Here is a 72,089-nt window from a genome sequence, read left to right as displayed (position 1 = left end):
TTCTTTCTGGTATGCACAAATTATGCAAAACCATCCATCGACGACGACTGCTCTGCTGCCGGCCGCTATAATGAAATGATTAACATTTCCAATAATGTTGCAACCTGTTGAGATATGGATGTGTCTCGACATGCTGTTACCCCGCGATTTTTCCGCAAATCACAATAGCAACAAAATTAAGAAACCTCCTACCTACCATAGATATCGAAATAATCGTCATGCAGCAACGAGCAAGATAAACTTGCTCAATTTGAGCCAATCCCGCTGTTGAGTTCTACAATCTTAGAAATCGCCCATTGAGCGCACATTAGCTTTTCTTGAGGGATACAGATACAGCTGCCCTCTGAGTTATTGATAATTTGCCCCTTAGCCACGGACGGGTTAATTTTTCGTTTTGTTGTAGCAAATGTCATCGTATCGTATCGTATCATCGTTAGTCTTCATTTATTGGGTGAACCTCAAAATTGAAGCAACCAAAGATTATAGGCGAATTCTAAATGGTTCCACTCAGATTCGATTATTGCACGAACATTGATGATTGAATGGAATGTGCTGTAGTACAAAGGTCAAAATATGGGAGCTTGAAACCTTTCAACTAATGGAAATTTATCATTTTTTTTTGTGTATTTTTTTTTTAATTACAGAGATGAAAAACATTATTACCCCATGCCTGGTGTAACTCTAGTAGCTTGTCAAAATCGGCATATTTTGAAAATACGCGCTGGAAGTAAATGAAAAGTAAAAGGATTTCTCCTTTAATTGTTTTGCTAAGCGTATGATAAACTTAAACAGTTACAGTTAAGTTAAAAGTTTGAAACTTTTTGGGCTTATTTCATAGAGAGGTCATAAACATAAAATAAAAGAATAATAAGTAGGTCGTAGGCACTGCACATTGGAAAATAAAATTAGCATTGCTTATTTCTTTCACCATAAAAAAGCTGAATATCTCCCCTCACGTTTTAGCCCAAATTATAAATTATCAAGGGGGAGTCTAAAACATTTTCATTTTTATGACGATTCATTATCCTTCAGAATGGTTTTTGTAAAGGCATGCTCATCTGGTGAAACACTTTTTTGTCCTTTCCACTAATAAAACTCCATATTTCAACAATATCATCTTGTATTTAGTAAAGTTTCCTTGCTATAACTCTGAGTGAAAAGAGTTACAACGTGGCAAACAGAATAATTGTTATTTCATTGAGAAGATCTTACAACACTTCCAATTATTGATCGTACAATAATCATGCACAGTATTAAACGACTAAGCTATGTTATTTTAGAGCCTTAAAATATTCGGCACGGTTTATTAAAATTAAATAAATACCGGCGTGAACTCCAGCAAAACTGTGTTGAAAAACTACCTCGAAATGTTGAATATGGGCCTATTTATACGCAGAAAACCAATATTGACACTTCATTTGGTTTTAACTGCAAGAAAGTGCTGCCATCTACGACTTGAAACTTGAAAAAGTGTGTTTTACTGAAAAAACACTAAGTTTTTTATTTCCAACCTGTTTATTCTGGTTCAAAATTATTTCTGAACGTTTTTTCGTCATTTTACATCATTTTATAGAAAAAATATAGCTCAAATGACAAATTTCTTGGCTGTAGAGGAAATTCTATTTAAACCCCTTCAAAGACGTTGAAACACTTAAAAACTGCTCAAAACGTAGTGATCTTTTTAAATAGTTCGTAGAAGCTTTAAGACTGTTTTTAAATAGTAAATTTTAAGAACGAATCTTGTTTCTTCTAGAAATACATGGTCATAGAGAAATTAGTTGATCCTAAAAGGTTTTTAAATAAGTGTTAACAAGAAAGCAAGAAATTTTGCTCGCCTCCGGAGGAAATTTGTTTTAAATAATCCTAGGCTTGAGACATTTGATTTTATGACATAACAAACATATATACCGTTCACGAATGGAAACTAATTTTTAATTGTAAATTTCGATTTGCAATTCATCAACCTATTGCAATGAAATTCTAAACTTGACACACCAAAACCCTACCTCGTCTTTAGAATGGGTTCAGAACTAGAAACCAACCTTTTTTTCTTCAAAATTATTCATGCTAATATTATACATCAACAAGTTGGAAGCCCTGTATCATAACTCAAGATGGCCATCAAAATTAGCAAATTAAAATCTAAAACCAAGTATCCTCTACTTTATTACTTAAAATTTTTGTTTAAAAAATTTTCACTGATATGAAATATTCTTCAAGAAACCAATTTAAGTCTCTATTATATTTGTATTTCTTGCTCTTCTAAATGCTTAACATCACATTCAAAAACGTTTTGAAAAATTACACAAGGCCACAAAATTAACATCCTTCGAGGTGCAAAGAATTTAAAAGCTAATTTGAACGAATTTGGGTGCCCTGGATCTTAACATGCAAGTTTACTATCAGCTTTTGTTTTTTGAATAACTTTTGCAAATATTTTAGAATCATTTAAGAAATTTCTGCATTTTTTCAAAACTTTAAAACAAAAACACAACATAAAAAATAAATAAAAGAATCAATTTTCAACTTTCCTCAAGACTTCAAGTAATTTTGAGTTCTGCGAAAAATTTATAGCGGTTTACAATCTGTATACTTCTCCCCATGTTTGGTAAAGTTTTAAACCAAATGGAATTTAAGATATTTTGAAAGCAAATCATTCAATCATTGGCATCAAAGTGCTGTTTCTTTAAGTTATCAATTAAGTTCAATTTTGATTTTTTTTTAAATGATTAGACGACTTTATGGAAAAAAAATCCGAATTTTAATGTAAAACTATTTAAATTTTTTTTAAATATTTTTCATAAACTTGTTTTTGAGTGAAATCCGATTTTTTATGTTCCGAATACATAATCTTCTGTTTTTTAAATTAAATTTTTAATAAAAAAAAGTATCCACCTTTTGTCCTTTTCAGGACCCAATATTCCAATTGATAGCGACAAAATATTTAGATCTTGAAGTTTTCAACTTTAAAACTTAGAAAATTTATAAAAGTTTCTCTAATTTTCATTGTTTTAAATCATTATTTTCAATTTTATTTTTCCAGTTTCTTATTAATCATTTCCCAATCTGTAATTTGTCAGTATAATTGAACATGTTGAGTTATAAATATATAAAGTTATTATTTTGAACTTCAGAACTTTTTAGCCTATTATTCAAATAACTGGACGAATTTTAATAAAGAAATGGGGGTTTTCTTTGACTTTGATCACTGACAGTCTTAAAATAATGATATCTTCATCATTTTAACAAACAAAAATCAATTGTCAACTATTTGATATATTTTCCTAAATACCAAATGTTTTTTCCTAATCGAGAATTCGCATTTCTAATCGTAGTAATTTTATTTTACAAAATCAAGATACTACAGCGGATTTTTTAATCAATCCTTCCATTGAAAATGAAAAAAAAAAAAAGAAATGTAAATAAGATGAATAATATATAACAAAACAATCATTATAATTTTTCTAATAGTTTTTAATCAGGGTTAATTTTTAACCTGATCTGACATTTATTTGAGAATTTAGATTTTTTTTAAATCTGGTGTTATAAATTCTGTATTCTATATCTGGGCATTAACTCTTATGTCCGAAGTTTATTCGAAATTTTGATTTTCATTCTTTCTCTGGTGTTTCGGGAACATTGATTTCAAATTTGAAATCTACACTGCTTAGAATTTGTTTTCAAGCAAATTTCTAGTTCAGAATAAGGAACATCATTTTGAATGATTTATCAATGACTTACCGGAAATATCATTGATTTGAAACATTCATTCTGACTCGTTTTGAAAATGTTGATTATTTTTATCAGTAAAATTTATTATTGTTCGAGTTTGTGTAATAATTATAAGTAAGAAAATGGATTAGAAATCAATTTACTTATTTCTTGTGTATTTTTGGTATTGTTATTATTTTTGGCATTGTTATTATTTTTGGCTAAATTTGAATTTCGAAAACCCCCCCCCCCCCCCCCCCGGGGACGGGTCCTTCGCACGGGCCTGGATAAGAGCATGACTTTTTTCGGTCTTTGTTTTATTTTTTGAAGCCTGAAATATTTATATATGCCAATGAATTAAAAATCTACTAATGTGTTTGGGAGAAAAAGAAAAGTTTCTTACTTATTTTTGTGAAACAACTCCTGGGTGTTGATCAAATTTGGGGTCTTTGGGAAAACTGCATTGAGTCAATGAGTATTTGTATTGTACAGTTTTGCAAAAAAGTATACAAATTGAATAACTAATTTTATACCAATTTATTAAAGTTACTAGAAAACAGATTAAATATTTGGATAAAAAATACACAAGAAATAAGGAAATTGAAATTTAACCATTTTCTTACTTATAGTTATCACACAAACTCATAAAATAATAAATTTTACTAATAAAGTTTATTAACATTTCAAAACGAATCAGAATGAATGTTTTAAATCAATGCTATTTCCGTTAAGCAATTGATAAAACATTCAAAATTATGTTCCTTATTCTGAACTTAAAATTTGCTAGAAAATAAATTTTTAGCAGTGTAGATTTCAAATTTGAAATCAATGCATATCTCCGAAGCACGAGAAAATTAATGCAAGTCAAAATTTTGAATAAAGTTTCGGGCATAAAATTCCATCCAGATAAAGACTACATAAAATATAACAAAAGGTTTCTAAAAAATCAGAATTCTCAAATAAAAGAAATATCACGTTAAAAATTAACCATGATAAATTATTTTTAGAAAAATAACAATAATGTTTTTTTTATTATTCACCTCATCAAACATTCATTTCCTTCATTTTCAATGGAAGGATTGATTAAAAAAATCCGCTGTAAAATCTTGAATTTGGAAAAAAAAAATCACGATTAGAAATGTGAATTCTTGATTAGGAAAAAAAATATATTCAATAGTCGATAATTGATTTAAATTTGATAAAAAGATGAAAAATTAAATTTTATTCCAAGACTACCAGTCAAAAAAACCCTTTTCTATATTAAAATTTGTCCAGTTATTAACATTAAAGGCTTAAAAAGGTCTGAATTTTAAAATAATATCTTTATATATTTATAATCCTACATGTTCCGTTTTACTGACAAATTACAGATTGCACATGTGCCAAAATCGAACAGTTTTTAGAAACAACATTACCTTTTAGTTTTCGTTATAACAGGACCAATTTAATTTAGATAAACACCATAAATAAGTTTTTATGTTCTGAAATATTGATAAAATGCAAAAATAAAAACCAATAATTTTAAGAAATTTCCTAAAGTACTCAAAAACGACAAAAATATAAAAAATTCAAAAAGTTAAAAAACAACTAAAAAATGATAAAGAATGACAAAAACGGCAAACATGACAAAAGAAAACAAACATTATAAAGAAAACAAGAAAAGTGCTAAATGCATCAAAAACATGATGAAAAAAAAATGACAAACAATAATCGGAAATTGACTAAAAAGAACATTTTTGATAACAATAATAGTTATTTTGTAAAAATAACTGAAAAACATGATGGGGAAAAAACCGTTCGATTTTGGCAACATTCGATTTTGGCAACATTCGATTTTGGCAACACAAAATGTACGGGCGTGTTGCCAAAATCGAACGGGGTCTGTATAACTGTAACTTATCAATAGAATGACAGACAATCATATTTGAGACCCTACTATGACTCTAACGGCGCTTACGGCGTTTGTTCATAATTACCCCACTTAGCCCTACCTAAATTTTGTTTCAATGAAGCCCGCCGGAAGAATTTTAAATCAAAAGCAGCCCGTCGTTTCAAAAGGTTGCTCATCCCAGATTATTTCGTATGTAATATTTTCCTACTTCTATTGAATTCAAATAATATTATCAGAAGGAATAAATGAAATATAAATGATTCTGACATGCTCGTATGTTGTCCTAATGTTTTTTTCTGCAGGCATTTTTCAACATTAATCGTAGGTTTTAAGATAACCAGAACACTCAAAAGCCGAATTTCAATTTTGTTTATTTCCTTGTATCAGATCAATAACCAGCATTAAAATTGCTAGATGAAAAAAAAACTTAGTACACTTAAAAACAACAATCACAATTGGATTTCAATAATAATCGAAAGTTGAACCCAAAACACCATTCACCGTTTGGGGCGCAGGCTGGTTTCCCGCTTCGTTAGATGGGGCGTACGTGACGAATGCTGGTGATGGAACGAGTTCCAGACCATTGGACAAAGTTAATCAACCGATATGAAGCATCCAGACCAGGTTTTTTTTTGTTTCTTTCTGATTCACTCTTGGCCGGTAATGCGGTGCAGGACCAGAAACCCGTAGCTTCCTGGTGCTTAACAACCGAAAGCCAACAACCACTACTCTTAGTGCCATAACAGGCCGTGTAACCAGCACTTCACTTGAAAGGTCTCAGCGAAAAGTAGTTCGCAATGAAAGGGGCAATTCCCAGCTTCCGGAGTTCAATGATCATCAGGGGCCCGTGTGCCGTGTGTGTAAATAGTATTTCTGTTGGTTGAGTATCTTGTTTCAATTCCTGACCGCGGTCGCTTTGGTTTTTTTTTCTCTTCTCCGGCGATAGTGCTTCTTAATGGATTGTTATTGTGCCATTTAGAAGGTTGGATCATTGTTTTTACTGATCTTATGAGCCGAGCAAAAATAAACACTAAATTACGGTTCAAATTGATGTTTCGGGTATCGAGCGAGGGACCACTGAAGCAATCTATTTTTGACATATGAAAATCAATCCTTCTCCCGGGGCTATTGAGGTTTTTGTGCAAATGCCACAATGCACAAAAACTAGTTTCGCATTTGGGGGAGATATTTGTGGATAATGATCTGGTGGCTCCAAAGCGCACCGGGAGGAAAAGCTGACCCAGCCAAACAACGACTAGGGGTGCGCAGGTGATAACGTACACTTCAAGGTGACAACCAAATCTAAATCATTGGAGAGGAGGCTCTTCGGCAACAAATGGCCGACGATACGACGACATGATGACAACGACGAAGACTACGACGAGGACTTGTCCGGCGCCAACGACTTGTTACACTGACCTTCATCGTGGCGGTTTCTGGTTTTGCAATCTGCCCGAACCAGACTCATAAACATTAATATGTGACTTTAATATTTATGGATGCAGTCAGTCAGTGTCCCGGGGAGGAAAACTCGCTGGGGCTCGTGAGATGTCTACGGAGAGCGCCTACAGAAAGTGAAAGAAGGAAAAGTAGAGACATAATAGTTGCAGCCAGCAAGGTGAACCGCATTTTGGCACGATGCGGATGTTGAGAGCTGTGAATTGAGCACTCTATTGTAAATTGTCCACTTAGGGCGCTGAGCGTTACAAGCGTCAACAATGTACGTAATCTTAATGGTTCTTTTAATTGTACCGTTTGTTGCCTTGTCAGAGAAAAATGTAAAGAGACCTGACTAGTCCTGATAGCATCCGGATTACGCACCTCAAACTCTCATGTCTAAACCGGCTAAATAGATCGATCAAAGTGATTCAGTACATGATAGCCATCATTAGTTCGATTGCTGAGGCCACGCTCCACTAGCGCTGCCAGCAAATAAATTAGCAGCAGCATCTGCCAAAGCCAACTGACTAAATGCAATCCGGTATCGCCGCAAGAGATTAGCATATTGAATTCAAGGTGAACTGAATTTGAATTTCGTTTCTTCTCCGGTCAGAAAACATTCACCAAACACTCGACTCTATTTAGGAGCTCTCTAAGCGCTGAAGAAGGTTGGCTGCTCTTGTTTTCGTTCACTTTTCGGTGTTTTCTTCCTTAAAAGTTTAGCTCAATACTTTAAATTCAAAGGAAGGTTGAACATTCGGATTTTTACCGAGCTTCTGACTTAAGAACACTGTCGACAGAATCATAACTATTCTCTAAATTGTTCTATGAAAGAGAAGACTGTTTACAAATATGATTTTTATGTTTAGTTCCCCAGGAAGATTTTTTTTCACTTTTTTACAAAATTTGACTTTAGGTTTTACGATAAAATAATAAATAAAAAACATCAACCGAAAGATTTGAGTACTGCGAAAAAAAAACTGTAGTACTTTTTTAATGAATAACTTTTGAATGCATGAATGGAAATCGATAAAATTTTCTGTGAAACCACTCATCAATGTAATCTTTACCTACATGTGCAAAGTTTTGTGCAAAGCGTTAAAACAAGAAGTTACATAGACTTTGATTTTTTGGCGGCATGTGAAGTGAGGCCTGTTGGAAACAGATACTCAGCAAAAAATCTGAATCCTTAACAAACTGAAAGAACGCGATTTATTAACGTTAATTTACAGATTAAAACAAATTCAATCCTGAACAGCACTGAACTCAAATGTCACAAATAAAACTTGACACGGAACGTGATTATTTAATGTAAACTTACATCAAACATGACGGAATTTTCAGTGTGAATTAAATATTACACGTCTCAAATATTCTTGTGTCTTTCGATTTTACAGACGAAGTTTTCAGTTTTCTTAAAAGCACGGAATTAGAAATTCCTTTAAATTACACGACATGGAATGTTATAAAGAAATTGAATTTAAATTCAAATAATATTACAAATCACACAGGCATACCGAATGTCAACAAAATGTTAAGTCAAGTCGTGCACCAGAGTATTTTATTGAAGCAGTTTTCCCGCGAGTAAGTTAATCGATTTGGTTGATTCCTGGAGATCTTCGAAAAGCAGGGATGCGGTTCTGAAGCGGCTTTAGGTTACTCAATTTAGGATCCGTACTTAAGGGAAGAAAGTGTGATTCCTCATAAAAAATGTGTTAGATCAAAAAAATCTTTGTTGCTGTACAAAATAAATAATAACTTTTAAAGTTTTATTTTATTTTTTTAAGAAATAAGAAAATTCCATTAATCAATAATTATAACAAAAAAATAAACAAAACAAATTCCAATTGGGAACGTTTTTCTTCTATATGCAGTGGTTTTATAATTTACATCATTTTTATTTTACACGTTGCAAAATTTTACAACATTTTTATTTCACACGTTGTAAAATTTTACATACGTGTAATATTAAACTAGCACTAAAAATTCCGTCATATATGATGCTTCTTTTTATTTACATCACATGTGATAAAATTTTTCATATTTTTTTCGTAGTTTGTACAGTCTGTTGACCACACAGAAAAAAAAAAATCTGAGCTTTTCATTTAATGTAATATTTGATTTCATGTTAAATTCCGTCAGATGTGTTGTATATAAAAAAACAGTCCTGAAAAAAAAAACCATGCGTTTCCTCATTCGGGTCCATTTGTTGTAATTTTACATGACTTTTGCAGGAAACGATGTTTTAAATCACAAACGTTGCAAATAAATGGCGCAAAAAAAAATCTAATTTTTGTTTAAATTAAATATTGCAGAAAAAGGTCAACAATATTCTTGATTTGTTGTTACACAAATTTCAGCACAAAGAAACGTTATTTTGCTATTTATTCTTGGAATTAAGTGTAAATTTGTTAATTTAAAAAAAAATGTAGAACTTTTCGTTGTACAACGAACAAATAACATGTAATATTATTTAAAAAACATTCCAGATAAAGTATGTGCTACCTACTTTGAACAAAATGGAAATTGTTTCCAAAATCATCCATCCAAAAAGTGTTAACGAAACTAAAAGAAACAAATACACCCTGTAGCTGAATCGATTCACAAACCAACTCCGAACAGTCGACCGGTCAGCAACAAGTTCGATTTGATGCACCAAAAAAATGGTTCTTAAAATCTGCAGCTCGTGAATTCCAAGTAAACATAAACATTATGAATATCGCTTTAATCATTATCATGTTTTGTTAAAAGACTGATGGTGCAAGCTGGTTAAATAATGATTCAAAAACGGAAAAGGAATAATGAGCGGGAACGGTTTCATTGTTATGGTAATGTAAAATCCCAATGGTATTCAGGAATATACATTACATGGACGTGTAAATTTAGGAGAAATAACTTGTTCCAGTTATTTGCAGGTTAAAACTTGTAAAAGTACAAGATTATTTAGTACTGTGCATTTTTACCACTCCTACAATCAAATTGTTCGCATTGCGCTCGATTAAACCTTTCAAACATTTTACTTCCGAGTAATCAATGATTCTCACTTTTATTAAAATTTCAGCTCACCGTTAGATGCCATAGGACTCTTGCACAGCAAAAAAAAACTAAATCATTACAAGCACTGAAATTCCAAATCCTTGACATTAAACGACATAGAACTCCATTTTTAAATGGTAATATACAAAATCAAAAATAATTGAACCATTTAAAGCACTGAAATTATATCACACTAATATTAATCGACAAAGAACACGATCTTCTGATGTTTAATTCCTGAATTTATGATGCTTCTTTTTATTTGCATTAGAGATGTACCGAATATTTGGCACCGAATATCGCTCGAAAACCTTTATTCCGAATATTCAGCTCATCGAAAAGCTTAACTAAATATTCGGCTGAATAGGCATAATTTTTATTTTAAGAATTCATACAATGAAAATTCTAATTTTGCATCATAACTTTTTTCATGTACGCACCCTTAAAGCCCAGTAAAAAAATTCTCTAATTATCCTTGAGTGTTCATTGGAAACTCCTTTTTAAAACAACTACCTAAATCTCTCTTGTTTCTTAACCGATTTATACAAAGTTATAATTTTGAAAATCTCGTAACGCAATTCAAATATGTTGTTCAGACAATATTCACCTACAACACTTCAGTTTTCCGTTACCTAGCCTAAGAAAAAAAAATCCGAATAAACATGCTTCGGAAAAAAAACTGATAAAATGTTCAAAAAAAATTTAACATAGTGCCCGAAAAAGCTGAAGTAAGAAGCTATACGTTGCACATAAGGCTGTCTATTTTTGGAATTTTTTACGATCGTGACCATAAAAAAAGTATAAAAGTGGTGTAAAAACCGTAGGGTAAGTGTGCTTAATTTCGCTATACTTTGTCAGGGGTTTTTAGATTTGATAAGAGTAAGCCAAATTTTTAATTGCAAGACATAAAAATTTTTGGTAACTAACTTCCAAATTCTTTAAGGCACTCGGTTGAAGTTTTAAATAATCATTTTTAGCTTTAATGTTCGAAAACTAATGTGTTTTTTAAAGTGTGTCGATGTTCCTAATTTGGAACTAATTGTTCCTAATTGTTAACATATGTGTTCCTAATTATGGACATACAAAAGAAAAATGTATCAGCGTACCCAATATTTGTTCCAAATTCTGCATATGATTACCTTTCTAATTAGTTCAATGAGAAAATTCTTAAAACATACCTTTTTATCTTAACTTTTATAGTACTTTTATGGAATACGACTATGTTTTCTCTGCCTTTCAAAATTCTACAAGTTGGTTTATGTCAGTTTTGAAAAAAAAAATGGATGTTAAGCTTATAAAAAAACAAACTTTTAATTTTTTCTATTCAGACAGATGAAACTTGCTTTTTTCCACATTTTTTTTTCATTTAACATTTATTATATTTTAATAAGTAGAAAATTTAAAGTAATGGATACGAATAGCTTTACAATGTATTTCATTCAGACTCTTTTTTCGATTTTCCATTTCAATTCTGTTCTCGTTGAGAAACTCTCTGAAACATGATGATTTACTTTTCTAAAATGTTTGAGTCTTTCTTCAATCTTTTGTTTTTTCCTCTTCAAACTACTTGTTTGCATCCATAGGCGATGGAAGCGAAAAGTTATTCTTTCTCTCCTTAAGAAAAACCCGTAAGATCTGTCAAAAGTTGGGTGAAAATTTAGCTGCATCCCATTCGCACTAGTGGAAAACCATCACCCCAATTCGGCACCGCTTCCATCGCCTATTGCTTTCGTCAATGCGGGTTCCAGCTGATAGAACAGGAAAGAAGTTTTTTTCTGTTGTTACGATGTTTCTTTTTTTGTGATTACTAAGGTAACTTTAAAAGCTGCGAGAAATCATCTGCTTTGCAAGTTTGTTACATGTTCCAAGATTTAAAAAAACGGAATTAAATAATTTTCTTCGATAGAATTACTAATTAGGTTTCTCAGATTGCTCTTCGATTTGAGGACGAATTGAGAAGCTTTGGACTATCATCGCCCATTAAATTCATGTATCAAATTCAGATTTTCCTGGTTTGTAGCAGACTCCAAGAAGTTTTCCTGTTGTTCTTGAATTATTGGAAAATCGATAATTTCAATATGCTCTGCTTTGAGCTGTTTTCAACTGAAATATGTGTTTCAAAATTCTAAATACACATGAGCAGACATCTGTTCTCTTTATATTGAAATCTCCTGCAATTTTCGAGAAAACGATTTTATTGTTAAAGGAAAAGACAAATTGTTCAATGATTCAAATTAGTTATTTTGAATTTTCGAACAACGATTTCCTTTAAACTTTTCTACAATGCTCATGCCTAGGGTTGTCAGAATTTTTTCAGCACGTATCCGGGCCGGGCATGTCATTTCTAAATCGAGACGAAAAATCCGGGCAATATCTGGTCAAATTTTGTCGAAACCTAGAAATTACTCAACAAAAATGAAGATTAGAGAATTGAAAATAATAATTTTTCATCAAAATTCAAAAACAAATTTGAAATCGTATTTCGGTCTTCGAAAAATCCTTTCATGATTATTTTTGCAAAATCTACTAAAAACTTTTTGTTTTGGTAGCGAAATAAAAAAAATTTACAACACAATTTCATTTTTTTTTTTGTTTTATTTACCAAATAAAGTGAAAATATCCGGGCAAAATCCGGGCATTTTTCGATGAAATCCGGGCTACCGGGCCGGGCCGGACTGTTCTAAAATTTTGTATCAAATATCCGGGCAAACTCGGATAAAACCGGGCAATCTGGCAACCTTACTCATGCCCATCAAATCATGAATATGGATAAGTTGGATTTTGGATTTTGGATTAGATACATGGTTTTTTTAAAAGACATACGCCGTCTTAGCCGATTTAGGCTTTACAGACTGAATACTTGACGTGGATAACTTAAGATTAACACATTTAACACCCAGTACCGAGATGGGAATCGAACCCATGCCATCAATGGACCAGCGATTACCGTCTTACCACGCTAACCACTCGACCAACGAGACGTACAACGTACATGGTTTTTATTTTCTTTAAACTCAATTATAGCCACGGTTTCTCTAAGCAGTGAAGCTTCATGTCTATTTCCAAAACTTCTTCGGGTTTCTTAAACAACGCTCTGTAATATTTTTTACAAATATATTCTTGGCATTTAGATATAGCTTTGAAATACACTATAGTTAGAGTAAGGTGGGGTAAAAGTACGAGTCGGGTAAAAGTACGTTTTGGTATTTTCACAAACCGAGAACAGTAAAATTCAAAACTCTGGCGTGGATTGATAGTGATTTGAACTGCCAACAACCAGCCATAATTTTTTTCGTAGAAGTTGAAAATACCCCGAAAAATGAGGTAAAGTTGCTTTTTTGCTTGAATGATGTAATATTTCAAAAAACAGCAAACATGTTTATGTAATCAAAAGTCTGGCTTTCAATGACAGATTTAATGTGTCTTTTTAGTTGTTTTTAATCACTATCAAATGCCGAAGAAAGAATTTCATTACTATTTGTCTATTCATCACAATAAACTGTGAATCATAAGAAACCTTGAAGGGGCAAAAGTACGACCTGCAAATGGGGCAAAAGTACGAAGGTCTTCTGAAGTAAATCTGAACGGAAAATTTTAACTTCTTTTTTGAATGCTCTGGAAACATCAGTGCATATTTTTGTTTCTTCAAGATTTGCTCGCGCGAAAAATTGCTCAAATACGATGAGAACTGGATTTAGAAAACCTGCTGAATATGGACAGTTAGTGGAAAACTCCAAATTCGCAAAGGTTATTTGCCCATGTAAAGGATTTGTATCAGAAGCGAACAAAGATGCTGCTGCTGTAAGCAGAGATTAATACAAAATAATTTTCCTGTTGACTTCATGCAGAATTGTGGAATTTTGAATGGTCGTACTTTTACCCCACATCATTCGAACTTTTGCCCCAGAGGTGAGGTAAGAGTACGTTTCGAAAGCAGTTAGACATTTTTAGACATTACCATCAAATGCGTCGACCGATTATCTTCGAAATTTTGTAGAAGAGAGATAAAAGTCTAAAGAATCAAATGCTGTTCTTGTTTTTTTGGAAAACAACCGGCAAAAATTTCTAAAAATAGGATAGCACTAAGGTCGTACTTTTGCCCCACCGTACTCTAAACAAAATTACCATGTCCTAACCATAACCATAACCATTTATTTTACAGTTAGTTGAAAATAAAGTTAATATAACGTAATTTGTAACAACTTTACGTCAATCATTATTTTACGTCAATCATATTCATTTCCAAGAAACGCTATAACTTCAATATAGTTTGGGACATTTTACTATGTCCAACATTAGGAACACACTGAAAAAGGTGTTCCTAATTATCGACATAGAATGTTTTTAGTTTTTACTTCAAAAAAATATGATTTTAACTGTCTAAGTACAAAAGTCATTATAATTAACAATCCGAAAAAAATTTTCAAAAAAATCTATTGAAAAGTTCAGCTTATATCTTCCATTTTAAAAACAGTGTTTTTTAAGAAACATTCTAAGAATCCCGTTTTATTTGGACATATTTTGAAAAAAAACGGATTTTACTAAGAATGTTAGGAGTTCGGACATCGTCCTGTAGATGGGCAACATCGAGCCCGAAACCGGTCGACAAAAAAGGTAATTTTGAATCCTTTTTTCCGTTTGTAAGAACGTTAAGTGTCGTGTCCTGTAATACGTTGTGTGTTAATTGTGTAGTTAAGTTCTTACGTTGGCACAAATCCGCTTAAAAATGTTGGAAAACTAAATTGTGTGTATGATGAAAGTTAAGATGATCCGTTACATTTTCATATTTTTTGTAGTGGTGATAAGTCAAAAATAACGTCACAAACAGTCAAAATCAAACGGTATGTTAACATTAGGTACACATGCCAAATTAGGAACAACCACTCTACTTCCAATCAATGAACCGTCACCAAATCAATTTTGAAAAGAGGATTGCGAAGTTTCCGAAACTATAACAATTGTAAAAATCGGTTGAAAAAAAAAGAGATAGATAGGTATATAGATTTCAGTCAGGAGAGTCAAATCGGAGGACATTCCAGGGACTTTTACAGGAAAAAAAAATTCAGAGACGAATGAGAGCTTCGTTTCAGTTCAATCCTCATCCATGATCGTTGGGAGAATATTTTTTTATATGTCTTTATTTGTACAAATTTATCATTACATTTATATTACGTTATTACATTAAGCTAGCTGACCCGCCAAACTTTGTTGAGCCTTTGAATTTTCACAAAAAAAATCATGTAAGGAGAAGGCTAATGATTATATATTTTCATAAAATTGGTATGGTCTGGCAAAATTGGGAAAATCAGAGCAGATTTCGGACTATTTTCGTAATATTTCTGTCGAATAATATTAAGTGGATCTTTACCTAAAGAACGCTATCAAAAGAAAGTTGTAAGTATTTTAACTATCAATCTTCAAACAGCTATTTTTATTCACTCCCCAAGTAAGGTGAATAGGGACAAAGGCCAAGGCCGGATTAAGGGGGGGGGGGGGGGGGGGCAAAAGGGGCAATTGCCCCGGGCCCCCCTGCTCAAGGGGCCCCCGAGGAGGAAAAAAGTATAACATTACTTTTATCATACTGCTTTAAGCTTTAGAAATCTAGCCAAATAAGAATTGAAACGAGAAAATTTGAAAAGCAACGTAAAATATAACAAGTAAGGGGGCCCCAGTGAAATAATATCTCTAATAGTATCACTATAATATAAGTAAAGAAGGCCCCCTAAAACAAAAATTGCTGATTTTTTTCCACATGTTTATTGGTTGGACTAATCAGTACAAATATTTTCAAAACCTAGAAAAATCTGGGCATTTGGTTTTGAATTGTGAAAAATCTATTACAAAGAGACCAACACCAAACACCTCAAATTTTCATTTTTTTATCGAAACTTGTCAACAACGTTCGAATCGTTTTTCAAACCACAAAAAAAAAACAATTTAAAGAAAGGTGAGTTTTGTTTGACCCAGCTCAAAGTTCGCTTTTCTTGTCCCTTGAAAAATTATCAAAATAAAGAAAATATTCTAGGAGCTACTCGCTAGTAACTCCTAGAATATTTTCTTTATTTTTAAATCAATTTTAAAATCAATCATTATTTTTTTCAAATATGAAATATTATTCCCACTCACTTTATAAGAATGCAAAAAATACAAAATTATTGTAAGCTTTTCGATCGTTGTTAAAATTTGCACTTTTATTTTAAAATTATCCTCTACATAACGGGATATCAGCATGTTATTTTTTAGTTGATCAATCTAAAATTATTTTTGATAATAAAAACACACTCATAATTAAATTTCAAATTTCGTTGAGTGAATCTCTAAATATGAAAATGATTTTAATGTTATCTTCTTCCAGATTTATGATTCTGTGTCTTGAACATTTTGCCGCTTATAGAAGAAATATTTGACAAAAGTTTCGGTTAATCTTATTCTTCATACAAAATTGTAAATAATCCGCACTATTTTTTCGATTTCCAACACATTGAATGAACATGATTTTTTTGAAGATATGAAATTGAAATACCTAAAAAATTTTGATTAAAATTATAAATTTGACAGTTCCTGTTTTGGGCCTGATAGCAACTTTAATTCTTAATTTTGCATGAAAAATTCATTTGTTGTCTGTTTCCCAAATCTTGATTTGAGAATGTGATTTTTGTTGAGACACAGAATTGTGTTTCTGACGAAAATTCGGTTTCGAATTTTACTCTTGAATTCTTTTGTCTGTATCTCTAAGTAATTTGTCTTTATTTCCATTATTTTTTTCTAATTTTTGATTCTCAATCTAAGATCTAAATGTTATTTCCCAATTGTCATGATGCAAATATTTAATCTACTTTCAATCTTTCTAATCTGCTTTTGATGATTTGCAATTAATCATGAAAAGAAAAACATGTTACTATCTGTCTTTGATATTTTCTAAATCAGAGAATTTTGGGAGATGATAGAATTATTAAATAAATTGGAATGAATTTTAACTTTAACCAGAGTTTTAAGTTAGATTAACTCTTAGGCAACATTTGCACGTGATGTTTTTACAATTATTGTTTGAAGACACCAGGTATAATTATTGACAATGCAATATAATAAAAAAAAAATTATAATAACTCAACTCTCGTATTTTGTTTGGTTTTGAAAGTAATGTGACAAACACTGGGCTTTCTTCAAAGATTTTCGGCTTGCTCAGCCGGACCGCAACTTTCCTTAATTTTAAAACTGAATATTGGATCATGGCCGTATAAAACCGGATAATCTGGAAACTGAACTCGTTTCCAGTTTCTTCATATGTTTAAAATATTATATTTTCGCTGGGACATAATATGAAAAAAAAAAAAAATTCATAGGGGCCCCCGAGAAAAATTGCCCCGGGCCCCCCGAAGGCTTAATCCGGCCCTGACAGTGGCTAATTAATCTAGGAAAACGTTCATTTGATCTTCCATCAAATCGGACGTACATTCATGCATTGTTTTTCGATTTACAGTTTTCTTGTTTTTTCAAATTCTCTGTGATCACTTTTTTCATCACCCATATTATTTAAAGAAATTTTTCATGCTGGTGCCGTTCTCTAGGAACTAAAATTAACGAAGAAATTTATTAGTTTTTATCTCTTGATTTCCCGCGAAAGCTGAAACCGATTATCTTCTGAGATGAACCTAAAATTGAATTTTCTGCCGTTTTTCATTTTTTCTTCCTTAACAGAAGATTCTATCGATTGTTACGTCCATTTTCGATTAACCCCAAGATAAGCCAAAATATGTTACTTCTGATACTGAGTGTTGGATCTAATAATGATCTAATTTAATTTTATAAAGTTAACCTTATTTATATTCTTAATTCCGTTTATTTGTAAGCATCTAAGCATGGAAGGGAGAAGAGAGGATTTTCTTTTTGTAGTACAGACTCCGTTCGATTTTGGCAACACGCCCGTACATTTTATGTTGCCAAAATCGAATGTTGCCAAAATAGAACGGTTTTTTTATCAACTTTTTTCCAGTTATTTTTATAAAATAGCTATTATTATTATCAAAAAAGATATTTTTAGTCAATTTCCGACCATTTGAAGTCATTTATAATTTTATTCATCATGTTTTTGATGCATTTTGCACTTTTCTTATTTTGTTTTAGAAAGTTTTCTTTTCATTTATTATATTCGCTGTTTTTGTCATTCTTCATCATATTTTAGTTGTTTTTTTTATCATATACAGTGTTTTTTTTAATTTGTTTTTTAACTTTTGGAATTTTTCATCTTTTGTCATTTTTGAGGACTTTATAATATTTTTGAAAACTTTTGTTTTTATTGTTGCATTTTATCACCATTTCAGAACATAAAAACGTATTTATGGTGTTTGTCTAAATCAACTTGGTCCTGTTATAACGAAAACTAAAAGGTAATGTTGTTAACCGTTCGATTTTGGCACATGTGCCAAAATCGGATGTTGCCAAAATCGAATGTTGCCAAAATCGAATGTTGCCAAAAACGAACGGGGTCTGTATTGGAAAAAAATCAATTATATGATTTAAATAATCGAAAAAAAACCTCAACCAAAGGTCTACATTCGGTTTCCAAAACAACACATCTGAGCTACTCAGCAAAATCTCATCAATCAAGATGCGATAGAAAATTGTGAATAAGCTCACCATAATCCTCTTTTCATGGAGGTAATTGATAATGGGTCGCTCATTAGTTAGTGACTTAGCAGACGCCGAAACAAGAGGAAAATTCTCAAAATAATTGAATAATAGAGTTAAAATATGACGATAATCATGGTGGAGTTGAAAATAAGCACAACAAGCTTGTGGGATTAGTTTTGAACAATCTCTACAAGATCGGCGTGAAAATGAACCAATTTGAAGCAGCTGATAATGATGAGCTGATTTGATTCGGTACCGTGGTTGATGGGCTACACAAAATCGTTCGAGCCAGTTTATTCATTTGGTAATAGAATAATGAATACACTTGATAATTTTTATTTCAAGCTTATACTCTTCACGCAATTAGAAAAATTTCACGAAAAGGATAGCAGAAATGGGATTTTAAAACATCTCGAGTAATAGATCCATAATCTTTTTTTATGTCTTTTGTCTACATCATGAATAAAATCCGAAAAAAAATCTTCACATTCCGAAGATTTCTTTTAATTATGACAATCTCTTTTAACTTCAAGAATGCTAAAGACGCTGCAATTTCTTGATTAATGAATGTGATCGCTTTGAATGGCCATAAATCATATCCGGCATGCAACCTCTCACTTGTCACCGTGCATTGTTGAGCACTTAAACGTGGAACTCAGTTTTCAAGTAACTTTATTTCGCTAGCTATTGATTAAAAAGTTGGAATAACTAATATCGCTATCGCTTTCATTCAACGGTTGATCAGCCCCCCAATCTCTCAGTTTGTGGACAGCTGGAACCCACTCTCCAGAGCTCCACCTGATGGATCGTTGAGTTCCTACTTTCCCCTTCGAATAAATCACTCTCAGGAGATCGCTTCAAGCCACGGCGTGGAAATGGCTCCGAAAAACTGCGCGCCATATAAAAGCCTGATACTAGTCGGTCACTCTCTTGGTTCTTGCAAAAAAGTTTCATGTGTGGCACCTCGGCTTTCGAACGCCACTAAGAGCCGCTTGATTAAGAGCTTGATTAGTGTATAATACACCGGTTAAGTTTTGTGGAGCCCAGAAACTCCCGCCGGGCTGGTCGCTCAACGTGATCTAGGTGTGTGTTGTTTTGTGGAGCCGAATGAGTGCACTCACTTGACTTTCAGTTCTCCCAGCTCCCAACTGAAGCCGGCAGCAGCCAGTGCATTGGGGAGAAGCCACTCAGCCCAGTTGGCCTAAGCCGAGTTGCCGAATTGTGTGCACAGCTCACCCAGCCGAAGCCATTGATCCAAAAAGGCAGCCCTAGTGGCCAACCAGTGCCAGTGTGCTTTCAGTGTGATTCAGTGCCTCAACACCAGCGCCAGCATCAGCTGCTACTCCTGTTGATTGATCTCTGTCTGTGGAGGACCCTAGACGTCCTAGACAAACGTCTCAAACGGCTAGAAAAAGGATATAAATTCTTGTGTCCGTTCTGCAGTGCAGCTTTCGTGAAAACACGACGCGGGTGCTATAACACGAGAATTATTCGGTGAACAGTGACGGGTGCCGTTGCGCAACTCATTTCCCCTCAAAGTGTTTGTGTTTCAAGTGAAATCGAAAAAAGCCACCAAGCCCAAAGAACGGAAATAACCGTCGCAGTGACAAACGTAGTGATCCCTAGATTTAAGATTTGTGGATTAGCTTCTCTCTGAGCCAGAGGAAGCATCCTTGTCTTTTTTTTCCCGGGGGAAATTACCAAGTGCTAAGGGAAACAGTGCAACAGCTGGAGTGAAGCTGAAAGCGGGAAATATGGTGAAGTTTTTTGCCATTATTGGCGTCATAGCGCTGGTGACGACGGGTAAGTGAACGTTATTCATTGTCTTTTCAACTTCCCGCATCATTAATGATTGCTGAAGTGATTAGAACAAAGCAGGATTCTCTGTTGGGGTTAAGAGACTTGAGCGAGCAAAAGCGACGAACCTGTTTTGAATTTCTTTATGATTCTCGAGAATGCCCAAGTATTGAAGTGAATAATTATTTGATCGATGGTTTATCGGAACATAACAGAAGTCTTGAAATTTCTGAAGATTTAAAAAAAATAGTTTATAGAAACAGGAAAAATATTCATATTTATAAGAAACATAATAAGATTTAATATAATTGAGTATTTTTTGTGTACCATGTTGGTTCCATTCCATTATTCAAATTAAAAGAAATTTCTTCCAAGCCTACATTTATAAGCAACATAATCTGACTTTGCTATTATTTCTTTGACAATATTTAAAGCACGGGTTTTGTTAACACTTAATTTTATGACGTATACTGTCTTTAAAAGCCTTTTGGTCCGCTGATAGCCGACCAAATAAAACAAATAAAGTAATTTTATTTCGTTTAAATGTTGATATAATCCCACATTTATGTAATTTTTTATAATCCCCTATTTAAAGACAGTTAACTCAACTGTCTAAAGATTGTAGCCAATTATCTTCAATTTTGTAAAAGATTAATTTCAACTTTATTTGTCTTGAAGATTGTTTTACTTGGAACTTTATGTCGATAATTGAACGTAAACTTAGAAAAAAAAAACAGTAATAATATCAGACACTTAGACAAAGTTTTTGGAAAAAATAACATTTAAAAATATCTTTCAAAAATGTATGGAGTTGTCTAAAATATTCAAATAAAATTAAAAAAAATCTGTATATTACCTACACAATAAAAGTGTATTCCAATAAAATTTATTTCAATATACTTGTTTTATAACAATTTGGTGACTCTTTTAATGTGATGGCCAATATAGAGTAGAACCAAAGTTTTGATGAAAAACTGATTTTTCATGTTTCTCCCACACATTATGTCTTAAAATCACATATTAACTTCAGGCTCGTTGAGCGACACCTTCCCGTGAACCTATTTGACCCAAATTTGGTATGAGATTTTGTACTAAGCCTAAGGATCAATTTCAGCCTGCAGCGCATAACATTTCCCAAGTTCACAAGCTTGGATTTCCAATACAAATTTGGGGCAGTCTAGTGAAAATTGATTGTAATTTTTGGAGTATTGAAGCAACAGTTTTACCCGACTTAGCCTTGGCAAAAAGGCCTACTTGAACAAAATAGTAACTTTTACTCAATAACCTACTACAGATCAATGTCTTGTCCTTAATTCAAATTGGGTTGAGGGTTTGGCCAATTGTTCTAGTCTCAGAATTAAAATAATTGTAATGAAATGAAGTTCCACAGTTTAAGAAAAATTTAATTATAAGAGTCCTGCTTTAACTGAAAAATGGTTCACAGTTTAAAGTTGAAGATTTTCATTTATTGGGAAACTTGAAGAGCGCAAATGATTTGACTTACATTAAAAAAAGACAAAGGTTTGCTACTTGTTTTGGAAAAAAGAGTATTCCGTATTAAATATCTAAATTACAATATACAGAGGGTTCGAAGAGTGATTGAATGAATTAAATATGAAAGTTACAACATCAGATTGTTTTCAATATGCAGTATGACCCATAAAAAATGCAAAAATGTTCAGCCGTCTACTTTGAGTTGTTTTTGACGACTTCTGATGATTTTTCTTGTGTATGTTTTAGCTCTAACCGTCATCTGTTAATTGACGTAACAATAGACAAGATGTACACAAAGAGGATAGTGACTAGTTTGCTTCTCGCCCAAAAATCTCCCAACCAAATAGCGGCGGATGTAGAATGCCATCTAGCTCATTTCTACCGCGTGAAGGGTTCTCATCTTGATGAACCATGGAAGTGGAAGGCACTGGAAATAGACCTACTTTCACAACGGCGAACAGACAAGAAGTCCTCGATTTAACTGTATGCATAACCCTGCTTCTAGAAAAAATAAATAACTGGGAGGTGTCGGATGAAGAATACGTTTATAGAGACCCTAGGAAGACCCTAGGAACTGCGATCTCTACAAATACACACTTGAAGCTTGCAAACGTTTATTGGATGTGAAAATACGAACAACAAAGCAATATGACGAAGCATCAAACAGTTTTTCGAATAAGATCATAAACGCTTTCGAAGCCAGCTGTCCGCTGAAAAAACGTGTATCAAAAGAACTCCTTGGAGAAACAGACAACTAGAAAAGTTAAGGGAAAAAACAGGGAGACTTTTAAACAAAGCAATAACTGACTCAAACTGGGATGACTATCGTCCAGTCCCTAACTGGGTACAATAAAAATATTCGAAGATCCAAGAGAAGTAATTGAAGGCACATGTGTGAATCCGTTCAATCTACTCCAGAAGCTACCAGGCTTCAGAAAAATCTGTCTAAAGAACACTTAAATGGACTGCGTCAATTGAAAAAAACAATGGGAGTTCACTACCGATCCACTCCAGACCCCCACATCAATTACTACTAAGTACGTATTTCCCAGGATACACCGAAGGGATAGACATTTTGGACATTCCGGCTGGAAAACCCAGCCAAAATGTCAGACGCGAGGAAGCTCTCCGAAAATCGCGCACACTATCTTTACACCGTCAATGGTTAACCGTACCTTCGAGCCATATAAAGCAGCTGGCGAAGATGGAGTTATAATCCAAATACAGTAAACAAAACAAATGGTAGCACTTGCTTTTTTCTGCTGGGGAAAGAGTCCACTGCGACCATTTAGCTGATCTATTGTGGTAATACTCCGCGTTACTATTTTTACTTTGCTATGCTACTTGACACCCCAGCACTATTGTTTGAAGTTGCATTTGTTTACCAGTAGCACTACGAGCACATACATATCCAGGAAGGATCTCCAAGTGCAATCTAAGTTCCCTTGAAAAGATCATCCACATGCATGTGCTGCATTACAATTCCAAGGTATACCCGGCATTAGTGAAAACTAGTTCCAAAACCGCCAAGCTTCATCACGCTATGTGTGCCAGGTTATTTCACGACCGGGATTCGATCTCATGATCGTTGGCTTAGAAGACAAGGATGCTATCTTCTAGGCCACGATCTGATGGCCAAAACCTGCTTTGGCAGAGATGTTCGTCACCACTATCTATGACCCTTTGTCATATTTCCACTCAGTGGAATAAGGTGCGCGTTATCTTCATCCCGGAACCAGGAAGAAAGATAAAACTCAACCAAAGGCATTCAGAACTATCAGTCTGACATCCATTACTTGAAAAAAAAATGGAGAGGATACTTGACGAGCACATTGAATCGCAGTATCTAAGCTCGAATATGCTAAAAAAAATTTCAATTTGCTTACAAAAAAGGTATTTCAACGGGAACGGCCTTACATACTTTAACACAAAACTAGAATAGACCTTAGAGGCAAACGAAAAAGCACTCGCTTCTGTCCTAGACATTGAAGGAGCAGTCGACAAGGCATCTCAACTTCAATCGAATCAGCAATGTAAAGACGAGGGTGCCATTCGGAGGATTTACAATCAAAGCCACTCCAACAAAGGGATGTTCCCAAGGTGGGATTCGATCACCGTTGTTGTAGTCATTGATCGTGGACGACCTCCTAAAAAAAACTTATATTTATGAGATTCGAAGTTATTGGCTTTGCAGATGACGTAGTTATAATAGTTCGAGGAAAACACGAGAACGTGTTGTCAGATAGAATGCAATCTGCACTTAAATACGCACTATTCTAGTGCAGGGAAGAGTAACTGAACATTAACCCTTCCAAAACTATGTACTGTGGTGGCATTCACTAATAGACGAAAAATAGGATTAAAACCTCTAACATTAGACGGGGTAATTCTAAACTTCGAATCACAGGTGGAATACTGGATTCGAAGCTATCATGAAAACCGCAGATGCATGTAACAGCTTTGTGGGTCTGCCTTGAAGGAGTAGGGAAAAAATGGGGACTGAGGCCGAAAATGACCTATTGGATATTAAAAGTCATAATAAGACCCAAAATCTCTTATACCTCATTAGTATGGTGGACCAAAACTGTGCAAGCTACGACCCGGAAGAAATGAGCGATGCGTCAAAGACTAGCAACGCTATCTATAACTGGAGCAAAGCGAAGCCACATTGAACGAGGCTCTAAATGCACTACTAAACATTCTGTCACTACATTAATTTAACGAGCTAAATGCAGAACGTATTGCCTTGGGACTCTCAAAAACCAAAACTCAACTCTCTATGTGGGGGATCTTAAAGAACAAATCCTGAAGAAATTTTAAATAAACTCACTAATTGTAAAGGGTCATACCCTTTTTAACCAAGAACAACACAATCAACTATCATTGATAGGAACATCGTGGAGTCAAATTGGCCTGCGGTTACTCCCGGATTGCTTAATTTCTTTACTGATCAGTCAAAAATGGATAAAAGAACTGGGGCAGGGGTGTTCGGACGTAGACTCAGGATCTCAATTCCTACAAGAAAATGGTCAACAGTATTCCAAGCAGAAGTTAATGCAATTCTAGAATGCACTTTAGCCTGTTTGAAAAGAGGATACATAAGTAAACACTAGTATCTACATGTTAGCTGACATCCAGGCCGTTTTTCGAGCACTTAGTACGTTCACATGTTACTCCAAACTAGTAGGAGTGCATTTTTTCACTAAGAAACCTGGTCATAAGGGAAAGAGTATTTTTATTCTGGGTACCATTCCACTGCGGTATCCTAAAGAACGGAGAAGCAGACCATGCAGCTAGCAAGGAAAGGATCTCAGAGAATGTTGATTGGACCTGAACCTTTCTTTGGAGTATCGAACTGGGAAACCACCACTCTGTTGTTTCCAATTGAAGAACAGCACAGGGAGCATCTCAAGCGAAAATCAATTACCAATTTAGTTAGTTTATTGATAGATATGTGGGCTGAGCCCGTCATCCCGCAAACTTAAGACTATCTTAAATATAATTGTCGTCTTAAAGACATAATGTAAATGTTTAAAATTGTCTGTACACTTGAATTGAAGTCCATTATGTTATTTATTTATGCGGTTCGCTTCCCTCATGTATCGGTGCGCTGGCTCGTTATGGCTGTAATTTGTTGTTCGATTTCCACCGGTGTAGCACCTGCGTCTTCTTAAGACCAAACTGCTGGAATTGGTTGCTATGCGGGACCGTAGAAAGGACGAATCTATGATGCCTCGATCTATTTTCAGGAAGAATTTTAAATCGTTTATGCGGTGCCGATTCTCTAGTAGATCCAAGTCCAATAGATGACATAAGCTCACATACTCTGGCATTTGCTCTCTCCAACCAAGATTCCTTACCGCAAATTTCATTAACCGTTTCTGGACAGCTTCTAATCGGTTTATATGTACTTGGTACATGGGCCTCCAAACTATGCTTGCAAATCAAACTTCGATCTAACCAAGCTAATTTATAGGATACTAGCTGACCCGGTGTGCTTTGCTACACCTTTCAAAATTGAATGATATTTTCAGAATTAACTCTTATTTTCATTGTTTTGTTGGCATTATTTTCAATCAAATTGTAACATAATTCATAAGCAACCGCTATAAAATGAGAGCTGCAGCTGGAGTATCGGATTGCAATCCAAAAATAACTTGAACTAATATTCTGAATCTTGATCTATAAATTTGTGTTAAAGATCTGATAATTTTAATCTGTTTCTTTAAGCTTCGCCCTAAAAAAGGAGGGTCTCAAATAAATCGCACGCAAACAATCCAGCTGTTAAAATATGGTTGTTTTTGCTTGATTTATTCTGGATTTATGCTAAAAACTGATAAGAGAGCACCCTCCTGTCCTTCCCTCCCCCCCTGCTGAATGAAGGGGCGGGGGGGGGGGGGGGTGATTTTTAATAATCATACCCATTTTATTCATTCCCAAAAATCTTCTTGTATCAAATATTGTTCCATTGGTTGATAAGTTCTTAAGCTTTACAACAAAATTTATATGGAACCCCCTCCGTTCTTCTCCTCTCTACACTGTTAAGCGTAAGGGTCTATAACAATCGTAGAAACACTCGTAACCAAGTACCTTTCCATGCCATATTTGTTTCCATTTGTTGGCTTCGTTAGCATAAATTGAGAACTAATGCTAACAAAATTGTATTGGGCTTGTTTTGTTGTGTGCTACAGTTATACTGAACATTGTAAGGGAGACCGCTTCTCCCCATTTACATCCACCTTTTCGAAGGAGTGAGGGATACGAAATATTCATAGAAGCATTTCTCGTACCCAAATATCATTCCATGCCAAATTTGGATCCATTTGTTGTTGTAGTTCTTGTGCTATGCAATAAAAATTGTATGAAACTTCCCTCCCTCTTTCCTTTCTCCCCGCTGGAAGAAGGAAGGGGTTTCAAACAATCATTAGAACATGTCACGCTCCCAAATATCCGCCCATGCCAAATTTGGTTCCATTTGCTTGATTAGTTTTTAAGTTATGTAAAAAATTAAAAAGAGGGCCCCTCCCTCCTTTATATCTCCCTACTGGAAAGAGGGAGGGGTCTCAAATAATCATAGAAATATTTCTCGTATCGATATACCTTCCCATGCCAAATTTGGTTCCATTTGCTTAATTAGTTTTTGAGTTATGTAAAAAAATATGAAAGAGGCCCCTCCCCCTTTCAACTGTAAAGAGGGAGGGGTCTCAAATAATAATTGACATTTTTTTCGTATCAATATACCTTCCCATGCCAAATTTGGTTCCAATATCTTGAATAGTTTTCGAGTTATATGAAAAATTGTAAGGTAGCCCCCCTCCCCCCTTCCTATCACCCCACTGAGAGGAGGGAGGGGTACCTAATATTCATTGAAATATTCTCCGTTCCTACATACCACCTCATGCCAAATTTGATACCATTTGCTTGATTGGTTCTCGAGTTATGCCAAAAGTTGTCTTAATTTTGGGAGGCCCCTCCCTCCCTTCATGAGAGAGGGAGGGGTCTCAAACCACAATAGGAACCTTCCCCGGCCTCCAATACCCCCACCTGCCAAGTTTCACGCAAATCGGTTCAGTAGTTTCCGAGTCTATAGGGAACAGACAGACAGACAGACAGACAGACAGACAGACAGAAATTCATTTTTATATATATAGATTTAATTGTGTATGTCGTAAAATTTGATGCATTTCATTAACATAATGAGCCGTATTTCTGGCAAAAAGATCATCCGTTATGAAAATATCCAAAACAATCACTGTAGGTCCTGCAGGTTTGAAAAAAAACCTACCTAATATGCAACTTCTGCCGGCGCCTCTCTCAATCGAAGAGAACGTATACTGGGGGCTAAATTAATATGCGCACAAGACATATGGTTGCACATAGGCCCTAAAAATGTTATATCATATATCCTTAATATCATACTGATTGGGATAAGATGGTCAATCAGCAATCAACTGTCACTTCAATCGATAGTGCCGGTGAGCCGGATAGCATCTAGTAACGCGTTTTATTACTACAGTAGATCAACTACAGGTTTTCATGCACTGTAAAAGAGGTAAAATCGATCAAGACAAAAGTGATGCTGAATCCAGTAACATCAATCTGGAGGCTACGTTGGAGAAATAGCAGCTGATAGTGGGGTTCTCGGGCGAGAAACTTTTTTCGATTGATCCGATTTCCAACTCACATACGGATCACTATATTTTACCAATGGCTGAGGATGTTCTAGAGAATGTGAAATTCAAGTTTGCTATCAAGAATCTCATCAGAGTCATGGTATTTGAGGAGGTTTCTTCGAATTAATTGAAGATGCCTTCTGTTTTCATAAGTAAAAATGGAGTAAAAACGAATACTGAAGTCTACATGGTCATTTTGAAGAATCTGGCGCTTCTGTGGATATGAGCAAAATTCGGTGAACCCGAGAATGTAGTTTACCAACTACTGGAGCCCATGCTATCCCTCGAAACGGATCCAAACCTGACTGGAAGAGAATATGAAATTTTGACCGAAGGATCTTTGGCCTCCGAGCAGTCTGAATTTAACTTTATGATATGGGCGTATGTTCAAGCGTAGGCCTGTGGATACTTCATCCATGTGTTGATTTTTTGAAGGCATCCATCTCTGAGGAGTGGGCTTCAATGTCAGAGGCTTATATTGCGGAAGGATGCTCCCGATTCAGATCTCACCTGGAGAGAGTAGTTGAGAACGAAAGTAGACACATCGATTGATTGTTTTTTAATCTGTCTATCTACATGTCTGAATGATTTAAATGGTTTTGAAATTATGTTAACAAAAAAAAAGTTATTTTGAACCTTGGTGACAGATTTTCACATTTTTTATGGCTCATAGCATATACTCGGCAATGTAATATTTAACTTAAATTTCCTTTTCATAGTTTTTTGTCGTCGAAACACGGGAGTTACAGCTACTGTATCTAATCCTCAGGGAAAAACCTCTGCAGAAATTCAAATATGAGGAGCTATAAATTAAAGCCATCATTATAATGTTATTGTTCCATAAGTTTTGCACCAAATTTGGTCGTTCTGGTAAACGTTCTCAAAAACAGATTAATGTTGTGGACCGAATTGAACAGGGATTAATAACTTTAACTTAGCACTAGGTTAACGGACGAACAAAATCATTGTTTTCATTCAAAATTTTAATCCCTATGAAAGATATATTTAAGTTTAAGCTATATGCCCATAAGTTTTACCATAGCAAACATTTTTGTAGGTATATTTCTCAAAAACTTTGTTATACGTCTCATATACATTATAGAATGATCGTATGAAACACGAAAAAATGGCATTTACTTACCAAAGGGGAGGCAATATACATACATATTTTCAACTTCTGACTGAAGCGATAAGAGTATACGATTTGGACGATATAAGACACCATATTCATATATACTGAGAGAATGCAAGAGAGCACAAGTTTTTTTTCTCGACGCATACGAACCGTTACCAGCGACTATATTTGCTGCCCTTGTCATTGGAAAATTCTTGCAAATACACCATTTGATTTTTAACAATCTGGTTGCACTGGCGATCGTAGAGAGAACAACAAAGCTGTTCTCTCTCTGGACCCACGCGGGAGAAAACAAAGAAACGTAATCGTCTTCAAAATCCGCAAACATGGCGGTTTTTTTATCATATCCGATTTAAACCATTTAATCCGACTTTGAGTAACGATTTTTACGACCTTTTACTTGCGTTAGTTGGAATTACGATTCGCAGTAACGTTTTTAATGATGTGAGTTATCATTTTAATGCGATATGATGTTTGCTGGGCATATTATTTTCTAGCTGAATTTGAGTTATTGTTCCAATTCAAACAGGTGGTATGATGTTCGCATGACTCGAGAGAAAAAAGCGCCTGTCAAATTGGCGGGCTCCAGAAATCCTAGTGGTGAAATGCTTTGCTTGATGAAATATAAAAATTATTTCTGAATGAGAAAAAACATATGGAATGCTTTGTATCTCTACGATTCCATTCATTGAAAAATTTACCTGTAAACATTAAAAAGTCCTCTGATAATCATTAATATATTTACCCAATGATGTGAAAATATGTAGGGGTTAAATAAATGTTCAACTGCTATCTTGGATTTTCCGGTAGATAAAAATCTTATTTCGAAAAAAGGCAACCAATTTTGGTTTTGCTTCTCTGAAGCTCATTTTTCAATACAATCGATTTTCCAAACTCAAATTTTAGTTTTTTCTCGTTAATTTTGTTTACATTTTCATGTAAAATATTTGGTTTCTCAAAACTCTTAGTTTTTTCAGTTTTTGGAATGATATTTCAATGAGCGCCTCTGGTCATATTGGTCTGAGCAGTTTTGTAAGGCTATCATCAACATTTAGAAATTTTTAGTTTTGTGACAGCCTTTTCTTTGAAATTAATTCTTTTTGGTAGATTTAATACTGAGTTACAAATCAACCGCAGATTGTTCCTGTTAAAATTAAATAAGATTATGATACGAAAAAAAAATTTATCAATACCTTTCAGATCCTAAAAATGAATTTGGCAAATCCGCTCGAATCATTAAGATGAACATATACAAAAAAAATTGCAAGACCATGCACAAAGCTGCAACAATGTTAAACCGCATTGGCAAATCCAACGACTCGAAACACTCCCCCTGAATGCCAAAAGGTCAACATGTTTCGATAGGATGGTACACCGAAACACATGTCGCAACGCCAGCCATAAATCCACTGATGCAAGCCATCAGCCAAATTCTTGGCAGGCGTGAACCCCAAACAGAATGTCAGCCCGAGCCACAATAATGCCTTTGGCAACCCTAGAATTGTAATTTCAAATAAACATAGATACAACCGTGTAAGAAGAGCCACAACACAGGGTCTCGAAATCGATTGGCTTCACCCTGATTTGGTCGTTGCCTCTTCAATTTGTTCCTTCTACTTAACCATCACTATAGCTTGGGCCAGATATATTCAAAGACGATGGCTAAACCAATAATTTGAAACCATCCCCAGGCTTCGGGCGATATTTGATGCGGTTGACATTTCGCGATTGTATTCTTTATTGCACTTTTGCATTGTTGCAATATGTTCGTTCGGTTGTAGAAGAAGCTAGAATGAATTTGAGAAGACTGAACGATCGGTTGAAGTTGAATTGAAAAACAGCTCATCAATTTTTATCTCATTTTTGAACGTTTATATTCTTCAAAAGTGCCAATTCAGATTTTATTTCAACAGGAAAACCGTGTATTCATTTGACATTTGTTCAACGTTAAAAAATTCCAAGATAAGTTTAGTTACTAAGGCAATGATATATCAATCATTGAGTGAATGGCAAAATTCATCCAAAAATACACCATGACACGCGAGCCGGAGTGTAAATTTCGAATGTTTGATGTCTGCAAATTTGAACAAACAATTATCGCTCCCGAACAGGTAGTTAAATGGAATGACAACATCATTGATGCTAATTTTTGTTTGATCGAAAAATAAACAAAATTGCGTCCTTCACAACCTCATGATTTGCGATCGATGCAACTTCTACCTTGACCCGCTACTTGGCGGGTGTCGTTGATTCGATATCAGCGCTTATCTAATGTTTTGGTTGATTCACACTTTGAAGCAGCGTGTTTGAAATAGAGTAATCTTAAAATGGGACGTTGAATCCAAAAAATTGCAAAATAAATTAGGCTTTTAAATTGTTGCAGATATGAATTTTGTAACCAATATTTCTTCAATAAATCTTAGAACTTATTCAAATCTATGATCTTTCTCTTTCCCTACAGTGACGGCAACGGGACGTACGAAACGGCAGGCCGAAGAAACGAAAAAAGAAGAATCCTTCGAGAAGGAGCTTTGCAAAGACAAAGATGCCGGCGAATGGTTCCGGTTAGTGGCCGGCGAAGGCGATAACTGTCGTGACGTCATCCAGTGTACATCGTCGGTGAGTTACTATATTTTTCATAGTTTGTGGAAATTGGCATAGCTAAAATGCATTTTTTTGGGTAGATAATATTAATTTCAGTTTTTGAAACTTTGTTCAAACTACATTAAAAATCTTAGGAAACTATAGAGAGATAAGATGTATGCAAGAAAAACTAGACAGCAGATCAGCACCTTTGTATGCTTTGTTTTTCCCAGCAAACATTTAAACCTCAACTGCATACAAACCCATATATGTACGTCCTAGACATTTTTCCACATGTTTAAGCTTAATTCGGTACGGTTAAAAATTTCCATCAATTTTATTGCATCCAAAATTCAATTATCCATAATGATTCCAATAAAAATTCGTCGTCAATTACGATACTTCAATGATATGATATTAAAGTTCACTGGTGTTGGGAAAAAGTGGTAGAAATTTTTACATTTTGAAATTTTACCATGCAAAATTGTTTTCAAGATCTTTAGGCGTTGAATTTTTTTTACAGCACTGTTTACATTTCAGCCGTACGTGATAGAAATATTACCATTTTTACATCACAGCATGCGAAAATACAACACGTGTTGTAGAAAAACTTGAAGGTCACCGATCTTGAAAATGTTTTTGCATGGCAAAATTTTCAAAATGTGCAAAAAGTGACAACATTTTTACCACTTTTTTCCAACACCAGTGAACTTCCTCATACAAAGATCAAATGTTCTATGAGCATGTTGTAAGCACGCAAAGTTTATTAAAATATATTTTAAAAGATACTCAAGTTTGATTGAAAGTTTATGACTTGGGGTAGGCTGTGCCCGAGAAAAGCAGACGAAAGCAGCTGAAAGCAAAGTTCTCAGTTGTGAAACCACAAAAGGCAAGATCCTCTATGAAGCTGCGTTAGAACTTCACCCATATTCAGGAGCACATGAATGTCCAGGCTAAGAAGGACGAACAAACCACGAAACAACTTTCAACAAACGGTTCATTGTTATCTATGTATATTTTCTAATAGAAACTGGATCTTATTTGGTCTATATGAATGCCACCAGCATTAACTTAAATTAATTAATTGCATTAGTTAAAGTGGATGTGGCCTGTAAATTTCGTGCCAATTTAATAAACAAAAATAAAAAAGCTAGATGATGTTGCTTTACATCCAAAAAAATATCGAAACAAGGGAACGATACAGCGGTTACCGAAAAAAACTTCAATGATGATACTGCTGAGCTAAAAGCTTGTTGTAAATTCTTTATTGGAGAGATCTCTTCTATTCTTTTTTCATTTTTATTTTCAACAAAGTTCGGCTAGAAAATTCTGGAAATCGAGAATTCTCCTCATTCTGGAATGTTATCTAACCGAAAATGGCATTAGATGAGATTTGTTTACAGAATAAAAATGCGATAATCAGCAGCTAATGAAACAAAATAACAAATTTTGGCGATTTTTGCTATGTTCCGTGGAATACTTGCCTCAAAGGACTTGCAGACTTATGGTTTCTCGATGTCTGCTGTAGTAAATTTACCATTAAGTGGAGCCGTGTTTTATATATTATGAGTACAGCGTAATTCGAAAGATGTGGAGTAAGGTTTTCAATTGTTGTTTGATGAGATTTAAGATATTGGTTATTGTTTTGAAGAATTATATTATTCGAACTAAAATTGATTGATTCCTCTCTTCAATCTATTAAAATTTGTTGCTTCCGAGCCGGTTATGCTAAATATTATTTTTGGCAATTGATTTAGGATATGGCATTGCCAGAGACGAGTTTGAGTTTTATTTATCTTTGTATAGTAGTTTAACCAATTTGAATAATTTTTCCTCGAAGCAAGTTAGGATACTGAACAGATCAACTTTTAAATTTAAAATAAGAGCCAAGTGTATGGTAAATCGAGTTAAAATTCTACCTTTGTGGTGCTAAAGCTTCTTAAGAGCTCTAGACGTAATATTTTTTTAATTGTTCGAACGTGGTAGCTTCAAGAAACAATATGATTTTTTAGCCAAAAATAAAAATTGTGTTCCGTAATTATTTTCGACAGACATTGTATCCTGAAATGTTTTATGCCGGTTTTCGATCCTTACGATGTTTTTGGTTTATTTGCACTAATTTTTCTTTCAGACTGTTAGATGTTCAGGGCGGAATTTGCTAAAAGCTTTGCACTAGTAAAAAGTGTCTTCTTTCTCCCTTTTCGAAAATCTATCAAGCATTGAAGCATGAAAGTTTTAACAATATGTGAATATCATATTTTTTCATCATTTTAAATTTTTTCACCATGAAAAAATCTAAGCACAAATGTATGTTGCAATATGCCAATCGTTGGAGTGGCGGTGAGCGATGCGTCATCCAGCTTATCCTCCAAAAGCTCCATAAGAATCGAGCTAAAATATATTACGGGTTCTCCGAGTTGCTCCAGAATCTTCGTGTGCCTCTGGAATTCGTCGACGATTCGATGAAGTGCATCCACCGAGTTGTTCGGGATTTTGGGATACTTGAGCAGGGCTCGGATGTGCTTTTTTCGCAGAAGAGTCGTATTTGAATAACGGGTTACCAATGCCTCCCACGCAACAGAGTAGTTGTTGGCGGTGATGGTAATCGACTGGATTAAATTAGCTGCCTCGCCCTCAAGGGCAGCGCGAAGGTAGTGAAATTTCTGGACACATGAAATTTCCGTCGACGACACGAACGTGTCGTGAAACGTCAGCCACTGATTGAAATCGCCATCAAATTCGGGTAGCGTGATCGTCGGGAGTTTAATGTTCGCAAGATGGGCGGGGGCGGATGTTTCATTTGCAGCATCGGATGCGGTGGGCCCAAACGATTCCGGGATCTTGGAAGCTAAACCAGCATTGACCCGGAAATAAATTGATTCGGTTTTGCTTCGGATCTCCAAATTTTTAGTGCCCGCATCCTCCTCTTCGTCAAGCTCCTCGCAGTCCGCCTGCACTTCGTCGAACGATTCCCACAGCTTCTCGAGACGCTCCAAGCGGTATCGAACTTCCCCTTGGTGTTGGTCCTCGACGTATTGATGCAGGAACTGTTCCATACGGTTGATTCCGGCAATGATATTCGCCCTTTTCAGCTTCCTGGACTTCAGCTTCTTGTCGTCAACCATTCTGCCGACGATTATCCGGTTGCAGGAAAGTTGAATCGGAGCTGGTCAACTAAAAGGGTCGAAAAAAGACCAAGAAGTACCGCAAAAGGGGATGGTATTGGGTTGGAGAGGTACTCACCTGGTACCTCTTCAAATGAGGCCTTTGGTTTCAATAAATAATCCGGAACAGACGGCAAAAGTATTTCGCCAACCTCAATTGTGAGGTTATGATGATGACACGCGGGTTCGCAGCGGGATGGGTCGTGATTCTATTCGGGACGGGTCCTGATCCTGGTCACGGCACCAATGTTCGGGACGGGCTTATGGGTTTGCGGGTTGTCGGGATGGGCACTCGGGGTCTCTTTATCACTCGGATTGCGGGGCGGGCAGATGATCGCACTTCCAACGGGAACCAAAACTAGTCGGGTTTGTCAAATTAAGTGACGGGTATTTAACCGGGAAAAGTCCACTAGAATGCACGGGATTCACTATGTGATCGTAAAGGTATGGCTTAATAATCGATTGCACCACTTTCGGGGACGAGTCACGAGTTTAAAAACTGTAATTTTTAGCAATTTTCGGGAGCGGATAGAAAAACGCGTGATCGTGTTTCTGTCAACTTTCTATTCTGGCTAAATGATCGTTAGGTGGTACAAAAAATGATGATGGTGGCACGGAAGCAAAAAGAAACGCAAAGAATGAAAAATAAGATTTTATGGCAAACAATTCCACAGTGATTATTCGATTTTAGATCTAACAATCATAGTTTTACCACCTTTTTAAAACAATGGATAGCTATAATTTTTTATGAGTTAATGAATTCGATTCAAAACTTTTCCTAAAAGACTCATGATCAATGTTTGAATCGATATTATTTTTTATTTTTTCTACAAATAAAATTCATACCAAAAATTGTTTGGTCTAAATGAAAAAGAGAATTGTGTTTTCTTAAAAATAATTTTGGCAGAAAATTGAAAGCAATCTTTCAGAATTTTCTTTTTCTAAGACTTACATTGCCGGCCAAAAGATTGGGATCACCCACTTAAAAACATGCAATTTTGATCGTTCATATCTCAGCCGTCTCAGAACATATTGCAAACCTTTTGATCTCATTTCAAAGATAATGAGCAATAGCTATTTTGGAGTCCAGATATAATGTTTTAAATTTGTACTCAAAACTCAACCTAAAGTTAGAACATTTCCAAAAAATCGCACTCAATATTCAAAACCGATCATCTCAGGATAGGGTGGACCAAATCTCAAAATTTGAGTTGCATTTGAATCCTTATTCTTTACTTCTCAAAACACAATCAAAAAATTTCGTGCAAAAATTTAAGAATGTACTTTTAATTAATAAAATAGACACTTGAGTTATCGTCCAAAAGTTTGGGATCACCCCTTAGTATGGTGTATCGTCCAAAAGTTTGGGATCATTCTTTCAAAAACATGCAAATTTATTTTATTCATATCTTTCTCATCTAACATCGTATTGCAGATCTGAAGAGTTCATTTGGAAGCTTAGAAATTGTGGTTTTTTCATAAATTCATTCAAAAATTATATTTTAAAGTGATAACCATAAAAAAATCAGAATCATATGTGGGAACTTTCAAAAACAATTGATTTCAGGTGATTTTTTATGATTATCAATTTGAAATACAATTTTTGAATAAATTTATGAAGAAACAACAATTCCTAGGCTTCCAAATGAACCCTTCAGATCTGCAATACGATGTTAGGTGAGTAAGATATGAATAAAATAAATTTGCATGTTTTCTAAATGATGATCCCAAACTATTGGCCGATACACCATACTAAGGGGTGATCCCAAACTTTTGGACGATAACTTAAGTGTCTATTTTATTAATTAAAAGTACATTCTTAAATTTTTGCACAAAATTTTTTGATTGTATTCTGAGAAGTAAAGAATAAGGATTCAAATGCAACTCAAATTTTGAAATTTGGTCCACCTTATCCCGAGATGATCGGCTTTGAATATTGAGTGCAATTTTTGGAAGATGTTCTAACAAACAACAAACTAAAACATTATTTCTGGGTAAAATACTTCCGAAATAGCTATTGCTCATTATCTTTAAAATGTGATCAGAAGATTTGCAATATGTCCTAAGACGGCTGAGATATGAACGATCAAAATTTGCATGTTTTTAGCCAGTGATCCCAAACTTTTGGCCAGCAGTGTAACTTTGTTTGTCAAGATCTGCAGTTTTTGCTCTGTTTTCCTCATCATTCCCTCATTTCAATGCGAGGAGGGTTCACGAACTACTATCGACACATTTTTGGTAACTGATTAACGTAGCATTTGAAGAAAATCTGAACTTTGTTCCATCTGTTTGATAAGATTTTGAAGAAAAGATCTCAAATTAATCCTACGCAAAAAAACGCCTTGCTTTTCCCTTCCCTCCCTAAACTGCTTGAAAGAGGTAGGGATCCCCAAAACCCTCTCATATCAAATTTGGTTCCATTGGTTGATTAGCTATTAAGCAATTCAACAACATTTATATGGAACCCCCTCCATTCCTTTCCTCTCCTCACTATAAGGTCTGTGACCCCCCCCCACTTCCTATCTACATACTGGATTTTCAAATAATCATAGAAACATTTCCCCTACCAAATAGTTTCCTATGACAAATTTGGGTTCATTTGTTAGATAAATTTTTGATTTATGCTAAACAATTGTATGGGAGCTCCCTTCTTTGATCGCCAATAGACGGAAAAAGTCTAAAAAAAGTATATAACTAATTCTCGTATCAAAATGCCCTTTCATGGCAAATTTGGTTTTACTTGCTCGATGGTGTCTCTCCCTCCTATCACATCACTGTAAGGAGGAAGTGGTACAAAATAAGCAAAGCTGTCCATGCTTAACTCATCAACAATAATTGCAGCACTACTAAGGGGTCCGTTACCACTGGCTTGAGGCAGTTTTGAATAATCTTACTCCCTTCCAACTGTTTGAAACAAATAAAGAATCCTGAAAAGGTACCTTAGGAACTTATTCAATCCAAATCTGCCGAGACTCCGGCTGGCTTGAACCCACTTTCCATCGTATATCAGTTTTCGGCTCGTTTGATGCCCTGGCCAACCCTCTCACAAATCCCCAATAATAGATTTAAGCAATTTTAAATATTAATTTCATTAAATAGTTTTTACTCATGTTTCAAATGTAACCTTGTAACAATTCCAAATAAGAGCAAGTTCACTAGTATTGGGAGAAAGTGGTAGAAATTTTGACACTTTTAGCACATTTTGAAAACTTAACCATGCGAAAAAATTTCAAGATCTGTGGCCTTCCATAATTTTTACAACACGTGTTGTATTCTCGCATGCTGTGATGCAAAAATAGCAATATTTCTATCACATACGGCTGAAATAGAAACAGTGCTGTAAAAAAAATTTTTGTATGGTAAAATTTTTAAAAGTATCAAAATTTTTATCACAACACGAGTGAACTTGCACTAAATAAAAATTTTGGAAGATATAAAATGTAAAAAAAATTAAATAGGAAGCTGAATTTTCTGGATCTTGATATACACCGAATTTTTATATACATTTTCTAATCACAGTAACCATCGGAATTTATCCACTGTTGACAACAGCCTAGTTGCGATACAAACTACAAACACAATATAGGTACATAGATAATGCTCTGAATGGTGTTTGTCTAAATAATTTCCTCCGATTTATTCTATAGAAATGAGATGTTGGGGCACTGGAACTTTAACTTTGAACTTCCATATGTTTTTACTCTGTGGATATTTTTTGTCAAATTTCCAAGTAAGATAGATCAAGCTATTATCTCTCGAAGTTTGAAGTCTCTAAAAAATTTCTGACATGAAATACAGCAATTCTACGAAAATCTACGCCCTTTTTCGACTTTAACCATTCAAACTGCGATATCTCCTAAAATATAAAACTGAAATGTGTTAAGTGCTTTAGGTTGGATTAAAAGTTGTTTGAGGTACAATATTTAGGATTTTAACCAAAAATGGGATTCTTAGAATTTTGGACGAATATTGCATAAGAAAAACAAATTTTCTTTTCAACTACCTGCAAACCATTTCAAATCAAAATATTTCTTTAAAATCACGAGATTCTGATTTTTAAACTCAAATGGATCATCCATTCCATTTTTTTTTTCATTTTCATTTTTGAGTTGTCTGCGAGGAAACATGTTGTTACCATAAACCATCCAAAACTCAAAAGAGTGCTTTTATCAAAAACGAAATATTTTAGAAACTTCAAATTTCGTGAAACAATAGAGTTAAAGTTGATATTGATATTCAGAAAATTTGGACAAAAAATATCCTCAGAGTAAAAAGTTATGAAAGTTTAAAGCTGAATAGTTGATATTTTAAATTTGGATCAGAGATGGAAGCTTTCAATAAAAAAAAAATTAACTTTAAAACAGATTGCCTTTTTTTAACGTGCAGTTATGACGTGATGACAACCTGATAACAATACATAAATTTTCATTTTTATGTTCAAACTCCAAAAACAAGGAAAGCTGATGTTTAATGTATATGAGAACCTCCAAAAATGTGTTATCAGGCTGTTAAACAGTGTATCTAGATATATGACTTACATGTGTTATTGTATACGCAAGCCAGTTCAATTAATTGCCATGTTTTTGGATAAGTACCAAACGATGTTAACATGACTTTCTCGTTGTATGTGCTAGTGTATTATTTCATGACAAAATAGATAATTAATTGGAAACACCGCAAACAACGAGCAACACAACTAAACTATCTACTAAACCAATGTTAATCAATGCAGCGACCTTCATGATGTGCATCACAAAATTTGCAAACAAGCATACGTACATGGGCAAATAACAAGGTGGGCTCCCTCAACCACCCTTATACCTTCTTAACACTTCTTCTTCTTTCCACCGGCCATTTCTTGCCAGAAACAGCGCCAAACCGAAGCTCATTACCGAAGCTTTTGTGTGATTACACGTTCAATTACGCGGCACACCTCACACCTGGCCATAAGGTATTGCGTTTGTGAAATAGAAGCAAAAACAACAAGAACTAACTATAGGCATATCTCGATGTTGTCGAATTAATCGACCGTCAAAACTTCCGACAACTTCGACTGTGGAGCCCATTGAACACGCACCTTATGGCCTGTGGCCGCATCTCTTATCTAGATTCGTGGATGAGTATTCTTAAAGTTAACGATGGGCTGCTGGAGAAGATGATTCGTCGTGTAAGCTCACTCGAGTTGATGTTACTAACGCCAAGGTTTCCCCCTTCCTTCTCTTCCCCTCTCTGCACAGGGTCTACAAGCCATTCGATGCCCGGCCGGTTTGTACTTCGACATCGAGAAGCAGACCTGCGACTGGAAGGACGCCGTCAAGAACTGCAAGAATAAGAACCGCGAGCGGAAGATCAAGCCACTGCTCATTACTGATGAGCCACTCTGTCAGGACGGCTTCCTGGCCTGCGGTGACGGCAACTGTATCGAACGAGGGCTGTTCTGTAACGGCGAGAAAGACTGCAACGACGGGTCGGACGAAAACTCGTGCGGTAAGTTTGCAACCTTCATGTTTTCCAATAAGTTTAACTATGAACTGAGACGGAAAACTATGTAGATAAAATAATAATAACTATAAACTATCGCCCTTAGCTAATACTAGTTTGCTACACTGACAAGTAAAATTGAAACCAGATATTTTTACTGCACAGACTTTCATCGCTGGTGGAGCTATCAGTTTTGTATATAAACCAACAATTTTGGTTGCCCTAGGATTTGTAACAAAATATTTCATAGTTTGCATGTGAATACTACACAGGAAAAAAAACTCTGATGTGAATTTGCATCGTTTTCATTGCAAATTTTTGGACAATCGCATTCTATCCAGTTTTATATGGTATCCAGTTTTGTATTGTGTATAAATTTACATCGTTATCGATGTGAACCAAAAAAGATAATTTATTTGGTAATTTACATCATCCAAATTCACGTCTGATTGTGATGATCATGATATGACATGTAGTTCTGAAATTTATTGCAGTGTAGCGCTGATGTCGTCACGCAAAATAATCTGCACTTAACGGCTACGTGAAAAACTATATAATTTTTATCCAATTGATTTGACGTGAATGCTTCGAAAAGATTATGTAAACGCGTCCGCTATAGGAATTAATGCTTAATGAAAATCACCTAAAACATACGTAAATTTTTTTTGAGTTCAGCTCTATCACTGAATCAATCATTGAGCTTCAAAAAAATAATTTAATTGCGGGTACTTTAATAGCGCACTTCGGTTTTTACGATCCTGTAGAAATTGAAAAATATTAATTAATTAAAATTAAATACGTTAATGATAAACAATTTACCATGTCTGTAGAGTACTTGTTCTGTGTTCCTAAATCGTAAAAAAAAACAGCCACAGCCAGCAGTTTCTCTTCCGGGGAAGGTGGAGCACGCCCCTGAAGGGATCAAAAATTCGGCCCAGATAACACTTTCTACCTCTCTTTAAATAACGGTCTTCTTGCCTGCAAAATTATAAACAAATTAAAATACATCGAAACATGTTCAAAGATACTATTTTAAATGAATCTCACCAGAACGGAAACACTCGATCAGTTTGCACTCCAGTTATTACATCTCCCGAGGCAGTACAGAATTTCAGTTGCTTAGGTCTACACTTGATGTGCCGGAACTTGCTAATTGGTTTTTTCTCCTATCTGTTGAAGGATTGAATTTCTTTCTTCCGCGCAATACTGGGATACATTTTTAACTTTTAATATCCAAACAGACTCCGCGACCTCAAACATCTTCACAGCAGAAAACAAAATCATCTAGCTGATGTCAACTCCCTTTTCTTATGAGAATTTGCAAATGATGCGACCACACGTTCGCTCAGAAAACGGATTTTGAGTTATCCACATAGAATTTACGTGAAATTCAGGCGTCAGTTATGTGAAAGTAAAATTTAATTACTACATGGGCATTAGACTGAGTCGATTTGGGGTCATTTTTGAATTTCTCAAACCCTGGTGTCTTAAAAGCTTCGGTTTGGTTCAAAACTCATCCATGATTTTTTGCAGAATTTTTAAGTAACGTTTACATGAGTAAATTTGAATTTTTAGGTTTGTATGGGAAAATTAAATATTTTGTACTGAAAAATCAACATCATTTTTGTTTCTTCTGTGGAACCAAGCCTGCTAATGGTTTTTGTGCCAATTTATAAATTTCTTACAGGAAATTTTTCGCTAAACAACTTTGTCGAATATCATAACTTCGTATCTTTTTAGACAAAAAAGTTATTAGCTGTTTAACAGGTGTATATCTTTTTGGATTGATAAACCATGAATTCAATTGACACCACTGCTTGTGCCCCACAAAGTATGGCATGAAAAGTGGTCTTGCAATACTTCGCTAGGCACCCAGCAGTGGTGTAAATTGAATTTCCTGATTATCAATGCCAAAAGACATATACCTGGTAAAGAGCTAATATCTTTTTTGTCTAAAAAGATAAGAAGTTATGATATTCGACAAAGTTGTTTAGCGAAAATTTATAAATTGACACAAAAACCATTAGCAGGCTCGGTTCCACAGAAGAAACAAAAATGATGTTGATTTTTCAGTACAAAATATTCAATTTTCCCATACAAACCTAAAAATTCAAATTTACTCATGTAAACGTTACTTAAAAATTCTGCAGAAAATCATGGATGAGTTTTGGACCAAAACGAAACTTTTAAGACCCCAGGGTTTGAGAAATTCAAAAATGACCCCAAATCGACTCAGTCTAATGGGCATTCTTGAAACACTGCGATTACTACAAGACACACGTAGAATTGACATTAAACAACAAAATGCGACAACATGTTTGTTTAAGTGGAAAATTCCGTAGAGAAAATTTCTTAACAGTCTTGGGTCGTGAGAACTACATTTCGTTGGTATCTATAAAAGTGTGATGATCTGTTTTTGTTCGTACTTAATACAATTTTAATCTGCCAACAGTATAAAATATATAAAAACCCTCACGTTAACGTAAATTCGCGTATCTGAACGATAAAATCATTCAGTTATACGTAACGTGCATATATACAGGATGTGAGGATAACGCCTTTGCTTTTATTGTCCAACGACACGCCAAATTATCTAAAAAATTATTTCTTCGGGTTTTTTCACGTAAACTAAGATTTTTTTTCGTTAGGCTTGAAGAGTTTCAAGTGTGTCCTGATAGTTATTACTTTACTTCCACATAGTTTTCTCAGGAATTTTACGTTAAACCAAAGTTAATGACTATAAATCAGTTTCGAGTATTTTTTTTTTTGCTCATAGGAAAAGGATCAGTCAGGCTTGTTTACTTGTGGGAAAAATATTTGAGAAAGTTGTGTTCCGTTTTCGCTTGTTTCGTGGTTTTTTTGTGTACCGGTTCTGCAGTGGTTTTGAAATATTCCCGAATATCGTGTGGAAAAAAAAGATTTTTTTCACCGGTCGGAAGTCGGTTGGATTTTTCCACTACGGTTGATCCAGGATAACTGGAAATCTACAAATAAATCACCGCCAAGTATTTGCATCCTGGAAAGTTAAATTCAAAATAACTTTACCAAATTTTTTATAGATGAGTTTTTTTTTATTTCAGAGGTTTACAGAGGTTCCGAAATAAAGTGCATGTGTTTTAATATAATTTTCATTAAATTTTTTTTTTTCATATTTTTACCAACAAAAATACAATGCAAAAATAAATAGTATAAACTAAGCTTGCCAGATTGCCCGGTTTTATCCGGGTTTGCCCGGATATTTGATGCAAAATTTCGAGAAAGTCCGGTCCGGCCCGGTTGCCCTGATATCGTGAAAAAAGTTCGGATATTGCCCGGATTTTTTCACAATTTTCACAAAGAGACCAAAAAAAATCTAAGTTTTTGAGTAAGTTTCAGCAAAATCGATTATCGGTATGGAAATTTGCAATGGTTGTTTCAAATAATTTCGCTGATTTAATTTTATAAACCTTTAAATAATTAAGTGTTCCAAAAAGTTGTTGGAAGTCTTCAACTACATTAATGAAATATTAATTTCGTTTTTTTTTTGCATTTATTCTTTGCTTTTATATATAAACCACCTAAATTTTGCCCGGTTTTTGCCCGGTTTTTTTATTTGAAAAATTGAAATCCATGCCCGGATTTGGCCAGGTTTTTTTGAAAAAGTGCCCGGAATTGCTAGGCCCGGATGGTAGTGAAAAAAATTCTGGCAACCTTAGTATAAACGATTAAAATTTCAGTTCGAAACGAAACACATTTCTCATAGCTTCCATCGTTGCATCCTGATGCATCACTTCTAATTAGGGGAGTATTCACATATTTTCTTCGTACAATTTACGTGAAAATCAATTCGATAAAAATTAAACAGTTTTTCACGTAGTCACTACGTGCTTTTACGTGTACCTGTTCGATCTGACTAAGGGGTCGGAATCCTAAATGGGTTGGAACAGCCAAAAATTTCAATTTAAAAAATATATAACAATAAATTATTCAACGTACTTATTTTTTCTGACCTCTTTTGATGTGTAATAACGTACGAAAAGTACTGCGTATGTCTCAACGACAGCAATACTTTTTTACCTGTATTTAAAATACACCCTTCAAGTGAGAAAAAATGATTAAAATTTTATACTGAAAATTCAAACTAAAAATTTATACTGAAAATTTACACATTCTAAATGGAAAGACATATATCAGAGGACTCGCATGAATACTCTAGAGATGGATATCAAATATTTTTATGCTGGATCCTGGACCGAACAACTGCAAACTTACTTTTAAAAAAAACCATAATGAGACTACGTTTTTCGTAGTGAATTTGTTTTTGATTATAGTATCGCATTTGTAAGACTTAAACAAAAAAAAATATCACTTAAGCTTTTTTGGAACCTATTGGTAATTTTTCCGGTCTGATTTTTTAAAAGGTCTAAAGTTTGGCTCTATTTTGCAGTTCATTCACCTGTAAACTGTTTTAAAAAAGTTTTTCAAACAAAGAAGGGTTTTAAAAACGTATTTTATTATTTATAGTCACTGTTTCTGGGCATTTTCAGTTATTTCTGGCCAGTTCCATGCTAATTAGGAATGATTTTCCGGTATTAAAATCAACCGCAGAGGCTTATCTCAACTAGATTATGACTTTCTAACAATCAAAAGTAGATTTTTAGGGTAAGATTGTCCAATTTTTTTTCAGCACGTATCGGGACCGTTCAAATCTCAGCTGTTTTATCTAAAACCTGGCACAATCCGAGCCTTTGATTTTAAAGTTTTTGACCAAAAATCCGGGCAATATCTGGGCAAAAATGGTCAAAACCCAGGAATTACTCAACAAAATTAAGAAAAAAATTTGGAAAAAAAAATTTCATCAAAATTTATCAGCATATTTTAAATTGTTTTTATGGCTTCCGTAAAACCTTCCATGATTATTTTTATAACTTGCTAAAAAAATCGTTTTAGATGCATAAATAAACCAATTTTACACACTTTTGTTTGTTTTGATTTGTGGTCTCTCAAAAACCACAAACCATATTCGATGTGAATACGCAGAAATCTAAATCATAATTCTTAAAATTCAGATTCAATTCGAAACATTCAATTGTAAACCTGAAACATAATACAATTCTTCTTAAAAAAAAACATTTCTCCAGTGTTGCCCAGAATTAAGAATAGAATCTATGTGAAATTTGACTTTTTCAACGATATCCGAGCAATCGGCGTAGAGGAGACTTTAAAAATTTAGCAAAAATGGTCCAGATGATGATAAAAAGAATTTGGGTTATTTGAATGGCATAACTTTAGGAAATTTCACGCTAAACGGGAAACACTGATTTTGTTTATTTTAGGTAATTGACAATAAAACAAAAACTCTTAAAATTGTGTTGAGGTATGCACAAAAACTTCTTTAAGCAAAACGCTTAATAAATATAAAAAAATTGATAACTTCCGAAATGGACAGATATATCTTCGATGAAGTAAATCTGCACAAATGATGTAGCAGAAAGTTATTTTCGATGAATTGGTCAATCACTGACAGATCGCAAGATCGACTAATCCAGGGCCACGGTGTTAAAAATTGCCAAGAAGTTTGGACGAAGTTTGGACCTGCCAAAAGCTGAACGTAAAAATAGACCAGAGCAAGAAATTCCAACACATAATTAATCGAAATTATATTAAACCATGCAAAAACAAACACACGCTTTTATGAACTAAGCAGTGATCGAACACGAAAGATAGTGGGTACCTGTTTCCAAGGTAAATATTAAATCAGGTTGAAATATCCTGATATATTGTACTTTTAAAAAGATGTATGAGAATTAAGAGCCTCACGCCTTGTCTCTAATGCGTGTATTAGTTTAAAAAAAAATAGAATTTGTAAAATTTTGAACAACTTTGACTACTATTTTTCGGTAAAATTGACTTTTTCCTGGTTCAGCGGATAAACGAATAGACCACAAATCAGGCAAAGCAAGAAGAGATTTGTGAGTCCACATAAAGGAGCCAGAAATAATTTGATTAATTACTTTTTCCAGTAAGTCTCTTCATTTGTTGTGAACAATGTGAAAAATGCAGAGCTCTTTAAGGCGTAAATACAAATTTCATATCCCACCCACACTTTTTATTTTTTTCTAATGCATTGTAGCTTCCTCAGTATTATTGCATGATCTGATGTCTGTTCAATAATCAACTAAATACCGTAGAGCTGTAGAAAGCAAAAAAAACCAATACGTCCAAACTACGATATGTTGCAATGTAGCAGTAGACTGAGTCGATTTGGGGTCATTTTTGAATTTCTCAAACCCTGGGGTCTCAAAAGCTTCGTTTTGGTCCAAAACTCATCCATGATTTTTGCAGAATTTTTAAGTAACGTTTACATGAGTAAATTTGGACTTTTAGTTTTGTATGGGAAAATTAAATATTTTGTACTGAAAAATCAATATGATGTTTGTTTCTTCTGTGCAACCAAGCCTGCTAATGGTTTTTGTGCCAATTTATAAATTCTTCAAAGGAAATTTTCCGCTGAACAACTTTGTTGAAGACCGTAACTTCGTATCTCATCAGACAAAAAAGTTATTAACTTTTTAACAGAGGTATGTCTTTTCGCATTGATAAACAATACATTCAATTGACATCACTGCTGGAGCCTCGCGGAGTATTGCATGAAAAGTAGCCATTTAAAACCTCACTAGGTACCCTGCAAGGATGTCAATTGAATTTATTGTTCATCAATGCAAAAACACATACCTCTGTTAAACAGTTAATGACTATTTAACTTAATTAGATACGAAGTTACGGGTTTCGACAAAGTTGTTCAGCGGAAAATTTCCTTTTGAGAATTTGTAAATTAGCACAAAAACTGTCAGCTTGCTCGGTTCCACAGAAGAAATAAAAATTATGTTGATTTTTTTTTCGAAAGAAAATATTCAATTTTCCCATACAAACCTAAAAGTTCAAATTTACTCATAACGTTGCTTAAAAATTCTGCAAAAAATCATGGATGAGTTTTGGACCAAGACGAAGCTTTTTAGACCCCAGAGTTTGAGAAATTCCAAAATGACCTCAAATCGACTCAGTCTAATCGTGCATAAACATACTGAAACACCATATAATCTAAAGCAGCATCCAGAAGTAGTAATGAAAGAAATTAATTTTCGAAAAAAATGGTGCACTCCCTAGAGTCACGGAGGATAAAACTCTGAATATACATAATTTTTTTATTGTAGCTGTCAAAGGGTTGTTTATATGGAGAAAATATCGTTTGGTACCAACAACGGAAATAGTTTTGCTCGTTCCAGGATGTCCAAGTCACTCATTACAATGGTTTGAAAGATCAATGTACTTTCACCTTTACCACATCATATCTACTATTATTTACTTCAGATCCATCACCATACGTGCTCAGAGTTGATTGGTGCAGTTTTTAGCCTTAAGATAGGGTTGCCATCCGTCCCGCAAAAGCGGGACATGTCCCGCTTTTTTGTTGAATGTCCCGCCGTCCCGCTTTTTCCTCAAAATGTCCCGCTTTTTTTTTTTCAAGGAAAACTTTTAAAAAATTCACAGACTAACACTTAAAAAAATCAAACTTTATACTCTTTATGATTTGGTCTTTTTTCTCAAAATAAGCAACACAACACAAACAAAAATCGAATAGGTCATTTTTCTCAAAATAAGCATCAATTTTTCAGAGTTTACATAAGACAATACTAAAAAGCCCTGAGGTTACAAAACGATTCGGATCAATAATTCGTTCTTGGAGCACGTTTAACCAATGAAATACCTTTAGTATTTAGTGCTTCTAAATTCTTATAAATCTTAATTTTTCGACAGAATCTTAGTTCAATTGCTTTTTACACACCATCTTTTTCAACTTTATTAGTCAAGTACACAATAATGAGAATTTTCTTGAGTTTTAAATTTTTGAAACAAATTTGAAATTTATTTGTTAATGCACATAGGTTTTTTACACGATATTAAATTCGGCGTTTACATATAGGACTTGCTATATTTCTCTCAAATAACGTGTTAATCAAGGTTGCCGAAATTACAGATAAATTTTTAATTACAAAGAATTTTGAGCCAATTTTCATCCAAGAACCTTTGTCACAGAACACAGAATTTGAGAAATATTCACAGATTCCACAAAATTTTAAAATTGCATACGTTTTTTCTAAAAAAAATTTTTTTTTGAGTCGTTATACATTCTGAATTTTTAAGTATGAATTGGAAAACATGATAAAATTAGTAACGTTCTTTGATTTTTCTCAAAGAAAATGTTAAAAAGACGCAAATTGGCATGACTTTTGAATGACATTATTGAAAAAAGCGCCATAGAAAACAATCACCGAATTTTTGGATAAAATGTTAGAACCTCAGGTTTTTTCATCGTCAAAACACAGAATTTGTTTTGACAACCTTGGTGTTATGTAATTTGCGAGAACGGTGAAAAATAATCGTGTTTATTGCAAAAAAACGGGGTAAATAGAAATCATGTAAGAAAACCTGACCAAAATCAATCCGTGTTAAAAAAAATCTCAGCGTACTATCTTTAAATAACCTTAGCTGATGGTATTCGTATAAGTATTGCAATACAATTAAGCTTTTTTTTAGAGTTTCTTAAATGTCCCGCTTTTTTCTGCTGTGTCCCGCTTTTTTGTCGTGAAATGTCCCGCTTTTTTCTGAAAGTATCTGGTAAGCCTACCTTAAGACCTTTATGCCTTCAAAACTATTGGTCACTTCCAGCAGCAGTTTGAAAAGAAGTGGAGTGTTTGACCATCACCGATGTTCGGATGCTTTCACATTTTGCATGCTGGGCCGGCCATGCAGTTTATTGCTGCAATTTGCCGAAACTCTCGGGTGAATGCAATGCGATTGCAATGACTGCACCGCTTGCCAGTTGTAAAATTGTGTAACAAACAAAGTGTTCAAGCAGTGAGTGCAGCGCTTATTATTGTCGCAAACTCCGTCGCTTCGAATGGAGGTCGCGATCAAATGTTAGGTTGATGGTTGGCTTCCGGATTGGGAGGATAATGGATGGAGTTTTTGCCATAACTATTATGCTTGACTTTCATCTACTAATTACCGAGGAAAGGTGCCAATCCAAAACGGCAGTTCCATGGCCGCTGTGTCTGGTTTCCGCGAGGGAAAAAGTTCAACGGTTTGTTGTCGTTGTTACTGCTGCTTTATGACGTTCACCAGCCAGCAATTATTGCATCATTGTTTCGGTCGAAATCTGAATAGCAACTCTCTGCTTGATTAAAGATTAATGGCAGATCGTGAAGCCGCTGCCGCGTGGTGGCACACATATGTGGTAATTTATGCAGATTTGAATACCGTTACAACTGCCATCACGAATATGGTTTTCTTGACACCGCGTCATCCGCGCACCAACAACCCCGCACATTTGACGCCACCGAGAGAGGGAGCGGCCTCAATCGACATCCAGCCAACGAACAACCAACCGCCTCTGAATAGGAAGAGGTGCAGCGATTAAATACAATGCACCCACCCCATCTTCGGGTGTTGCTGCTGCACCGCGCCTCATATTGGCTGAGGAGCAGTGTCCATGTCCAAGCGGCTTAAGTCACTCGAGACAGAGAGACAGACGGACAGACTGCAGCAGCAGGTAATGAGCATGCCGAATGCAGCAAGCAAGCAGCAGCCGGATGGATTGGAAATAGTCATTTAACGGGAGTTTCGTAATCATATCAAAACTGCTACATCGGAAAGCTGTCAGGTTGTTGTTTAACATTTGTCGTGTCGTCGTCGTCGTTCGTCGCCGTTGATAAATATATGCACCGAATCGGACTGAACCGACACTTGTTGCTTTTTTGTTACCGTGGCTGTTGTCTTTAGTATTCTGAGCAGGATTGTTAGCGATTGTAATCGGACGGTTTTCTGTAGACTATTGGAGATATGCTATAGGCAACATTTTGTCACGATTTGTTTACTAATGAGGTGTAACCGATTTTGTTGATAAGTTCATCAGAATTAGTGATTTGTATTGCATCGGAAAACATTGATTTAAAATTTCTAAGAATTACGCCAAGGATGTGGCATGGAAATATACTTGTGTCGATTAGAGTGGAAATTAGTATTATGACTGGTATTCTGCCCTCTGAGAGGTCAACCTTCACATAAAGGGCGAACTCGAAATAATTGCGACACCGAAAATGTCATGCCAATTGAACGCATTTTCGCTTGATGCCCTACATCAGAGTTTTTACAGTATCATCCGGTACCAGTTTCTGAGTTTTTTTTCCATTTTCTTAACATTTTCTTAACTTCCTCTTCCGAAGTTCCCGCTTCATTATTGACCAGTACTGCTCCACCGGGCGCAGCTCCGCACAGTTTGGCATATTCATGTCCTTTGGAACAAAATGGACAGAATTGGTCTTATACCACTCCAGGACACAGGAATAGTGGAATGATGCCAAATTTGGCAAAATAGCGGCAAAAAGGCGCTCAGATTTGTAAATCTCGGCATTTACTGTGCCGTTTGTCACGAAAGGCTCACTCCTCAGTCAGGAAGAGCAGATGGCCTGCCAAACGAGATATTTGGAGGGTAACTTCGACATTTTCTTCTTCTTAAATTTGTCGTCCACATCGAACTTGCTCTTGCAAGTGAAAAACTCCAACCCCGGAATTTGCTTTAAATCGGCTTTGATATACGTTTCGTTGTCCATCACACAGCAGCCACATTTTGTCAGCATCTTCTCATAGAGCTTCCGTGCCCGAGTTTTACCCGTCGAAAAGCGAAAAACATTTTTTCATTTCCAGTTCCCTTTCCCATCATAAGAGATTAGGGGAACATACTGTATTATGCCCCACCCAAGAGGTTGGCTGATTTTTGTGTAGTCCACGTAAATTTTGAGTAAAAACTAGTTTACTCGTCGAAGAAAACTATTTTCTACAAATGCTTATGATTTCTTATAACTCAAATTCGTTTAGTTGCTTATAACCCTCATCCGCATTAGGGTGTCATTTTGACACCAGATTGAAGGCTTGTAACTTTTTTCAGAGGCTTCAAAATACAAAAATTTCTTCGGGGACCCTAAATGAATTCAAAAGTTCTTCAATATTGCATCTTTACTTTTTTTATGGACGAACCCTGGAAGCCTGGACAAAAAAACTCCCTTTTCCGACTTTTGGTGTCATTTTGACACCACAAAAGTAAAATCTATTTAAGTCGTTTGAATTATTATGAACTTCATATAAAACTTATATCAATAGAAACCTTGTAATGTCAGTAAAATATGTTTAGAACATTATATACAGCTAAAGTTACAAGTTTTCTCGTTATTCAGCATGAAAGAAAAAAAATCCGAAAAAACATGCCTCACGAAAACTGTTGTAGTTCATATGTTACACGTCCAAAAAAATATTTGCCTTATGCATATGAAAGCTGAAGTTAATGCCTACATCATGAAAACAAGAAATATTTTTTTAAATTTTTTTTAATGAAATGGTCACAAAAAGTTCAAAAAAATGGTCTAAAAAACCTACTTTTCATTCGATTGCTAGTAAATACTGTTTGAGCGATGGTAGAGTTTTGAAAAAAATATGACTACAAAATGTATTACAATTCCAACATTTTGCTGTCTTTAGATTTTTAATGCAACAAAAATTTAATCTACATTCTAGTGAGGTGCTGCAATTCACGCTGTGAGATTTCACAAAAATATGAAAATTATAAACATAAAATCATTCCTGAATTTCTAGAATCACAAGCACCTCGTCCAGCAAAACGTGTTTGTTTGCTGGACGAGGTGCTTGTAGTTCTAGAAATTCAGGAATGATTTTATGTTTATAATTTTCATATTTTTGTGAAATCTCACAGCGTGAATTGCAGCACCTCACTAGAATGTAGATGAAATGTGCTTTCCAATGAATATACTCTTGGTTGGTCCAAACAAAGTAAAAGCACTGATAATCCGGGTACAACATGACGGTGGACCACAAAAACAGATGAAATTTCAATTTGTAAAAAAATCGCGCAAAGTAGTCAACTTTGAAAAATTCCAGTAAATTCAATTTTTGTTGCATTAAAAATCTAAAGACAGCAAAATGTTGGAATTGTAATACATTTTGTAGTCATATTTTTTTCAAAACTCTACCATCGCTCAAACAGTATTTACTAGCAATCGAATGAAAAGTAGGTTTTTTAGACCACTTTTTTGAACTTTTTGTGACCATTTCATTAAAAAAAATTTAAAAAAATATTTCTTGTCTTCATGATGTAGGCATTAACTTCAGCTTTCATATGCATAAGGCAAATATTTTTTTGGACGTGTAACATATGAACTACAGCAGTTTTCGTGAGGCATGTTTTTTCGGATTTTTTTTTCTTTCATGCTGAATAACGAGAAAACTAGTAACTTTAGCTATATATAATGTTCTAAACATATTTCACTGACATTACAAGGTTTCTTTTGATGTAAGTTTTGTTTAAATCGGTCTAATACGCCAAAAGTTATAACGATTTGAGCTTGTGGTGTCAAATTGACACCACAAGTGCTGATTAGGGTAATGAAATCTAATGCGGATGAGGGTTAAAATCCATATTCAAAGCCACAGAACAAAACTGTGTTGCAAATACGCGCCGCTATATACTCAATACGCGCCTAGCAGCCAAACACACTCAAAAGCAGCCGAAGACCGAAAACAACCCAATAGTTACTGACATTTTGACTGAAAAAAAAAACTAATAGAAATTGAAAAAAAGAAAAAAAAAAGTAAATATGTTTTGGGCTGAATTAACGCTCGAAAATGTATTTTAACTTATTTTTTCACTTTCAATGAAAATTAGCCGCTTTGAAAAATTAATGCTTTTTCAGCATTTTAAGACTGGCGAACGCATGGGCCGTGATAAAACATACCCATCTTATCGAGTTTAGTATGACTTTTTAGCTTAAATTCATCGTAAAGATTCTCCTCTATTGATGTGTCAGAAAATATTGTCTTATTCATTTTTCTCTGCTTGATGACACGTTATTGAAAGCGCTTTTAAATTTAGATCGATATGAAGAAAACACTTAATTGTGAAATTTTTACGAAACAGAGGTGTTTTAAGGGAAAATTCATAATTGCCATTTTAAAACAATTTGGTAATATTTTGTAGGCTTAAAATGTTACAGACTCGTCAAAAGACGAGTGGCGCGTATTACCCACATGGTCGTTATTTGAACTATCCCCCTACTGGATAACCTCCGGCTAAACGCCAGAAAGCTAGCGCTGTGCGTGACGGAATGACTATGACAATTAACCCTCGTTTTCCATCTGGCTCTAATAGCCTACATTGGTGAAGGCGTCGGATGGGCAAGATGAAGATAAAAAATTTGCTTTAAATTCCAATCTCTCTATCCTATAGGGATACGGAGAAGGATGTAGATGTAGATAATAAGTATAGTGTTTAAATAAATATAAAAATAAAAATTTAACTCGGCAACACTTAAAAATAATTAAATTAAATTAATTTCTATGGCATTTTTTATACTTTGGCAACACCTTGGCAAAACAAGGTCAGTCATTGAGCTATTCTTGTGAGCGACAGACGTGTCTTAGCTAGTGAATCTCTGAATTGAGATTCGTAAGAATCGTATAACCAGGACAATGGCATAGTTGGTGGGATAAGCACAAAGGGCAGCATTTTTAAGGCTCCTTCTACGATTTTTTGTTTATGATTTGGCCACCGGTGAAAAAACGAATTGGCTGAGGAAGCGCAGATTTTTAAGGCAGCTGCTACGAACAATTTGTTCCCGATTCGGCCTTCGGTAAAAAGACGTATTGGCTCAGGGAGCTCAAATTTTTAAGGCTGCTGCTACAATTGTTTGTTTATGATTCGGCCACCGGTGAAAAGACGGCTTTGATGAGAGAACGCAGATTTTTTTTTCTGATTCGACCTTCGGTAGAAAGAAGACGGGTTTTCTAAAGGAGCGCAGATTTTTAAGGCTGCTTCTACGATTGTATGTTTATGATTTGGCCACCGGTGATCGACGAATTGGCTGTGAAAGCGCAGATTTTTAAGGCTGTTTCTGGGGAAAAATAATCTCCGATTCGGCCTACGGTAAAAAGACGGATTGGCTCAGGGAGCGCAAATTTTCAAGGCTGTTGCTACGATTGTTTGTTTATTTTTCGGCTCTGGTAAACAAAGACAGAGCGACTGGAAAAGCAAAGATTGGAATGGCTGTTGATAGGAATATTTTCGAATTGTTCCACCCCTGGTAAACTCAGACAAAACGGCTGAAAAAGCACAGATTGAGCACAGATTCATCATTTTGCCCGAGAGCTTGAGTCTTTTGACAGTTGTGTTTTTCCAATCATATTATCTTTGGTTCAATGCACATTTCAGCACATTTCCGGCACTTAGTTAGCTACGATCGTCAATGAAATTTGGCAACCTTTTCTTTGGGTGTACTTAATGATACGAAGGGAAATACTACAATAGCCTCGATAGGTTAATAGGATTGGATGATTGAATAGTTGAAAAAGGTGATAAAACACCTCTATTTTATTTTGGAGTTTTTTAAATCAGCTAAAGGGTGATACGGTCAAAATTTGATCAAGGGAAAACGCGTGTAAATCGGTGAAATCGTTTATTTAAAAAAACAAATTAAATTTCTTTTTCGAGTTTAATTAGTATAAAATTCAGGAAAAATATTCAATTAGGCTTCCGCTTTTCCAAATCCGAATTGCCGGACCTTACGCTTAACCCCTGTCATCAGATTTTGTACAGCCACCTTGTCCACCTTCTTCGCCGAAGAAAGCCAGTTTGCCTTAAACTGCTGCTCGTCCTTAGCAGTTTTTTGGTCTTCTTTAGGTTCCGCTTGACAATAGCCCAGTATTTCTCAATTGGGCGGAGCTCTGGCGTAATGGGAGGGTTCTTGTCCTTGGGAACCATCTGCACGTTGTTGGCGGCGTACCACTCCATGGTTTTTTAACCGTAATGGCAAGATGCCAAATCCGGCCAAAACAGTACGGAACAACCGTGTTTCTTCAGGAAAAGCAGCAGACGTTTATTCAAACACTCTTTTAGGTAAATTTATTGGTTGACAGTTCTGGAAGCTATGAAAATGCTGCTTTTCAAGCCACATGTAGAGATGGCTTGCCAAACCAGATATTTCTTCGCGAACTTTGGCAGTTTCATGTGCTTGACAATATCTGCTACCTTTCCCCTTCCTTTTGTCGTATAAAACTCCTGTCCCGGAAGCTGCTTGTAGTCGACTTTAACGTAGGTTTCGTCGTCCATTACCACGCAGTCAAACTTCGTCAGCATCGTCGTGTACAGCCTCCAGGATCGCGCTTTGGCCGTCGTATTTTGTTTATCATCGCGATTTGGAGTCACTACTATCTCGTAAGTCGATAGTCCGGCTTGTTTTTTGGCTCAATGCACGGTTGTAGACGATACAGCCAGCTTATTTTCGGCATCTCGGAAAGAGAGGTTAGGGTTTCGCTTGAAACTACCGTTAACTCTCTCTGTCGTCTCAGAGGCTTCCGGTTTTCGATTTTCCCCCGATCCAGACTTCCTGGCTGTCGACAAACGTTCCCCAAACATTTCAATTACATTTGTGACGGTTGATTTGGCAACTCTTAGCGATTTTGCCAGCTTTGCGTGCGAGTAGCTCGGATTTTCGCGATGCGCGGGCAAAATTTTGATACGCTGCTCTTCTTCCTTGGACGGAATTTTGACAACTGAAGAGTGAATACCAAAATCAAAATAGAAGCAACATTCTACACACACACACCTTCAAAATGAGCAGTGTTCAGGTTTTTTAATGCAAAATTGAAAGAAAAACTTCAAGTTGATATTGACCAAATTTTGACCGTATCACCCTTCATTGTTATATCATCATAGTTCATCGATTCGTGTTATGTAGTAGGTCATGCGCATAAATCGTTGAACATGACTAAACATGTTCATTTCTAAGAACGGAAACGGAAGAACACGTAAAAACAATTGTACAATTATTAGGTTTAAAGAAAATATTGGGCACAAGTCTAGTTTTTACCATCGCGTGGTTTTCAGCTTATCGTAACTACAAAGTTTTTCATTAAGTTTATTTATTTATTTATTTTAAGTTTGATTTATTAAAACTCATTCAGCAACTTGCAAAACGCCTTTCGAAAATAAGTACTTCCAAACGATGTTACCCCCCGCTAAACTTCAAACACCAACTCTTTTCATCCGCAGACATCGAAAGCGATCCCAACCGAGCGCCGCCCTGCGACCCATCGGTGTGCGTCCTGCCGGACTGTTTCTGTTCCGAAGATGGCACCACCATTCCCGGGGATCTGCCGGCCAAGGACGTCCCTATGATGATCACCATCACCTTCGACGATGCCATCAACAACAACAACATCGACCTGTACAAGGAAATCTTCAACAGCAAGCGCAAGAACCCTAATGGTTGCGACATCAAGGCCACTTACTTCGTGTCGCACAAGTACACCAACTATTCGGCAGTCCAGAACACCCATCGCAAGGGTCATGAAATCGCTGTCCACTCGATTACGTGAGTTGAGGGTTTTTAGGGGAAAGGGAAAATTTTCAGGGTTTGTAATTTTGTTGTTGTTTTTTTTATTCTTCGACAGTCACAACGACGATGAACGATTCTGGTCGAACGCAACTGTCGATGACTGGGCTAAGGAAATGGCTGGTATGCGTATAATCATCGAGAAGTTTGCCAATCTGACCGATAACTCGGTTGTCGGAGTACGTGCCCCGTATCTGCGTGTGGGAGGTAACAATCAGTTCACCATGATGGAGGAACAGGCTTTCTTGTATGATTCAACTATCACCGCTCCGTTGTCGAACCCGCCACTATGGCCTTACACTATGTACTTCCGTATGCCACACCGTTGCCATGGAAACCTGCAGAACTGCCCAACTCGTTCGCACGCCGTATGGGAAATGGTCATGAACGAACTGGATCGTCGAGAGGATCCAACCAACGATGAATATTTGCCTGGGTGTGCTATGGTTGACTCGTGCTCTAACATTCTGACTGGAGATCAGTTCTACAACTTCTTGAACCATAACTTCGATCGTCACTACGAACAGAACCGTGCTCCACTGGGTCTGTACTTCCATGCTGCCTGGTTGAAGAACAACCCCGAATTCTTGGATGCCTTCGTGTACTGGATTGACGAGATTCTGTCTAATCACAACGATGTCTACTTCGTCACCATGACCCAGGTTATCCAATGGATCCAGAATCCACGTACTGTATCGGAGGTCAAGAACTTCGAACCATGGAGGGAGAAATGCGTTGTTGAAGGCAAGCCAGCCTGTTGGGTTCCTAACTCTTGCAAGCTAACCTCCAAGGAAGTTCCCGGAGAAACCATCAACTTGCAGACATGCGTGCGTTGCCCCAACAACTACCCATGGGTCAATGACCCCACCGGAGATGGATTCTTCTAAATTCCTCCACCACTCATAAAAGCCCACCCCTAACAAAAACTCTAGTTCACTTTTTTATTACTTTACCTTTTATAATTGCATTATTTGATTGTATTTTAGCTTCTACTTCAAAAACTGCCTTTTATCTATCCTTTCGCATGACTTTACCCTCAAACCTTGCAACAAATTACCCTAATTACAATTTTAAACAAGACTTTATAATGCGTTCCGCTTGAAAAACATCCATCCGGGACCTTCGACAACGCTCGAGCCGAACATCTAACAAAACATCGTGCGATTTTATGTTGAAACATCGATGAATCGAACATCAAAAGATATCTTTAATTATGGATGGCAGTCACCTTCTCTCAAAAAAACGAGGCACGAAAACAATGGAAGAGCTCTCCGAAACATCATCAACAACCGCAACCTGTAAGCTGCCATCGGTTGATTGGATTCCCCTCTGAAGTGAGAAAGAGAGAAAAAACCGAAAACAAAATGCTGTGGATATTTTTGTATCGTTTATAATTTATAACTTAAACAACAAAAATGGAGAAAAATGCGATAGAACAAAACCCGCAAATGATTATATTTTACACGTTAGTTATATACTCTCGAGACCACAAGTAATTTTAGACTATCCTTTTCCTGTTTTTTAAACGATATGATTTTATAATTTGTGTAAAATGTAAATACTGTGCAACTGTGTAATGTTAAGTGACGCCTGTGAGATGAAAAAAAAACAAAAACACACATTTTTTTATTAGCACATTGACCCTATTTGTTAGGATTTGGTATTATCCAAATACCACTCAATGCTTTTAACAACAACAAATTCTACAGAAATCTCCATTCAGATCTAAGAAAACGTGTCGAAATTATACGGTTGTTTTCTTGTTTGGACCATTTTGTGACAAAAAAAAGAACCTTAAAGTGAAATACTTGTTTAGACATTTTTATTCCTCCGGAAGAATGTTGCTCCCGAATGACTTCTCCGTACAGTAATTAGAAATAAATTTAAATTAAAGAAAATTTAACCATTGCTGTTTGCAGTCCCTCTGAAATGATCCGAACGGCTCCAATTATCTAAATATCACACACTCGCAATCCCGTTTCCTTTCACCAAATGGATCGATCAGGCGGATTTCAATCGTCATTCACGCACCCTCTACATCAGTTTGCTAAAAAATAGCGCTACAATCACTCGAGGAATGTGGGAGGGTAGACGCAGAAGCAGCAAACGGAATGGTGAAGCAGACAACCACCCCCTGTCCAACTCCCACACCCATCTCTAGATGCAGCAGCTTCCGCGCCCCGTTCAAAACGGTAAACCCGTAACCGTGCGGCGAAGCCTATGCGATGATGTCGACATCTTTCCAGCAACAACTAGAAAAGCTCAACTCGAACCCCACCGTGCGTCCGTCGACTTGCCTGACTGCAACCAAACCGCATGTAGGACCCCTATCAGCGAAAGAATTGGGCGAGACGGGTGACGAGCAGCTATAGCTAGCTAGCCGCGCCGAGAGACCAGAAGAGAGAAAAAAAAGCTGCAGCAATGTTTAGCAATTTCTTTCTTCGCTAATATATAATCGAACCCAAGGTGATCCAGTCCCCAATCCGGTCCCCCTAGCCAAGTCAGCCAGCCAGAGTGGTTCACTTTCGATCTCACTCTCGAAATGTGGAATATCTACCTGCCTTGCTGCCGCGCCAGTCGTCAGCCTAGTTGTGTTATTTGTGTTTCTTCTAGCTAGGCTACATGGTGAAGGAAATGCCCGTTCTATGAGAGCGCGTGTGCACTAGACTGGCCCAAATTTGTATGGATGATTTTTATATCATTTTTTTCAACGCAGTGCCCCTAGATTGGTGCCTTTGAGTGAAAAAATGAATTTTTAAAAGTTTCAAAAATCTAATGCCTATTTAGCAAATCTCTGTGCAAGAAACGCCCTGAAAAGTGTACTGTACCAAAGATGATATGATTTGAAAAGCACTACTGGCATAAAGACTAGAGCTCCCAAGCTAAATGATGCATAACTACTACTACTACTACATTTGAGCGAAACAAGAAAAACATTTTATGAGATTTTCATCCTATTTTCATCCCAAAAAAAATAGTGAGAATCGAACTCACTGCAACAACTCATTCCGGCTTGCCAGTCCGATATCTTACCCAGTGCAGCATATGAGTTGGTTAGCAAGCGTGAGGTTTATTGTTATAGTCTTTCTGCCACCGCTGATTACCAGAAAAAACGCACTGCATTGGCCGTCTGCCGTATGGCCGGTGTTTTTAATCATCCTCCTTTGTCTTTGTTGTGAAAGCGATTAGAATGGGAGGGGAATGATGTTGGAATTGTGAAACTAGAAACTGTTTTCTATTGCTGGCCTTTTTTTATTAGTTGATCACCCAGGTGGTAAATCCTTTTTACGGATTGCATTCCAAGGCACGGCGAGCGACCGAGTCTCCCCAGTATACTACTCTGGATCCATGGGTGCAATTGGACGACTCATTATACTAAGTACCCCTACGCCATAAAGTCCACCTGGGGCCTCTGGTCATAATTCCCATCCGGACCTGCATCGAAGGCTGTACCCGAGATGGGAGACCAAGTCCGCGCTTTAGCGCTCATCGGCTTACTCCAGTTAGAGTCAAAACTCCAGCATACTTATATACCCTGCCTCTTGTTACGATCCAAGACTAAGGACCTCTCCTTTGACGACTCGAGGTCCGGCCTTTACTCGCAACTCGAGGCTCGCTTGGTTTCCGCGACTATCGTGCGCTCCGCCTCGGTTCGAGACCACTGCAAGCGACCAATGACCTCTCCTCTAAGGACTCGAGATCTTGGCTCCGCTTGGTTTGGCTCGAGACCCTCTCCTCTTTGCCCGTCCGTGTGCTGAATCGAGAGAAGCTTATCCTGGATACGCGCCTGTCATAGCACACGTCCGGGGCTTTACGAAAAAGTACTCGGATGATTCCCGGCGAAGAATTCATCCTACACAGACTCATGTGACTCACTCGCCGACGACGTGAAGTCACCCTACCCGAGAGTATTTCGCGGCGTAAATACTCTTCCCCCTACAAGTTCGATTGCGAAGAAGGTAAAGTCTTATTCCCGCAGCTTCCCTCGTAGGAAGCGCGTTTTACTCAGATACTCCGTGACCGTGGAGGTTTCCTACACAACGTTCGCGACGTACCTTACAGCTCGGCATACGCAGAAGGTAAAGTCTTATCTTTGTATGCTTGACTGGTAGGATCGGACGCACACTACTCGAATTCTACTCCGACCGTGGTCCGGTCTTCCTCCTCCCTTTTGGCTGGCAACCCTAGGCTTTTTGCCCGCCGTGTGCCGAATCGAGAGCAGCTTATCCAAGACTCGCGCCTGTCACAGCACACGTACGGGTGTTAAACGCTTGCGACTCAGATGAATCTCGACGGTGATGTCATCCTGCCCGACTCGAGTGGCTCATCCGACGGCGACGTGAGACCACGTACTCTGCGACGTGAATATTCTTCCACCTACGAGATCGACTGCGGGGAAGGTCATGTCTTATCCCCACAGCCTCCGTCGCAGAGGGCGCGTTTGACTCGGATACTCCGCGACGGTAACGTTGGAGGTATCCTACACACAGACGCGCGATATACCTAACAGCTCGGCATACGCAGAAGGTATAGTCTTATCTTTGTATGCTTTACTGCTTCACTCCTCGACGAAGGAGTCACCCTACACCGGTCGCGGACTGGTGCTGGTTCCAATTCCTCTGCAGGGCAGTCATGACCCAGGTGAACCCATCGCTGACCACGCACCAAGTATTGGCATCCTCACATCTCCTCCGCACGATGTTGTCGGCTGTCTCGTCTGATCCGCAGGCGGTAAGCATGTTAGCACGTATCCCTTCGAACCTCGGACAGTTTAACACTACGTGCTCTGGTGTCTCTATTGTGTCACCGCAGGTTGGACAGGATGGCGAGGCCACGTGTCCAAACCGATGGTGGTACTGCATGAAACATCCGTGACCAGTCAAGAACTGTGTCATGCAGAAATCCACCTTTCCATGTCTCCGGTCCATCCAGGATCCGATGTTAGGGATCAAGCGATAGGTCCACCGGCCACGTTCCGAGCTGTCTCACTGGTGCTGCCAGTTGGACATCGAGGCCTCTCTGGCATGTTTCCGCACGTTGAGCATGTGCCTGTGCTCGTAGCAGAAGATATCTTCCTCTAAAACAAGACCGAGATGGGCATGACCTCCGCCACAACATCAGCAGCTACCGAGGACACCGTTCGGTATGCGCTGATTACTCGCAGGTTCATCAGCCGCTGCACACTGCAGAGCTTTTGCAGGTTACACTGTCTACTCAAGGCTGCCACTCCGTACAGCAAAATGGGCGAGGTCACACTCGCCAGGACCCTCCGTCCGCTGCAGCGGATCGCTGAGTTGTTCTACATAGTCCGTGAGAGGGCTGCTGTCGCCATTGCCGCTCTTTTACAGGCGTAGTTGACGTGGGCAGTCAAGCTCAGCCGGTCGTCGATCATCACACCCAGGTATTTGATCGCACTCTTTTATTCGTGTTGCCGCGACTTCGACCGGCCCATAGGGGCTAACTCGCCGCACACTGTTGTCACGATGATAGTGAAACGTCAACAAGAAGGAGATAGATTGATGAGCAGAAAATAACCTGATTTGAAAAAGTTCCTTCGTCATCCTTACCAAGTCGAAAGTCGGTTGAGTGAAATTTCAAGTTTTATTTTCTATTCCTTTATAATTATATTACAATTTGTTCACGATAAGGTGTAAGTAGCACATCAAATTCATTGTAGTTCTTGCGATTATTGAAATTGTGTCCCTCGTAGATCGTTCCCGGCGTTTCTAGGCTGAGCGACTGAAAACCTGTGGAAGAAAAGTAAAAGGGGAAAATTATTAAATAAATCGTGAGTAATTGTAAATTGCTTAACTTACCTTGTGAAATATAGTAGTATTTCCGTAATCTAGTCCGCTCAGGAAGTTGTGCGATCGCGTGATTGTTTGGAACTGCGGAAAAATAAGTAGGACACTCGATGTAAGTTTAATATTAAGTCTAACACAAATCTGTGAATTAAAAGATACCTTTAGCTTTTAGCTACACCCAGCAAAAAACGGAGTTGCTTAAAAGGGTCCGAAAATCGTTCCAACAATTCGATTGCGTACGGATTGCCGGCCTTTTAACATGAAAACGTACAGCTCATCTTAGCTGATGGTTTTTTTCAGTCGGTTGAAAACAAACCAAAGAATGTATCTTTTTGTATGCCGGTTTACATACACACACAGCGCTCGGTACATCATTCGACAATATCCTTGCTGGCTGAATGTTTCCATCCTGCTTTGTCTTGTGATAGAATATGAGATAGGGTAAGTGAGCCCTATTTTGGCATGGTCCTTTTCTTGGCATGCCAATATGTCTTTTCGTGTTTTTCAGGTCCAAATTGAGCTTAAAAAATTTTGAATATATGTTCATTGCGAAGAGAATAATTTGTTTCAAATCTGTGCATACCGAATTTTTTGATTGTTTGTACTTTAATAAAGAAGTTCATTTTTTTCGATCTGCATCCGAGGAAATTATGTTGGTAATCACCGTATGAAAATCAAATGAACTCACTTTTCTAGTGCAACTGTTAAATTCACATGCGATTTTAAACGCGGACATTCATTTGAAAAATTTGCAATAAATACACATGCTTACAGTTAAACTCGGCAAAAAATCAAAAAATACTAGAAAGACTAAAGAGTGAATATTTATTTAGGGTTTTAATAAAAAATTAAAACTAATTTTGTTCCTTTTCTTGGCATGCAACTCCAATCGAAATACACCACCAGTGTTGGAAGCTGGAAAGAATAAATGTTCATTAAAGAGGTATTATTGGGCTGATGTTTTCCCTAAAACTTCATTTCAAACTACGCACAAATGTTTTCACACTAATTGGGTTGTATGATAAGACCGTTTATATCAACTTAAGCTTCGAAATAAGTCGGAGAACATAAGTTATTTGACTAACTTAAAGTCATATCCGAGCATTGAAAATGCAAAAATCGCTATTTGGGAACCATGAATCGAAGGTATATTGGTATGCGTGCGAACAGTATTTGCATGGCAGTCTGCCGAGCAAAAACCACGTGGTCTCCTACAGAACACAGTGGTTCGAAATATTAAAAAAAACTAAATTAAATTAAGCATCTCACAAGACTTAATGATTTTTTTATCTAAAAATTGTTAGATCGATGGCAATTTATGACTTTAGTATATAAAATACATACATAATTGAGTTTTGGAATGGTTTTCTATTGCTTGGGAACCATGTACCTACTCGGATTTAATTTTTTGGATTTTTGTTCTAATTTTTTTCATGGAAACAGATGTTGGAAGTTCAGGAAAATATCGTTTGCTTTCCAATTATTGCTTAAAATATTTGAAGTGAGTCGAATTAAAAAAAAAATGTTTTAGCAAGGTTTACATTCTAACATCTATTTTGGCGTGTCAAACCACTGCGCAACGCCCCGGGCATTCGAGATGGCTCTTGCTAGAAGCTCATAATCTCAGCTGACAAATTCAAAAGGGCAAAATTTTAAAATATGTAACCGTTCGTTACAAAATCTTTATGTTTTTTTTGTTGGTGCCGTTTAAATAATTGAGTGAACGTTCACATTGCTAAAATTTGTTAATTAGAATGTCAATATTGTTATTAGTTTAGTTTGGGAATTGTAATTTTAATTAATCTTCAACACACTGAAAATTGTCAACACACTGTACACAAGAACACATGTGGGACTTAGGAAAATTGTCGGAGTAAGAAAAGGTGTGGAACATGGGTGTGGAATATATTTTACTCTGCATTATCAACTCCCCATTATGATTTAAAAATTGGCGGTTTTCCCTGGCTATACTCGGCCATTTGAATCTAGGCGGCGAGTGTGACAAAACGTTAAAGTGGAGTTGTGAGTTGAAAAATTCTCAAATTTTTTTTGAAAGGTGGAAGTGATTTTGGAAGTTGCAGGCTGTTGAAAGCATTCAGGTAGGCCTTTGCAAGAAGCATTAGTATGCTGGAAAGTTGCCGCAGCGTTTATGCGATTTGGTAACGGTTTTTTTATACGTCTACAGGACTTTTGGTTGTTTTTATAAAATAAACTCACCCGTCACACTCCCACGGCCTATCGGACTTTGCTTCCGTTACGTCTAACCCGTAAAGGATCATCGACATCCTCTGGTCTGCGGGCCATAACTATTAAGGAGGATTCCCTCGGACCCAAAAAGGGTCCTAATTCTCAAGGAGGGCCTCTCTCGGCTTGATCAATCGGGCTAGCCCGGGTCAGTCGATTGCGTTTATGAGAGAAGCGCCTAGCAAAGCAGAACTCCACGCGACCAGGTCCGACCGTTACTACCGGACTGGTCATTCCACACCCATCGTTCCGGTGCATTGATTTCCGTCAGTGCACATCAGAGTGGCATAGGAGCTGACGAGCTCGCCATTTTGAACGACAGCAGGAGCAGAGTCATCGTAGTCATCAGGAGCAGCGGTACGTACCAAAAGTTTGCGCAAACACACCCCACACACATACACTTTACAATAAACACCTTAGAATTGAAATAGGGTTGGTTTTTTTCATTTTCTTTAATAAAATTAATAAATATCCTCAATAAATAGTTTTCCATTAATTACAATAGCCCATATCAGTAAGGTGAACATTCGAAAGTCCGCGACGTCCTCAAAGTTACCCAGTAGCAGGCAGACCCTCAAACCCAGCTCGAGGGTGTCGTAACCGATCGACCTTAACACCAACATTTCATCCTAAACTCCAACAAGTTTTTCACACCACTCGTTTTCTGAACAACTTTTTTCAAACTGATCTTTCTTTTTTTCTTTTCAAATGCTCAACCTCTATATCTCTCTCTCTCTCCTTTTCCTCTATCTCCTTTTTCACGATTATATATCCCTATTACTCTTCAATTTTGTTTCTCTATATCATCTACACTGATTCAAATCGTCAGCTATAAGTTCTTTCCGATCGGTGTATATTTTCATATAGACTATTTCGATTTATATTAAGTTATTACATGCATCTCACTACCTCTATTCACTACATTCACCTTCACCTCTACTCCTCAATTCACCGTAACTGTATTTTTTTTTATTGTTACGAGTCTCCAAACTTTCCATGAATAGAATGGCTTGCTCCATTATCTTCAGTCCAGTTATTTATTAATTGGGTTCAAATTGACAAAAAGTAACTAATTATATTTTACAGGGTATTTTTTTTACATTTCCGCTGGTTGTATTTCGCCATTAAGTCAAAGCGTTTTGGCCCAAATCTGTTCACAGAATAATTCAGTACTATTTTCAGTACACTATATTTCCCAGATGTTTATAAGTGTAATACACTTTAAGTTAATTCTACCACAATTTTGGACAATTTTTATTTTAATTTACGTGTGAATGTTGAAAACTATTAAAAACAACTTGTTTATTGACACCAATCTGTTCAAATCAGAAACTTCAAAAAATAATAAGTCAATTATCACATTCATCGAAGTCTAGGTTTCTTAATTCAGTACGGCCTCAAAGAATGTATAAATACATAATAAACAGTACTCCTGACATCGCTGTTACCCCGTAACGCAAAATAACTATACTATCCCGTGTTACTCGTATTACTTCCTAGTGAAACATTTACCAAAGGTGCCAATCTTAAGCAAGAATAATTCTACGGCGGTACCAAGGTTTTTTGATATACGAGGTTCTCCGACTTTCGCAGTAAGTAGGCGAGTAGTGAGCGGGGCTCTCAATGACTTTGCTCAGCATTTCTGTGGTTTGTTGGAAAATAAACTTCATGAGTTTCGCATAGTTGCATTATGCCTGAATAGCCAAAATGGCTGAATCGGGAATTAATCGGGATATTCGGTAACACCTACTGTATGTACACACCTTGGGCGGTACAACTGAATCTTTCAAACATATCCTGTCGACTAACACCGAAGTTATCAATTGAGTTGATGTATTCTATTGAACTTTGTTCCTTTATAACACACTTTTTGGATCTATTTGAGTGGCGAGAGTTTGTTTTACTGTTCATATCACGTGAACCTTAATGCTTGCTTAATCAACAAATATTCAATTGATCGTGTAGCATACAACCATGAAATGATACAAAAATATAGAATTCAGATAATACGAAAATATTTACGTGAATTAATATAAAACAGTACCGATTTAAAAAGTCTTTTGTACAATTATTAAAACCTCAAAAATCACAACATTTTTTTTTGTTTGTATTTTTTTTAAGATTACCTATCGCTATCTTTTAAAATACCAAAAATAGTACACCTGGCACCGCTGGTATATAGTAACGTATAGTAACGCGTAAAACGAAAACAAAAACAATAATTTATCGGAGATTCCTTTTTTTTTTGTTTAAACAAAAAAAAACACATTGTCAAAGCTCCAGTCGGTTGATTTTCTTTGCCAGGCGAAATCAGCTTTTTCAATACAATGTTGAGTTATAAAACAGGAAACCTCAAATGGAGTAGTGATTTAATAGTGGAGCACAAATTAGCATGGTGGTTCTAGGAAATTTTTCCATCAACATCTCTGTTCAACAGTATCATCTTATCCGACTACGCAACTTTTTAACCTTTTTTTTTTTTATTTCAGGCCCTTTCTACCAAAATACGAAATAGAAAGTTCCAAATATCCAACTTCGCTACCTATATTTGAAGATGAACAACAAAATTTTCCAAGTCTGTCCTATCAGATTATAACAAAGCAGCTAAGTCTTCGATTGTTATATTGATGACAGGTGTCGAGATTCTACGGTTTAAAATTCAAGAACTGATTCCGACTGAATCAATTGATAGCCTCAATCAGAGATACTTTAGACCTCAATTCAAGCGCTTCCACTAATTGAAGTGGAGTATTTCTCATTTCGATCTAAATATCTATAGTAGAATCCTGAATTCAGGCTAGTTTTTCTAAGTTATTAACATGTACTCTATCAGACCTTTTATCCTATTAGTATGACAATCATATTACCGTTGAATATTACCATGTTTTAAAAAGGGAATTTAACTTAATTTCTGATAACAAAACTTTAACAGGCTTTTCTCACTATCGCGCCAAACCTCATAATTGTTTTGTGTATACAGCTTCAGATTTCTTTCCTCAATTCAATTTTTATTCAAATAGCTGATCCAACATTTTAATTTTTTAAATTCAGTTCGAGAGAACGACACATTAAATTTCTATAAACAATTCTTTTTTAAGTAATCAGATTGAAGCTTAAATTAAACTGACAGGCTCTAAGTTATAAGCTTCGGATAGTCTCGGTTCTAGGTCCAACTTTTAGACACATGTACCAAAGTTCAGAATCCTATTTCAGATGGTAGTTGCTAATATTATTGAATTTAGACTTCATTGACCATTTTCTTACCAAATCTGGTATTCCTTTAAAGGATCAAGGCGTAGTTTTATCTAACAAATTCATAAATTAGATTTCTCATAATTCCTCTTTTTTTTTAGAATGGTTTTGGCTGTGGAAACTTTGATTCCGAATTTCAAGATTCCACGGTTTGGACATCGAGAATTGATCATACTGAATTTATTGAGAATCTCAATCAGAGACACTTTTGTCCCGAATTGTAGCGTTCCAAATATGAAAATAATTCATTATCATTAAAAATCTCCAATAAGGGTTTCTAGATCAGGTTAGTATTTTTCAAGTTGGTAACATGTACCTAGTCGATTTTTCTTAAACTATAAGTATGAAAATTACACGTAGTACTACAGAACAATTGAATTTCACCACTTTCAAAACATAAATTTACATTTATACATTTGTTTGAACCACAATACTTTAACGCGCTTTTCTTCCTCGCGCCAACATATTTTTTTTTAATTCCACTTGATTTATTTGTTTCCTCGTTTATCCAACGTTTGCTTAATCTCACCGTTCAATATAAAACTTGACTAATCCTTTAGAATTCTTTCACTTGTTTAATTATCTAATCAGATTTAAGATTCATAATTAGTTGTTTTTTTTTTTAAACTTCATCTTAATCTAAGCAGCTGAAATTCGATTCACTAAATCAGGTTTTATTATTCAGATTGAAACTTAAATTAAGCTGACAGACTCAATTAAGTTTAATACTCGTTTCTTAGACACCTTATTCAAAGTTTACGTTCCTATTTCGGATGGTAGTTGCTAGTATTACTGAATTTTAACTTCTTATACCGTTTTCTTACAGAGCCTCGTATTCTTTCCAAAGGGATGCAATGTCATTCGATTATTTCCGTTTTCCCCCTCGTTCTCCTAACAATAATCATTAAACATTTCCCTTTAATCCAATATTTTCTTAGTCTCACTGATCAAACGAAACTTGTGTTTACCTTTAGATTTCTTTTTCTTATTCAATCATATAATCAAATTAAATATTTCTAGTATTTGTTTTCAACTTAATTATTCAGTTCAAGAGGTTGCCATCTTCAAAAAAACCAATTCCATCAAAACATATTTAAAATTCAATTTACCAAATCAGGTTTTAATATTCAGGTTGAAGTTTAAATTAAGCTGACAGGCTCTGAGCAGTTTCATGCTTCAGTTTGTCTCGTTCTAAGACCAAATTTTAAACACAGGCATCCAGTTTAGATTCCTGTATCGTATGGTAGTTACTAATATGTATTACTAAATTTATACTTTTTATACCTTTTTTTTACGATGATAACAAAACGACTACAATCGAAACAAAATAATATATACTGTATTCTTCAGAGCCTCGAATTCCTTTCAGGAGGAGACAATGTGCTTCTGCTACTCGAGGATTAATTCAACTTGTAGCGTGATCCATCCAACTTATAGATAAGATTTCTCGCAACTCCTGTTTCTTAATTTAAGAATAGTTATGGGTGTGCAAAACTTATCAATCCAAACTTTAGATTTCAAATATTCAAGATTCAAGTCTCAAGTTTTGATTCAAAATTTTTACTTAATACTTAAATAGAGATACAACATTCTGATCAAACTGGAACTTCATTTTCTTTCAAGGAAATGTAATGTCATTCTGCTTCTTAAAATCAAACTTGCTAATGAAATTGTTTAAACCCATTTAGTAAACATTTTGCATACCTGTCATTAATTTTATAAGGTATTTAATTTTTTTTTTTGTTTTATGGATTCTACTGTTTGTCCAATAATACTTCCGCGGCATTAGAGTTATCTCATTCAATTCAACCCTTCAACCAATAATTATTTATCTTATTTCAACTTCAAAGGTCGGTTTTACAAGGCAAGAAGTCCTTCACAGGGGATGTCTTCTCATGAAGGATCCTCACAAGGAAGACTGTCAAGGAAAATTCATTTCAAAAATTCCTCACGGGTAAGTTCCTTACAGAAAATTAACTATATCATGAGCTTATTTCTCTCGAGGAATGTGATTTTAGTAAAGTTCCTCATTGGCAAGATTTTCACGGCAATGTTCCTATCATGGGGTCCTTAGAGGGATATTTTGATAAGCAAGTTCTTCCTCTCAATATCCTCTCTAAAAATGTCTCACAGGAAAGTTTCACAAGGCCATAAGTTCCTCTTGGAAAATGTCATATCAAGGAGGTTCCTCTCAGGGAAGATCATCACGGAGAATCTCCACTCAGGGAATTGTGTTAATGGTAAGTCCCGCTCGGGGAATGTCATTTTAGTAAAATTAAGATTCCTCACAGGGAACATTTGTCAAAGTTTTTTACAGGAAATTTTCTTATAAGCATGTTCCTCTCAGAGAAGATCATCATGGCAGTTCTTCTTAAGGAATGTCATCTTTAAAGTTCCTCACGGGGAAGTTCTTCACAGGGAATTTTTCATTGGTAAGTTCCTCTCGGGGAATGTCATCTCAGTAATATTAAGATTCCTCACAGGGAAGATTTGTCAGTTTCTCACAGGAAACTTTCTGATAAGCATGCTCCTCTCAGGGAAGATCATCATGACAGTTCCCCTCAAGGAATGTCATCTTTAAAGTTCCTCACAGGGGAAGCTCCTCACAGGGAAGTTTTCATTGGTAAGTTCCTCTCGGGGAATGTCATCTCAGTAATATTAAGATTCCTCACAGGGAAGATTTGTCAGTTTCTCACAGGAAATTTTCTGATAAGCATGCTCCTCTCAGGGAAGATCATCATGGCAGTTCCCCTCAAGGAATGTCATCTTTAAAGTTCCTCACGGGGAAGTTCCTCACAGGGAATTTTTCATTGGTAAGTTCCTCTCGGGGAATGTCATCTCAGTAATATTAAGATTCCTCACAGGGAAAATTTGTCAGTTTCTCACAGGAAACTTTCTGATAAGCATGCTCCTCTCAGGGAAGATCATCATGACAGTTCCTCTTAAGGAATGTCATCTTTAAAGTTCCTTACGGGGAAGTTCTTCACAGGGAATTTTTCATTGGTAAGTTCCTCTCGGGGAATGTCATTACAGTAATATTAAGATTCCTCACAGGGAAGATTTGTCAGTTTCTCACAGAAAATTTTCTGATAAGCATGCTCCTCTCAGGGAAGATCATCATGGCAGTTCCTCTCAAGGAATGCCATCTTTAAAGTTCCTCACGGGGAAGTTCCTCACAGGGAATTTTCTCATTGGCAAAGTCCTCTCGGGGAATATCATTAATTTAGAAAGATTCCTCACAGGGAAGATTGACAAGGAAAAGTTTCTCTCAGGAAATTTTCTTATTAGCTTGTTCCTCTTAGGAAGATTCCTCACAGGGAAGATAATCCCAGCAGTGCTCCTCATGGAATGTCCTCTTCAGTTCCTCACAGAGTATTTTCTCAGGGCAAGCTCCTCTCGGGGAATGTCATATAAAGAAGGTTCCTCACAGGGAAAATCATCACGAAAATCCTCTCAGAAAATTTTGTCATAGGTAATTTTTTTTTTTCGCGGAGGATGTTCTACGGATCAATTCTCACTCCTCACTGGGAATGCTACTATTTGAAATGTCCCGAGAAGAAATGTTTCCACAAACCTGTTGTCTTTAAACAAAAAATCACTTCTCAAAAAGAAAATAAATAAATTGAAGTTGCTTCTCAGAGCAGAGTGCAAAGCACGCAATGTGATGGCTAGAGCGTCCATTTTGTTTAATTCAATTTAAACTTACATTCATTATTTCTCTAATTTTTCCGTTTTCGTAAAATTCTACAAATTT

The 72,089-nt window shown here is 36.0% G+C and overlaps 1 protein-coding gene across 1 annotated transcript; it reads left to right on the top strand.

The window, feature by feature from the left end:
* The first annotated feature begins 19,665 nt into the window (after positions 1–19,665).
* LOC129747084 (chitin deacetylase 1) lies at positions 19,666–58,938 on the top strand. The gene is made up of 5 exons (XM_055741100.1): positions 19,666–20,512; positions 31,770–31,927; positions 40,293–40,542; positions 56,693–57,014; positions 57,094–58,938. Exons 1-5 carry the CDS (start codon positions 20,464–20,466, stop codon positions 57,920–57,922), a joined length of 1,608 nt encoding a protein of 535 aa, XP_055597075.1. The 5' UTR covers positions 19,666–20,463; the 3' UTR covers positions 57,923–58,938.
* Positions 58,939–72,089: the final 13,151 nt, after the last annotated feature.

The sequence above is a fragment of the Uranotaenia lowii genome, chromosome 2, assembly GCF_029784155.1.
Source record: "Uranotaenia lowii strain MFRU-FL chromosome 2, ASM2978415v1, whole genome shotgun sequence".
Lineage (NCBI taxonomy): Eukaryota > Metazoa > Arthropoda > Insecta > Diptera > Culicidae > Uranotaenia > Uranotaenia lowii.
This window is presented reverse-complemented; position numbering and strand designations above follow the sequence as displayed.

Excerpts from the sequence above, each read along its gene's own strand:
- LOC129747084 (XM_055741100.1), top strand. The coding sequence starts at position 20,464 with ATGGTGAAGTTTTTTGCCATTATTGGCGTCATAGCGCTGGTGACGACG. Across the intron at positions 20,513-31,769 it reads CATAGCGCTGGTGACGACGG|TGACGGCAACGGGACGTACG; the intron begins GTAAGTGAACGT and ends CTTTCCCTACAG. Across the intron at positions 40,543-56,692 it reads GTCGGACGAAAACTCGTGCG|ACATCGAAAGCGATCCCAAC; the intron begins GTAAGTTTGCAA and ends TTTCATCCGCAG.